The sequence below is a fragment of the Aquarana catesbeiana genome, linkage group LG01 (genome assembly GCF_042186555.1).
Source record: "Aquarana catesbeiana isolate 2022-GZ linkage group LG01, ASM4218655v1, whole genome shotgun sequence".
NCBI lineage: Eukaryota > Metazoa > Chordata > Amphibia > Anura > Ranidae > Aquarana > Aquarana catesbeiana.
In genome coordinates, this window is record NC_133324.1 from 629,974,190 (window position 1) to 630,035,137 (window position 60,948).

The 60,948-nt window shown below is 41.6% G+C and overlaps 1 protein-coding gene across 5 annotated transcripts; it reads left to right on the forward strand.

The window, feature by feature from the left end:
• Positions 1-16,641: 16,641 nt before the first annotated feature.
• On the forward strand, positions 16,642-60,598 carry LOC141109236 (chymotrypsin-like elastase family member 2A). 5 transcript variants are annotated; one of them, XM_073601014.1, is made up of 14 exons: positions 16,642-16,761; positions 19,589-19,691; positions 22,808-22,944; positions 23,747-23,883; positions 28,032-28,099; positions 29,003-29,154; positions 30,953-30,991; positions 37,568-37,624; positions 39,034-39,090; positions 41,298-41,354; positions 49,451-49,619; positions 52,218-52,477; positions 52,581-52,726; positions 59,623-60,598. In XM_073601014.1, exons 2-14 carry the CDS (start codon positions 19,675-19,677, stop codon positions 59,782-59,784), a joined length of 1,458 nt encoding a protein of 485 aa, XP_073457115.1. In that variant the 5' UTR covers positions 16,642-16,761; positions 19,589-19,674; the 3' UTR covers positions 59,785-60,598. The 5 variants fall into 5 exon arrangements, with proteins under 5 accessions (XP_073457115.1, XP_073457117.1, XP_073457118.1 ...); XM_073601016.1 differs by lacking the exon at positions 41,298-41,354; XM_073601015.1 differs by lacking the exon at positions 19,589-19,691 and having other exon boundaries at positions 16,649-16,761.
• Positions 60,599-60,948: the final 350 nt, after the last annotated feature.

Consider the following 60,948-nt stretch of genomic DNA (forward strand, 5'->3'; position numbering starts at 1 on the left):
GTATATAGTAGGATCAGTTAAAGCTATAGGTTAAAGATTCAGAAGGATAAGTAAGGTGAAAGCTTATCTATCTCCCCCAAAAATCAAATATATTGCAGCTAACCAATCCCTAGATGTGGTGACTGCATAGTTTATTCAACTTTATCTTTTATTTTCACCTTGTAATCCTACCAATAACATACTTCCTGCACTTGGGTAACAACGTTCACTCCCTGTACTGTATCTATGACAGAGCAGTGTTGTAACCTTAAAGCGGAGCTCCACCCAAAAGGGGAAGCTGTACTTGGTTTTGACAGGTACCAGCTCCCACTTCTGGGCAAGATCGCCGCAGTGATCTCCGAGTATGTCCAGCTACTCCTTTTTCCCCTGCTGCCTTCTGGGACATACACAGATCCCAGAAGATGGCGGGACCATTCACAAAGTGCAGCGCAACTCGCACAAGCGCAGTAGGAACCCGGTTTCCCTTAGTGAAGATGCTGACATCACTGGATCCCTGGATAGGTAAGTGTCCTTATATTAAAAGTCAGCAGCTACAGTACTTGTAGCTGCTGACTTTTAATTTTGTATGCCCAGATTGAAGCTCCTCCTTTTTCAATTGAATTCTAAGATGTGGTGGCTGCATTTGTTTTCTTTTTTTAAAATCTTTTTTCCTTTATTTTTACCCGGTGATCTGGCCAGTAAATCTGTTGTTTTTCAACTTCCCTTAACAGACCAAGCTGTCCAGCAAAAGTTGCAGTTAAAGGGTTGAGACAAACCTAATAACACTAACAGTGGTGCATACAATGATCAGCTTTTATCTATTAATGTAAAACCTTTATCCCAAAAGGAAAAAATATCTGCCATTACAACTGACACTACTCTCCCCCAAGATTGACAATGCTGCTGGACTGGTGTCTTTATTGCTTCTCCATTTTGACAATTTGTATCAAAATTGGGCAGAGTTGTAAAAAGAAAAGCAGGCAAATTGTAAGCTCCTATATGTCACATCAAGTAGTCTCACTCAGCAGAGATAAAAATTAGGCAAAACTAACAATTCCAGTTTGAAAGGTGAGGTCACATAAATGATACAACTCCATATGTATTTCATATGAGAGGACAGAAAATTATTTCGCTATTCAGGAAGAAAAAATACACTAAACACAAAAGACACATAACTGTATTTTTCCATGATTCAATACTAAAGAATGTGTCGCTATAAAAGCAGTGACACTAGTCACTAAAGTCTAAAACTAGACTTTCCACCTAACTGTGGTTGCTGTATATTACATACTGTATTCAAATACCACCTTGGGCATCACAGAATAAGAGCAAAGATAAGACAGAATTAAGGATAAGGCAGCCACTTTATTCCCCGGCATTAAATCTAATACAATATTTCTGTTCTGAGCAGATACTAAAGTGTTGAATTACCATCTGTTTTCAGTTATATCAAGATGTTGGGATTTTTATGCATTGTTAATGTATTGTTAAAGTGTTACTAAACCCAGGAACCTGCATTCACTATATCTGGTCTCCCACAGTACACAGAACATAGACATGCAATTATTTTAGTAAATATAAACTGCTAAATACCTTTTCTCATCAGCAGTATATAGCAGTCGTGGTATGTCTATCAGTTCCTGGTGAAGCTTGTAGGAGGAGTTTTCATACTGCCCTGAGCTGTCCCATGGGGCTGCAGGGCTCCTTACCCTCTGTCTAGACATGTCTGGACCGTGCTGATTGGCCCTGTGCTGATCATATGCACTCTCCCAGGAAAAAAAAAAACTTTCTACCAATGCACATCAAACTGAGCATGTGCAGCTTGACTCCAAAGGCTCTGTCTTATCCAGACTTGTCCAGGGGGACAGTGCAGGGAGGGAAGGATCTGTGCATACAAGAGCAAACATCCTTTTTACACAATACAGAGGATTACCCCTTAGGTTCCACAGTGAGTATAACAAGCATGCTTTACTGTATGTACAGACTTATTTTACTGTTGTGGGTTTAGTAACACTTTAGGGCATTGTTTGAAGTGTATCTAAATTCAAAAATGTAATAAATCACAGCTTATCAGTTATCAGTAAGGTTATTATTTTCAGTTTTGCATACATTAGGTAACTAGAAAACTGCATTTCTGGCAAGATCAACAGGTATTTTCTGCCTCCGAATGCATGTCCCTTACCTGTTTCCTGGACCCCGTTATCTAACCTTCAGGCCCGGGACCTGAATGGAAGATGTCGTCAGGTAGAGAAGAGGGAAACAGTGAACATCCATTTGCTAATCTCCCTAGCTAGTAATTACCCAGGAGTGACAATGATTTTGCAACTGAGTCCATTTAGAAAGGCCTGTAGTGCATTTGGCATAGTCAATGTGTAAACCATAGAAAGTGTATGTCCACAAGATGACATGTTTACATGGATTGGGTTCTTGCAGTAACTCATCCAAAGAGTTCGCCCAGACGGTGGTTGAAAACCATAGCAGCACATTTGTAAAAATGTGAAAAGCTTAATATTTTAAAAGCATAGACCTAACAGTACAGCTTCAAACATGAGTGGTTTTCTGGTGAAGGATTTTGTGAGAGATTTAATAGTAGAAAACCAATGATGTAAGCAATCCTTAAAGTGTTACTAAACCCAGGACCCTGCATTCACTATATCTGGCCTTTCACAGTACACAGAACATGGAAATGCAATTATTTTAGTAAATATAAACTGCTAAATACCTTTTCTCATCACTAGTTAGACCAGTCTTGTGACTCTCTGGGCTGATTGGCTCTGTGCTGATCACATGCAGTCTCCCAATAAAAAAAGAAAAAACTCTCTAGCAATACACACCAAACTAAGCATGTTCAGCTTGTCCCCAGAGGCGGCTCTCTAATTAAACAAATTAAGCGTCCGCCTAAGGCCTCGAACTCACAGGGGCCTCGCGGCCGACTAATTTGCCTGTGCTCTATCACTAATGCGGACTGACCAACTGGCTCCAGGTGCCATCTGTAAAAGGCATGCGGGCAGCCATAGGGCACCCCGGGCGGGCCGCAAGTCCATGCGGGGCCCTAAAGCAGCTGGAGGAGCTCCAGTGGATGGATCCCAACCCAGCACCTGCTACAGCCTGGCCGACCTCCCAGAGAGAAAGTGAGTGCCTGGCCATGCAGCCCTCCTGTGTGCCTGGATAGAAGGAGCGGCGGGGACAGCTGCATATGGAGGAATTGATATTTCCATATTCCTTCTGCAGCCGCTGAATGCCTGTTTCTTCTGCGGACGTTCATTGGCTGCAGAAAGAATATGGAAAAATCAATTCATCTATATGCAGCTGTCCCCGCCGCTCCTCCTATCCAACTTTTTTTACTGCCCCTGTGCTCCCTGGTTCCTCCCAGTTCTCAGTGCCCACCCCCCCTGCTCCCTGCCTCCCCCCAGTGCTCTCTGGTCCCCCGTGCTCCCTAGCTCCCCCATGCTTCCCCCACTGTGCTGTCCAGTCTCCCCCCACTGCTCCCCAGCCCCCCCTCCAGTGCTCTGTGCTCCCTGGCTCCCCCACAGTGCTCTCCCCACCACAGTGCTCTCTGGTCCCCACATGTGCGAGCTGCGCTGCACGCTGTGAATGGCCGGGCAATCTTCTGGGACCTGTGACATGTCCCAGAAGATTGCAGGGAGGGAGGGGGGGAGAGGTGAACTTCCTTCCGGCGCCACGGAGCCCCGGGAGGAAGTGGGAGCTGGATACCTCTAAAAAGAGGGTATCCACTCCCCCCCCCCCCCGCAAAAAAAAATGACATGCCAAATATGGCATGTCAGGGGGTCACCATCACTTAAAGCGGAAGTTCCATTTTCGGGTGGAACTCCGCTTTAAATGCTGTATTTCTGGAAAACGGAGGAAGTTGGGGTAAATTATCCAAATAGGAAGAAATAATGAAGAATGGCTGTTTAATAAATAATTAGCCTAAACCTACTCCCACCCCCATTCTAAGTCTATTCTACCTACCCTGTAAAAGAAAAGATGTCTGTACTTACCTATTCTAAAGTCGACCCAGCCCAACCACATGATTGGGTCCCAGCACTGGCTTCTGTGTAGAGGAGGGACTGACAGCAATGGCTGCAGGGCCTGGGCGATGATGTGACCCATAGACTTACGATGGGACATCCGTTGTTGGCTGTCCCTCCTCTACACTGAAGCTGGTGCTGGGACCTGGTCATGTGACCGGACCAAAGCGGCTTCAGAATAGGTAAGTATAGACATCTTTTCTTTTAGCCCTGGTTCACACTGAATGCAGCTTTGAAATCGCGTTACTTCAGCGCGATTTCAAAGCCGCCGATCAGTGAGATTGCCAACATCCATGCGACTTCCTGCACAGATGTCTATGCAAGTCGCACATGAAATTGACAAAAATAATGCGGGAGTGTTTTTCAAAATCGGCGCGAGTCGTAGTCGAACCGATTAAAAGGGTTTTATAAATAGGATGCGACTTGTGAAGCAATGATTTTAAACTGTCAAATCACATGACAAGTCGCACTGGTGTGAACTGTGGCTTATAGGGTAAATAGAACAGCCTTAAACCTCATACACATGATCGGATTTTCCGACGGGAATTGTATGATGACAGGCTGTTGACGGAAAATCCGACCGTTTGTACGCTCCATCAGACAATTGTTGGCCAACTTTCCATGGACAAATGTTGGATGGCAGGATTATAAATTTTCCGCGGACAAATGTCTGTAGTCGGATTTTCCAATCGTATGTACACAAGTCCGTCAGACAAAAATCCAAAGTACAAACATGCATGCTCAGAAGCAAGGATGAGCCAGAAGTGGACGGTCTTGTAAACTAGCGTTTGTAATGGAAAATTAACATTCGTGACGTGGCAAATTATGAAATGTTGAAATGCAGCGCACATTCTCTTTAATGGGATAATAATGAAGCTGCTTTGCTGGTGATACTGATGGAGTTATTGCAAACTCATTTTCAAAGGCTTTTTTTTTCTAGTGATATCATGAATAATATTATTATGCTTGTTATTTTTTTTTATTTGGGCAAGTTACCACAACACCATTATCCCATAGTTTTTAAGATCAAAGATACAACTATGTTGGTGTCCCTTGTCAATTTTACATTGTATTTTTTAAAATGTAACTGCCTACTCCCAAACTGTCATTTGAAGTAAAACACATAGCCAAGTATTATTCTCCACAATTTTTTTTATTGTGCATTAAAAAAAGAAAACAAATACAATTAGACATGCTATCTGCCAATAGAACTTAACCAAAAAGTACATTCTGTACATCCAAAAATATAGAAAATATACCAAATCAAAGCATTATTATTCAATCAAAAAATAAAATAAAAGCCTCAAGCGTGTGTCCTGCTTCTTAATATAGGGGGTCAACAATGCCAAGAGTTGGTGAAAGCAGGGGTCCTTCATCCAGAGATAATTCCGAAAAACATCTGGATTATTCTCTTGGGGCTCTCGCAGCAAAGGCATACGACATAATTGGTCACGATTAACAAAGCAACCAATTTTTGGTCCAAGAAATCCTCCTCCTCCTGTTCCTGGACTGGACTTGGGTCAAAGCAATAACTCCAAGGCCAATAATAAATAACACGTTATCTCCTCCGATTCCGCAACATGGCTGGTTGATGAAACGAACGGAAATGAACGGTCTTTCAGAAACTAACTGAAAAGTGCGAAATTAAAAGTGCAAAATGAAAAGCGCGAAATGAAAAGTGCAAAATAAAAAGCGAGAATCAACACTTACCAAACTTCTACTAACACTAAATTAGCAGAAGGAGCCCAAAGAGCTGAAAAACAACGTAGTACGTGACTACGTTCGTATTTGTTGGCCAACAATTCCTTGCCATTTGTATGCAAGACAAGTTTGGGCAAAAGTCCACGGTTTTGTTGGCCAACAATCCGATCGTGTGTATGAGGCTTAAGAATGGGGGTGGGAGTAGGTTTAGGCTCCCCAATAGTATATACTTACCTTCCTTTCGCACTCCCATCACTCCGTTCTTCTGTGGGACATGAAAGGAAAGTCTTGCTACACGTTGCTGGAGTCATATCTTACACAGGGCTATGGACTCCCTGTGTGACAGTGCTGACACATGCTTCTCGATACCTGGAAGCACCTGAAATGAATTTGCTTGCCAGTGCCAAAACAAAAAATTACTATACACAGTTTGTTCCATGTTGCAACCAATTGTGCAAGGACTGCACCTTGCAAAGTGGGTAAAAGACCAGATTAGGGGATCAGTATATCCATTACCAGATATGTGATTGGTTGTAAGGTGTTATTCCTCTTTCTATTCACCTGTATCAATAACATGAATGGGGTTTGTATGACATATACTGAGAAGTGGATGTGCATATCATTAAGGGGCAATTACAAAGGGGTCTAACCACTCATTTGAAGTTTTGACAAGCAGGAAATTTGTTGGGAAAATGTCAGGAAAAGGAAATGTTACAAACTTGTGAATTCAGACATGTGTAACCTCTTGTGTATTACTGAATAGGTGAGCAATTAAGTGTCAGGTCGATTGTCATCGTACAACATTTCTTTTGAATAAAAGAAGACCAAAAATTTGCATTTTTACAAAAGGAAGATGTTGTGTCTGTCTTCCCTAGCAGTTCTTTTATAAGTTGATAAACCTATTCCCATGACTAATTTCCTCTTTTAGCAACTGGTAATAGCAATGAAACTACCTAAGGGGGTTTACTGCTCCCATGTTGATTGTCTTAATTGAGTGTCTACACAAAATTAGTCTAGCCATTTAGTGATACTGGGTTGATTTACTAAAATTGGAGTGTAAAATCTGGTGCAGCTGTGCATGATATCCAATCAGCTTCTAACGTAAGCTTTTTCAATTAAGCTTTGACAATAAAACCTGGAAGCTGATTGGTTTCTATGCAGAGCTTCGCCAGATTTTGCACTCTCCAGTTTTAGTAAATCAACCCGCTACTTAGTAACATTTTTGCAGGTCTGTGTTCTTTTCATGTATGGAAAGTCGGTAAGCTAGAACAAATATAAATACATTTAGTGTGTTTAAGCCTGGTTTCACACTATTGCGAACACAGACATTGCATGTGATTCGCACCCGCACTGCGGTGCCGATCTCCTGCAATGTCTGTGTAATGTGAGTTTAGCCATACAGTTGTATGGCTGAACTCGCATTGGATTTGCATAAAAAAGGGTGCAGAGACTTTTTTTTTCCCGCACTGGAATCGGATCGCATGGGTGTTCAACACCCATGCGATCTGATTCCTGTCCAAAGCCACTGCAATCTGTGAACCGATCTGGGGGTGTCATTAACATTTTATTGACAGCCACACCGGTTCACAGAGGGCAGTGTGAATTTCCTGCGGGAGAGATGCGATGCGGGAACAACCGGCGCTGGAATTGCGCTGGTTCCCGCATCTCTATAGTGTGAACTCAGGCCAAGAGTTAGTATTTTCTGTTATCACTCTTCTTTAGTTCATTAGACATACATACTGTTGATGTGTCAATGGACCCAGCTGCTGACTCACTATCTGCAATGGATTGCATTGTCAGCAGTGGCTGGCACATGGTTATCAGGCAATCGGGAGAGAATATGACGCCTTCTACATGCCTGTTTTAAGAGAAATTTCACATTGAAATCCCCCTTCACTATGCCACAACCTCATCCATTGCAGCACAGTTGTGGCATATGATGGCACTATTTACCTCTATGGGGTGTGGGGGTGTCCTGTCTCTGCCAAAACAGAAAGTGAGAGAAAATCCAAAGTCATGGAATCCCGGGGTGTCACCAGTCTCAGCAGAACTGTTCCCATTGGAAGATTCCCTTCTATTACTGTTCTGGTGTCAGCCCAAAATTTGGGATTTTCTTTTACTTTCATCTTCAGGGATAATGGTAAACAGGACAAATAGAGAGGGGGAAGGCCTCATTCAAATTGGAAATGACATACATGCGGTTATATGCATTTTTTAGGACATTTGTAATTGCATGTGATAATTTTAAATGGTATTATTCCAACTCTGCACTTACCTGCGTTTAGGTGCATTTTGTTTAAAGTGGAATTCCAGTCATATTTTTGTTTATTAAAAGTCAGCAGCTACAAAAAGTGTAGCTGCTGACTTTTAATAGACAGCCACTCACCTGTCCCACGGTCCACTCACCCGCACTTTTCTCCCCATGTCCTCCCTCGGCGGCGCCGGCATCACTACTATGGACACCTGGCTGTGACAGCTTGCGGCTTCAAAGCCGGGTGCCCACTGCACATGCGCGAGTGGCGCTGTGCTCCATGACTGGTCCCGAAGCCTTCTAGGACCCGTCGTGTCACAAAAGACTTTGGGAGGAAGAGCTTCCACTTCCGATCGCCTAGGTGGGCGGAACGGAAGTGGGAGCAGGTACCTGTCAAAATCAGGTACCTGCTCCCCTCCTCCTCCCCAAAAGCTCTGTTTCACAAACAGGAGCTAGGGTGGAGGCCTTAAAGCGAAAGTTCAATTTTTGGGTAGAACTCTGTTTTAATTGCGTTTAGAGAAAATAGAATTCTGTGCATTCAGGGACAAATTACTTACTCTGAACACGATGAAACACATGTAAACACAGGAGAAAGTGATCTGGGAAGTTTAAAGTTTGTTGGTGCTAACCAGATGAATTCTACTGTGTTTAAATAAAATAAATGCAGGAGGCCTGTCTGAATGTAGCCTCATGAAAATACTTCTAGGATGTACAATTAATATGTAATTTGTTGATTAGCTTTACTTATGGTTACAATGATTTAAACACAAAAAATTAAATTGGCTACTGCCAGCCATACACAGAGCAAATTTCTTCCCTGCAACCACGGGTTGCAGGAAATAAATTCACTTGATTCCCCCGTCAACACAGCAGCGTTGATGCGAGAATCCCTCCTGCCGGGCCATTTTCTTCTCCCGGTGGGATGGGCGGGGGAAGCTGTCCCCGTCGGGAGAATACAGTGATTATTGCTAGTGGCTATAGCAGCCACTAATGATAATCGCAAGAGAATCCGACAGGCTGGTTGTACCCAACTTGACCGTTCGATCAACTTGGTACATTCAGCCTGCCCATTAACGGTTCAAATATGGGCCGGTTCCTGCTGAATCGGCTGAGATTTGAACCATGTATGGCCGGCCTAAGGTTTCCTTTTATGAAAAGTGCGATTTGCAAACTCGGACAGGAATCGGATCGCATGGGTGTGAACATCCGTGCAATCCGATTCTGCTGCGGACGAAAAAAAGGGTCCTGTATGAGTTTGGTCCGAGTGCAATGCAAATTCAGCTATACTATCTGTATGGCTGAAATCGCATCGCACAGAGATCGGATGTGATTTTGCACTGCAGTGCGGTGCGAATCACATCCGATCTCGGACACCGCAGCAGTGGGAACCGGCCCTAAATCATATTGCATTTGCACCAAAATGGTACAGGACCCTTTATTTGGTCCGCACTGGAATCGGATCGCATGGGTGTGAACACCCATGCGATCCGATTCCTGCACCATTACATAGTTCGCACTGCGATCTGTGAAATGATCTGGGGGTGTCATTAACTTTACATTGACACCCGCAGTGGTGCGCAGATGTCAATGCAGGTGCGATGTGAAAACCCGCACAGGAATCACGCTGGTTCACGCACAAGTGTGAACCCAGCCAGAGATGTGAACATTTAAAAAAAAATATATATATATATAGATAGATATATATATATATATAGATAGATATATAGCTATCTATCTATCTATCTATCTATCTATCTATCTATCTATCTATCTATCTATCTATCTATCTATCTATCTATCTATCTATCTATCTATCTATCCAGATTTATATATATATATATATATATATATATATATATATATGTAGGAAGGCCAGTATGGTGGCCTGAATTTATGGGAGGAGCCCGGGGGGTATTTAAGCAGCCCGCTCACCTGTGGTGCTTGTCGGTTTCCTGTGCGCGATATACGTCACTAGGCCGACTATTCCAATTTCAGCGTTCGCAAATACTTGGCTCACAAGTTCCCGCATTCGTGATCTCCGTGCCCGAGAGTTTTGAAGTCCGCGTTTACCGATTCGTTCGCACCACGCGTCTGGCTGGGCTGTCGCAGGTAGGGTCCCCTCGGATTTTTGTTTTTACGTACTTTTATATCATGTCACTAAACCGTGATATCAGAATTACGAATCACTCGCAAATTTCACGAACGTAACCGCATGTGTATCACTCGCACTGTCGTCATGTTACCATTTCGCGTTATCTGAGGAAACCACAGCGACGCAAGCGTCGCTTCATTTCAGACAGGTCTAAATTGTTAAACATGTGTCAGTAGACAGCCATAGCGTTTCGTAAATGCATAAATCTTTTCGAACCACGTCAGTTCGATACCAATCATTTCTCATTTCTGAAACATTTCTAAATACATTTCTAACATTTCAAACCATTTCAAATCATTTCCCATTTCAGTCACGTACCGCGCTCCGATTCGAATCCAGTCGCACCTAAAAGATGCACCGATTCGCTCCGGTGTGCCCCAGTAGTTACGGCCTCATTTCAGTACATGCTCCAGAGTCACGTCATTATCAGTCGCTACGACTCATCGATTCGTACCTCTGTCATGGTTATCATTTCATTGCCACGTATCACGCTCCGATACGAATTCAGTCGCATGGAAATGCACCGATTCGTCTCGGCGTGCCCCAGGTATTAGCCACATTTCAGTACATGCTCCAGAGTCCGATTCGTAGTCAGTCGCTACAGCAGCACGACCGATTCGCGCCTCTGTCATGGCAAACAATATGTTACACCTGCACTCACCGCGCTCCGCTTCGAATCCAGTCGCATCCTCCATGCACCGATTCGTTACGGCGTGCCCCAGGGCTCGGCCTCATTTCTGAAACATGCTCCGGAGTCTGGATCATAGCTAGTCGCAGATATCGGGCGACCGATCCGCATCTCTGTCATGGAATTGCTACCATTTCACTCCCACAGCGCATCACCGTTTCGAAACCAGTCGCATCCGAGATGCACCGATTCGTCACGGAATGCCTCAGTTGTTTCGGCCGTATCCATACCTATACCAGAGCTTGGTGCGTTGCCAGTCGCAAAATGCGGCACAACCAATTCGAGCCTCGGTCAAGGTAAACATTTCTCTCATTTCGTTTCATACTGTGCTCCGATTCAAATCCAGATGCATCAAACATGCACCGATTCGTCCCGGTGTGCACCAATGTTTTTTAGTTGCCTCATTTCAGTACATGCTCCAGAGCCCGGTTCACGGTCGGATCAGTCACGACACGACCGAGCCGGACCTCTGTCATGGAGTTCACTCATTTCATAATCAAGGCAAAGATTTCAAATCATTTCATTGTCACAAGATTGTAAGCACCATACAAGTCATTGCTTCAAGTTAGTCAGCAAACCCTACACGAATTATCACCTTTCATTTTCCTCCAGGTCAGTCAAAGTTCAGTAGGTCCACCCTGCACCAGGTTGGACGATATCCCCCCAGGTAAAAAAAAAAAAAAAAAAAAAGTGGGAGAAAATAAGTCGGGTAAGTATGACTCAGGGAATCAGAGAAAAAACTTGAAATTCATGTCACCCCCAATAGGTTACAGTCAACCAAAAATAAGAGCTCAAAGACAGGATATTCTCACCAGATCAACCATGTCTCAGGCCGGCAGCGAAGACTTCACGGCCCCTCTGTCACCTTCCCCGGTCTCAGAGAGCGGCAGCGTGCAGTCCCTCAGGGGATGGACTATCCCCAAACTGACGGCAGAGCTAAGACGCAGAGGTTTGCCCTTCCCCGCCACAGCGAGGAAAGGCGAGCTGTTCAAACTCCTCTTTCCCCCACCAGCAGCAGGACCCAGTACCCAACAGGCATCCCTCCAGTCAATATCTTCAGCCATCTCACAACTTCACACGATGGTGTCGTCCCTGTCTACCTCGGTCACAGACGTACAAACCAGGGTGGCACTCCTGGAGGCACGACCGGCCGCGGCTATCCCCGACCCAACCGCAACCCAAACCTTAACACCCCTTCCTGCAGGTACCTCAGGCTGGAGCCCCATTGTCTACCCCTCCCATTTGGTTCCAACCAGCATCAGGAGGGACATTTTGGACGGCAGGGACGTCAACCTGGCCTCTCTCCTTATTTCTGTGCACGATCTGGCAGAAAATAAGGCCTACTCCTGGGGTGACATATCGGTGGTCCTTAAAGCCAAAGACCCCAGACTGAACCGCAAGTTATCCGTCCCAGAATTCACCCTGGCCTTTGGCATGCTGAGAGACGTCCTATGCTCAGCCGCCCCCAGCAGAAGGGAAGAGCTGGACTTGTACCTCCATACGGTAGTAGACTTGGGCTACAAGTATGGAGGATTTTCCTTTTACGACTACCACCGTTCCTTTTCCGCAAAGGCTGCTGCCAGACTCACACAGTTCCAAACAACAACAAATTGGAGTCTCATGGACACAGAGCTGTTCTGCCGCCATTTTGCTGGCTTACGCTCACCCCTGTGCGCGATTTGCCAGTCCTTCACCCACACTGCCACCTGGTGCGCCAATGCGACAACCAGACATCCCTTCGAATTTCCCTCTACCTCCGGTGCACTTCAGGGTCAGTCGGCCCCTGAACAAACGCCTCAGGTGGACAAATTCGGACGCCCAGTCCGAACCGTGGGAGGGGCAGCCATCTGCAATAATTACAATTACGGGTCCTGCAACTTCAGTCAGTGCCGCCTACTCCACATCTGCACCTTATGCCAAAGAGCGCACCCAAGAAACTTGTGCGAAGTCAAACAACAGAAGAGGGCATGACTAAGCCGGATCAACGTCTTATGGCTAGGACTCTACCTCACCTCACATCCCACCCACTCCCTGGCCACCTACCTTATCCAGGGCTTCACAGTAGGCTTTCACACCGGCCTCATTTCACTACCCCACAGTACTTACGAATGTGGGAATCTTCGTTCAGCAGCCATTGACGAACAAGCCATAGATCGGCTCTTACAAGCAGAAGTAGACCGAGAGTACGTTATAGGCCCTTTCACTCAGCCCCCTTTCAGCACTTGGAGAGTCAGCCCTATTGGGCTTGTCAAGGGCAAATTCACAAATAAATTAAGTTTGGTGTACGACCTGTCTGCGCCTCATTCTTCCCACATCCCCAGTCTCAATTCCCTGATCCCCTCCGAAGAATTCTCCCTAAAATATTCCTCCGTGGACATGGCGATACAAGCAATCATCAAAGCAGGTACAGGTGCTTGGCTTTCCAAAGCCGACATCTCGGATGCCTTCAAGCTCCTGCCTATCCACCCATCCCTTTGGTGCTGGCATGGCATCAAGTGGAAGGAGGCATATTATTTTGCCACAAAACTGACGTTCGGTTCGAAGAGTAGTCCTTGGCTCTTCGACACATTCGCTCAGGCCCTTGCTTGGATACTGTTACACAAGGCTCAGTGCCAAGAAGTCATCCATTACCTGGAAGACTTCCTACTAATAGAACCTCCCAGCAAGTCCCCAGAAGACCTCGACAAACTCAGAGTGATATTCGGAAATCTCAATGTTCCCATCGCCGAGCACAAAGTCGATGGCCCAGCACACAACATCACCTTTCTCGGGGTCAACTTAGACACCTGCGCTATGCAAGCCAGTCTCCCCCTCGACAAACTAACCCGCATTAGGGCGGTCCTTCACAAATTCACCCACACCAAGGGGTGCACCAAAAAGCAGTTGCAATCTCTCCTGGGAATGCTTAATTTCGCCATGCGAATTATTCCACAAGGCCGCACCTTCGTGTCACGCCTGCTGAGATTCCTGTCAGAAACACAAGACCCCGACCAGATCCTAAATCTAGACTCCGCAGCAATAGCGGACCTATCTATGTGGGAGGAATTCCTGTCCGCCTGGAATGGCATATCCCTATTTATACCCATGGTTTCGGCCCAGTCACCCCAGGTGGTGACAGACGCTGCAGCCTCCACAGGTTTTGCGGCAATTTTTGGCCACCAATGGTTTTCAGGACCCTGGCCTCAACAGATACTGTTGATACCCGGCTTTATTCGAACATCTTCCCTCTTCGAACTCTATCCCATAGTGGCAGCTGCACAACTCTGGGGTCACCATTGGACAGGGCAAACCGTAGTCTTCACCACCGATAATCAGGCCACGGCAGACATCATTAACAAAGGCAGGTCCAAGTCCCTAGCAGTCATGTCCTTCCTGCGCAGATTGGTACAACTGTCTTTACAACATCAGTTTAACATACACTGTGCATTTATTCCAGGCAGATACAATTTAGCTGCTGACGCACTGTCACGTTTTAACTACACCTCCTTTTTCAAACAGGTTCCCGGAGCCGAACCAGTGTTGGCCCCTATCCCTGTCTGGTCACAACTGACCCTGGACTAGTTCAACATTTACAAGGAGCAACGCAGCTCATCAATCACTCACTCTCACATAACACACTCAAAGCCTACCAGACAGCTTGGAAGGCGTTCAATAAATTTCTCACATCCTGCCGTAAAGGACCAACAGATGTCAAACAGGTACTGGCCTTCACTTCATACTGCCACACTCAGCTGGCCTTATCTTACAATACCATTCGGCTATACCTAGCCGGCATACAACATTTCTTGACGCTTCAAGACCCCACAAAACCTTCTCTGTTCTCATCACACGCCATACGAGCCATCCTAAGGGGCATTCAGAAACAACAACCAGTGACCAGCACCAAGCGCTTACCCATTACGGGGCCCATCTTCAGGGATATGTCGACTATTCTGGCTACTTCGCCATTCGGTCTGCTCCCCAGCACGGTCCTACAAGCAGCCATATATTTGGCTTACTACGGGTTCTTGCGACCTGGGGAATTCACCTATAACAACCCCACAGACCAAGTGCTATGCAGACGGCACTTGCTTCGCTACCAAGACCATTTCATCCTTCACCTCGAGGTCTCTAAAACCCAGCAAACAGGCTCTGGAGTGGACATTCACCTGTACAAAACCAATAACAGCTGGTGTCCAGTCACCGTACTCAACCGTCTCCTGTCACTCCTGCCTGAACAACCGGACACCAGTCCTCTTCTACCATTCCCAGTTAAACCCTTAAGCGCCTGTCAGTTTGTGAAACACATAAGGATACTTCTCCGCAATCTTCACCTTAACCCTAGTCAGTACTCCCGACACTCCTTTCGCATCGGAGCAGCCTCCGCAGCATCCCGCCATGGGGTTCCAGACCACGTCATCAAAAGACTAGGCAGGTGGAAATCAGCCTGCTTCGCCCGGTATATCCCCAATCCTCAAGTAGAGATGGCACAGGCATTCTCCAAATTGGCTCAATGAATAACTGAAAACCAATAAAATATTATACCCCTACCTGAATGTTTTTGCCCCCTTATTTTGGCATACCGGCCATTAGACCAAGGTACACTTTCAGGTCCATTTCATATGGTAAGTCCACACTTCCAGGTCTATTTCCGATGGTAAGTCTTATCTTAATTATAAATGTTATGTATGTCCATATCGGACATAGGGCTCCAACCATAAGTAGGAAGGCCAGTATGGTGGCCTGAATTTATGGGAGGAGCCCGGGGGTATTTAAGCAGCCCGCTCACCTGTGGTGCTTGTCGGTTTCCTGTGCGCGATACCCACCCTCCCATCCCCATTTCACAGCATTTCTCAACTATTCATTTCTCTTTACAGAATAATCATTTCTTAAACCAGGGTATGCCCCCTTATTTTGGCATACCGGCCATTAGACCAAGGCACACTTTCAGGTCCATTTCATATGGTAAGTCCACACTTCCAGGTCTATTTCCGATGGTAAGTCTTATCTTAATTATAAATGTTATCTATGTCCATATCGGACATAGGGCTCCAACCATAAATATAATATATATAATATATTATATATATAAATGAGAATTCTGTCACAGATCGCCAGTGAGGTGCCGAGATCGCACCTTCATACACTGGCTGTTTCTGTGACAGTCAGTTACAGATTTTCGCTGTGCTGCGATAATCAGTGGAGTACATGTTCTCCGCTGATTACCTCAGTTTCATACACTGGTAATGACCTGAGATCAGTGGCGAGACTCGGGATCGCAGCTGATCTCAGTTTCATAAAAGGACACCTCAGTCTTTACTGGATTTTTAGGTCAACAGATTAAATAAACAGTATAAAGCAAGATACTGGAATAATACAATTTAAATGTTATTGTAACAACATAATAACTCCAGAAAACTAGGATTATACAAAGACAAATGTCCAGAGTGCGATACATTATCTTTGAGATATACTGTATATTAAGACTGTATATTAGATATAAACTAGGATTTGCTTAGTTAAGACACATATATCAACAGTAGACAAGTAATATTACCAATCTCGCAACGCCTCATTACGTTTAATAAAGATAATCATAGTTAATATTTAAAAATTAAACCATAAGCTTGCTGTGTCCCTTTATGAGTAAATGTGTACAGAGATTAATGCTTTTGATGTAATTCCTAATGTCATTTTGTTCATTCTTATACTAAATGAAGCAACTAAGGAAGTACTTTCATATTTTGACTCCAAAGAATTACTGTGTATTAGATCCAAGTGTAAATTCCTTTATAGTCTGTTACCTGCAATTGGAATCTCACTTGTTGATTTGGGCTTGTTGAACTAGTTTTTCTGACATCACTTGCTTGCTTAGACCCTGTCAAACTCTGAGCACCCAGGATTGTTCTCAGATCTTTGTTGAAATCATTCAGAGACCAAACCACCTACTAGGCAAGTCTGACAAGGGACATTCTCAAAGGTAAGCCTAGCCCAACCAGTGACATTGCTTCTAGCCATTTTACTTAAAGGATTGAAGGTTTGAAATATCCTCATGATTTATAGACGTTTGTGCATATCTATTTTCTATCTGTATATATATATATATATATATATATACATACATATATACAGTATATATAAACTTCCCTTTCTCAAAAATGATTTGTTCATCAGCCAATGCAGTCATGTACTTAGGTTTATGTAGGCTTAGTCTTCCACATACAAAATGCATATGACATGTTTAATCAGATTTTTGTCTAAATGGAAAATAGGAAATTGATAGTTTCATTCTTTTAATGGCCTAGGTTAAATGTTTTACACATGTTTACAATGTTTTATTTATGTTTTGCAATAATTTTTGTATGTGAAAGCCTCTAACAAATGGTTTATTAATCTTTTAGGTAGTTGAAAAGACTCTAGTACTGGGCTTGTGAATAGAAGTCATGTTAAAGAACAGAAAATTTTACATAGCATTTTGTTATATATTTTTATAGTCCTGGATCATAGTGAAAAAGAATTATTTAAAATAAATTTTGCCCAAGAAAATCTTCAAGTGTTATGGTGTTCAGATACATGGTTTAGCTCCTACGAACATACAGGTGGTGGCTGATAATATTCAGTTGACTTGGTATTGTACCAGTGCTTGCCTTTGATTGAAATGATCTACATTCCTGTAGATAACTAAAGTTATCTACAAATGAAAGGTCTGCAAAAAAAAAAAAAAAAGTTTGCATTGGGAAGACTTTTATGTCTATGCCTTTAGAGGAGGAACGGGGAGCTTTTTGGTCTTCAAATAATAGCAACTGGCCAGCAAAAGCCATTTAGCTTACCAAGAGTTGGCTCAGCCAGGAAGTGCTGGCCATAGTCTTGGAGGTACCCACGTATAAGAAGGTTTGTTGATCTGAGTGTAAATAGCTGGATTAATTACTATATTTCAAGTACTTCATATACTATACTATACAGTACTATATATGTACTTCAGCAAGTACACCTCCTGCAATATTGGAAGGTGTTTGTCATTACAGATAGCACCTGGCTAGATCTTTGTATAGAATTGAAAACCCCACCTATCACAATAAAGTCAAGAGGCAGGGAAATATGCTTCAAGCAGAAATATAAATATAAATATGATCAATATCCTATATTCTATATACAGTACATTAAACAATTATGTGTGAAGGAAATTAGATAAAAAATAATTATTTTTATTTTCTTTCTCTAACATTCACTTTACAAAATGAAAATTCACTTTGCTAGGTGAAGAGTCTCTACTTCTTTAGTAAATCAACCCCATTGCATAGTTTCCTGTAAAAATAAACTCATTGATCTTAAGCAGCTGGTTAAAATCTCATTTTGGACCCCAAATTCTCAAGCGTGGCTTCAATTTTTAGAATTAAACACAATCTTCACATCCAGGGGTTCCTATAGTAGTCCTTCGGTTAATGGAGGCAGCTTATATATAACTCAAATGCCCCATAGGGACTCTATCAGTACAGTATTGATTAAATACATTTCAAGTACCAAAGCATCATTTAGTCGAAATTTAGAATCATCAATTTGCTAATCTAAGCCATTACATTTATATGTCCATTAAGGAGCAATATGTAAAATATATTTAAGTATCACTTAAAAGGCTAAATGGTTGGCGGTATCATGACCTACTCCATGTATGCTGCGCAAGATCGAACCCCCCCCCCCCCTCCTTCTCCCCCTCCCCTTCCTTCTGAGTTTCCCCCTTGCATACATTTTTTATTATTTTTTTGTTTCATAAACCTATTTATTTAGAAGTCTTCTGACCAGTCATGTGACATGTACGGTCCTCTTCCTTCTTCAGCATTGCAATAAGCTTGCCTCGATGATGCAGAGAGTATTGATGATGTAACAATGTCATTGATGTTCTCTGCATCCTTACGCTATGAGTGCAGGGTGCCATGGGGTGTCCATGATGCCCTGTACTCCTGGAAGTAGGCTGAATGACCCATAAACCCAGAGAAAAGTAGCGTATGTGGAGGACTGCGCCAAAGAAAAAGTCAGTATTGCAGAAACATCTTTTATGTATACAGATGGTGGGCTATTTGTTTTTACAAAAAAAAAAATACACTTGGGCTTTAAAAGTAGTCATCACTTGGTTGCATCTGGCCTCAAGTGTATAGATATAACTCTTGTTCCTATGAAACAATGTTCATTCTCATGGAACAGCTGTAAATAATTTACTTTCTGGCCTTACAACACCCCTTAAAACACTGGGTACATAGAATGCATTTTATTGCTTTGTCTTTCTGTTTCATTGTAATTATTAACTCGGTGTGATGCTCCCATCCCATTCAGAATGACAGGCCATTAATAATCAAATTAAGCAACTATATTCACTTTTTAGGTTGGGTTCACACTAGAGACTGTAGCAGCTCACAGCAGGAGTCCAGTGCGTCTCCATTTAACGTTTCAGGTCCTGATTTCAGCCCGAATTTTTGGCTGAATTCGGACCTGAATTGGACCAAAAGACACATAGGACTCCTGTGCACTTTGCACCGGAGCCGCTGCGGAGATGTGTGAACCGTAGAGAGCCGGTCACAATCTCCTGCTATGCGAATTGGTTGCGGGGAAACCAGCATCCTTTTCACAATAGTATGAACCCAGCTTGAGACTTTTTTTTTCTTGGTGTTTGTAAGTAATAGAAAAAAAATGGAGTTTAATAATTAACTTGATATTGTACTTTTTTCCAATGTTAGGAGCTGTTATTTTGTTTAAATATTTTTTTTTTAGTTTAGTGCTCGACTAAAGTAATAATATATTTTCATCCTTTTTAGATAATGTTCAAATGTATGCTAAATTACATACAAGAATTTGAAAATATAAAAAAAGAAAAATATATTAAGTGTATAAAAGAAGAATAATGCTGTCCACTAGCAGGTGAGCATAAAGCTGTAAATATTTAAAGTGTATCTAAACCCCAAATGTATAAAAAAAAAATGTAGATAGAGTAGTGAAGGTTTAGAACAAACCATAAGAGCAAAAAAGAAAAGTTCAAGGCAGGGCGGCTGGTGGTATATTTCTTGGGGGGGGCGATCTGCCCACCTGCCGCCACCCCCCTGGTGGTCAGTGTAGTCTCCCGCACCCCCCCGGTCAGTCGGTTGGTCCCCCCACTTACTCCATCTAGGCCCTCTGGGCGGCAGGCAGCGTCTCCTCCTTCCTCAGCTTTACGGCACGGTGGCTTCTCCTGCATCTCCTCCCTCCTCCTCCTGAGCGGCCAATAGGATCACCTCTCCTTTTGGCCAATCTGGAAACAGGTCTCATGACCCACTTCCTGATTGGCCGGGAGGAGAATCAGTGTGACAATAGTGAATATTCATTCACTATTGTCACACAACTGGGTGGGCTCAAGGGGGGGGGGGATTCTCTGCGCCCTGAGCCCACCCTTTTTTGAAGTCTATTAGAGCCTCTGGCTCTAATCACGTGCTTAAAAAAAAATCTCCCATTGGAATCCATGCGTCCAGCACTCCGCATGTAGATTAGGGGGCCAGACCCATGGATAGGGGGGCGGCCACTGGTTCAAGGGTATTTAAACCAAAGAATGAAAATGTAATATACTGTAGCTTACCAGTCCTTTTTTCTCTTCATTTGCACCTGGTAAACCTGCCAGTACACACATCCTGTCCTAGTGAGACAATACAGGCATACCCCACTTTTAAGTACACAATGGGGTTTATTTACTAAAGCTAGAAAGTGCAAAATCAGGCTCACTTCTGCATAGAAACCAATGAGCTTCTAACCCCAGCTTGTTCAATTAAGATTTGGTAATAAACCTGGAAGCTCATTGGTTTCTATGCAGAGGTGAGCCTGATTTTGCATTTTCTAGCGTTAGTAAATAAACCCCATTGTGTACTTAAAAGTGGGGTATGCCTATACTCTCTCACTCTGCTGTATTTATGGAGAAGCAGCATTGTCACTTTAGGATAGGGCTACAAACGCCTTATTAACATAGAGGGAAAGGAGTTCAGTGGCCCTAAGGGATAAATGGGAACAACGTATCTGACAGTAATGCACCACAGGAAGTTATCAGCTGGAACAAACTCTTGCAGGATCAACAGGTATATATATATCAGTTACAAAATGACTCTTTCAAAGTATATTTAACATATTAAAAGGAACGTAAAGAGAAGTTAATCGTTAAGGTTTACCCTATTTTTGTTAGGGTTTACATACTCTTTAAAGTGGAAGTCCAGTCAAATCCTAACTATACTTAGCTATAGCAGGTTTAAGTATAGATAGTATTTTACTGGACTTTTACTTTAAGTATATATTTTCTATTTCAGGAAATATTCAGCAAAAACAAAGAACTAAGGTCATATCAAGAATACACTGAGGCTGATTTTCTAAAGGACTAGACACTATTTAATTAGTAACATGAATGTTCACTTTTCGAAATGTATTATATCTTAGAAAAAACAATGTTATTTTTAATAAGGTAAAGCAACACTCACTTTAAATATATACAAACGGTAATTAAAAACAGTTAGGTTCTTGCCCATGATTGGGTAACTAAAGTAAAAACAACGTCACCTTATTTAGTAAGCTCAGTGAACATTCATGGTTGTTTTGTATTTCTTCCATTTGCGAATAATCTCTCCAACAGTTGTCTCCTTCTCACCAAGCTTCTTGCTGATGGTCTTGTAGCCCATTACAGCCTTGTGCAGGTCTTCAATCTTGTCCCTGATGTTCCTTGACAGTTCTTTGGTCTTACCCATGACGGTGAGGTTTGAATGGAAGAAAGAGATTCTGTGGACAGGTGTCTTTTATACACATAATGACTTGTCATTAGGAGCACCTTCTTAAATTGACAGGACTAATCTGCGTACCACATGAGCACATACTGTAAACAGTCTGTGGGAGCCAGAATTATTGTTGGTTGGTAGGGGATCAATTACTTATTTTACTCCCTGAACTGCAACTCAATGTATAACATTTTTTATTATGTGTTTTTTTCTGGAGTTTTGGTTGATATTCTGTCTCTATCATTTAAAATACACTTATCACAATTATAGACCCTTCATTTCTTTGTAAGTGGGCAAACTTACAAAATCTGCAGGGGATCAAATAATTTTTTTCCCCACTTCCAACAGATTCCAACTTTTTTGCTGTAATCAGCAAACTCATGATTCGATACAAAAGTCCTTCTCTACAATAAACTGACAGGGAACAATACCCAGGTTGAGTCTGCTTTCTGAAAAAAAAAAAAAAAAAGAAGAGATTCTGAGGGGAATCACAATATTGCATTGCAGTAATGATGCACTATACAAAAATGAGTTTGTTGAGGTACAATTAATTTAAATAGCATCCCAATGCACCTGCAGCCTTCTACATGACGCAGGAATGCACTATGGTGCATTGGGGTTTATTTACTAAAGGCAAATCCACTTTGCACTACAAGTGCACTTGGAAGTGCAGTCGCTGTAGATCTGAGGGGGACATGCAAGGAAAATAAAAAATAGCATTTTTGCTTGTACATGATTGGACGATAGAAATCAGCAGAGCTTCCACTCATTTCAGATGTTCTCCTCAGATCTACAGTGACTGCACTTAGAAGTGCACTTGGAGTGCAAAGTGGATTTGCCTTTAGTAAATCAACCCCATTGCGTGTTGCATTTCGAAGAAAGGTTAAGTATGGTTTTGGTCATGTTGGGATTAAAATGAATGGGTTGCTTTAATGCAACACACAATAATGCACAATGTAGCACACTTTAACGCACTGTGCAAGTGAAAACCCAACTTAGCACTTTTCCCAACTTTTGTTTTGCACCTGAAATACATTTAGTTGATTTAAATGGAAGGTTTGGTTGGGATTTCACTACTTCTTTTCTGCATCTTTTTTTTAGTAACACCTTTGCTCAAAGAAGAATAATAAAACAACAGTTGTATTTATATCAGTATAAACTACTAATCTCCATAAAATATTATTTTGCTAGTTGTGTTTTACCTTTCTATAACATATTAACTAATTTAGTGTTTTTAACATTGTTTTCATATAGAGCCCCTGAATCTAGTCTTCCAATGAAAGCATCGCAATCTAAGCATCGCAGCATCATAATAGCAGTTTCCATAATCATAGTTCTTTTGATAATTATTGCAGCTGTGGTTTCAGCTATTGTAATTACTGTTATTCAGGGTAAGTTCATGGCGTTGACTTTTCTTTTAAAAATGTTTATAAGCAGGGAAATAAATTAAGGACATGTATGTGCTAGCAGTCACTGCCGTCTTGCTGAGCACTATTGCTGCTTGAGCGGGTGTCAGCATTGAAAGTGACCACTCACTTTAGCTGTCAAACAAACTGGTCACATGACCACTGCTTACCTCTGATGCTAGGGAAACCTTGCAGAGAACTGCCCTCTGCACTGGGCTTCTGATTGCCATCTTTGGGGAGCCTGTGTCTGACTGTACACAGAGCTCTTCCGCTATTTGGGCAGCCATCTTTACCCAGAGAGGCTATACGTAGCCTCTGCTGGGTTGTTTTTGTGCACTCTGCAGTGTGGGAAGTTGAGCTAGGGACAGACACTTGGTGAGACAAATGCTGGTGAGGGGAAAGCTATGTTCAGCATAGGAAAAGGTACCTGTGGAGGGAGGTCCGCTTAGGGTTGGTCTTGTAACTCCTGAAAACTAACTGGTATGGGGAAGGATCTTTCTGCCAGCCTGTATCTAAAACATTGCATCCTTGCACCCTGTGTTGCAAGTGAAGTGTAAGCCAGGGAGGGCCTGTTTAAGGAAGTTCAAATACATTATACTTAAAATGGTGAAATATTATACTTAAAATGCATAAAACTCCAAAGGGACAGCAAAAATGGTTTATCGGTGATGTCAAGCACAACATACCAAGGTAATAAAATGAGGAAACTGACAAACTTATGTTAATGATGGTTTTAAAGGCATATGGCATAAAATATTAATAGGCAAACTTTGCTTTTTTTTTATAGGTACAAGCAGCAAATCAGGATCCAGCCTTGTGTATTATAACGGTTCTTTTAGGGTTTTAAATTTAAACTATACAGAAGATTATAAGAGAAGTAGTAGCCTTGAATTTCAATCAATGGCTGTTCAAATTGAAGGATTTGTAAGTAGTTTTTAATAGCTTTAGTGAAATGTGAAACTTTCCTTTCATATATGGGAAAAATAGGAGAACATTTTTTCTGGGACATAGGGAGTGTTGAAGCACCACTGAAACAATTGTCCATGGACACTGTTAAACACTTACTAAACCACAGGTTATCTGTCAATGTATCCTGTGCAAATTTCTAGAGGTCACAAGACATACATATCAGAATACATATTACAATGTTAGCTAAATATTCAAACACCTACTGTATATGTAGGGAGGGAGTGTATGGGTTGTGAAGTTAGTTTCCTGTTCAGCAACTTTGCAAGGACAATGTGCCTAAGTACCGGCACATCCCATTGGTTTCCAGTACAGTTCCTTATCAGTTCTCTTTGCAGCCATTAAGCGTGGCTAGCAGCACTACACACTTTCTACAGATATCTCTTTACTATGGTGGTGCAATTACCATTCGCTCACAACTACAACTGGGGCCAATGCAACACAGGTGCCCAGGTGTTTTAACCAGTATTCTGGGGAACCTACCCAGTCACCCCTTCCAACTCACCTGTGTAATTGATCACCACCACCACTCATATCTCCAAACCAGCTGCTCACAGGATTCCCTGATTCTGAGTGTTGGTGATTCATTGTGGGGCATTCCTGCTATGCCAAAAAGCCTGCAGCCTTCAAGCAATTGCATCAACGCTGTCTGCATATACTTACATTCAGTACTACAGATGTAACACCCTGGTGTTTAGGCAGGGTTGCTCCTAAATTTACTTGCCAGGTATAGCTACCTTGGCCCATTGTTAGGGATCAATTGATTTGTTAAGTCTGTAATTGCTGCACTTCTCTCTTCTCTCTCGGGCACTTGGTGGCATTAGATAAGACAAGGGCAATGCAAGGTCAGATTGTGAGCTTCCTGAAGACGCTAACACAGCAAAACATATGTTGGAGTAGAGGATCTGCCATTCCAGGTCTTGATCCTACATCCCATTCAGGCTTTGCCCTTAGGAGAGACGCGGACTACACGCCATCCATCATGGACTAGCCAACTTGCACATGCTGATTACACCTGGTGCCTGGATTGGCACTGTAACATGTGAGTGTAATTGCCATTTGTTGTTGTCATTTTTTACCTTATTAAAATTACTACACTATGAGACCTTCCTCTATGTCTCTTGTGGAGTCATTTTTCCCATCCTAATTTCATATCTAGGGACCAGTAGAGTGGAACTGAGTTGTCAGTGGAATCAACTGGTATTCCAGAAGCGCTGTTTGACCTTCCTGTAAAAAGGGGTCATAATTTACTGGTGAGTGCCCATCTATTGAGCACTCGTGGTGAAGCACTAGAAGTTTATTTTTTTGAGCATCACATTTTGGTGTTGGGATTCATCACATATGGACTTTCTAGCTTGCTATACTAAGTATATTTATATTTCCAATTCATTTTATAAGTTTTACTGAACATCACTAGCTCCTCAACCTTTAATATATTGTTTGCAGATTAGGAGTCTATGGGGTATCTCAGCCAATGGGCAGGGGTTTTCTTAAATCCCTTGCCCTGCTGGGAGAGCCTATATATTTAGGTGAAGTCAGGTGATCAGTGTTCTGTGCCACCTGGACGGCTGTCTGGGTGGACGTGTGTTGTACTGCCCGGGCTGCTAGTTTGCTACCGGTAGTTTGGGTCTATCCCAGGCACATCTGGCTGCTAGGCTATCTGAGGGCCTATCCAGAAGCAAGAGAGCAGTGCAGGGTTGGGACTGCGGCTTGCAGTCCAACCAGAAGTGACGGTTCTGCCAGCCGGAGAACCTGTCGTGGTCGGAGGTAGAGGGGAAGCTGTCGCCACTAAGGGACCTCCACCTTATTACCAGGGACCACAGTGAGTAGCTGAAGCAAGTACCGGAGCAGAATTCTCACCAACCGGGGATGGTGAAGAATCAGGAAACTTCAGCAAGTGTCAAGCCAGGGACCCAGCCAGTGGAGGTGACACTTGTGGAGCAGCCTTGCGTGTCAAGCCAGGGACTGAGTAGGCCAGTGGGGTGAAACTTGATAAGTATATGGAGTGCCAAGCTAGGGACCCAGCAGAGAAGCGGGGGGTGACGCTTGAGGAAGATACTACAGTGAAGATTGTTGGAAGAGCTCAAGGGATTCAGTGGCAGTGAATCATCTAGTCTAGAAAGAGAGACTGGGAGCTCAGTGGGTTGAAGAACTGCAAGAATGATTGTATTATTATTATTATTATTATTATTATACAGTATTTATATAGCGCCAACAGTAGCGCTTTACAACTTGAGGGTAAACAGTACAAATACAATACAATTTGATACAGTAGGAATCAGAGGGCCCTGCTCCTTAGAGCTTACAATCTAAGAGGGAAGGTCAACAGATACAAAAGGTAATAACTATGGGTGATGTGCTGATTGAGAAGATAAATATACAGTTGTTAGGTGGGGGCCAGATAGGCTTCTCTGAAGAGATGAGTTTTCAGGGATCGTCTGAAAGTGGAAGTGTAGTGGAATTGTAGTGGAAGTGATGTAACTGTTACACCTTGTGTTAGAAACCGTTAAAGACTGTTGCCATAGGAGACATCATTCCTACACATGCAGATGTGGCGTCTTGCTGGATGCCTTTCCCTGCAAGGCTGTCCTCCTGAGGAAATCTCAGAGTCTCCCAATTAACATTGCAACTGCTTGAGGGTGTGCTGGCCCTAACCCTCTCTCCCAAAGTTCTGTTAAAAAGAAATAAAATCTCTTTGCATTCAAGAAGTGTCTGGTGCCCATGAATCTAACTTGTATTACACCCACTATGCCTCACAACCCACTCTGTACAGAAGGCTGTCAGCAGTTTTTGGTTCTAAAGGTTCTCATTAGACTAGAGGAGGCCTGGGACCTTGCTACACACAAAGGAAAATGGATTTCTTTAACTCTTTCACTTTGTAGAGTTTCTTCATAAAGAGCAAGAGCATGGTACAAGTTTCAGAGCATAATTTTGTTCAACTAGTACAGTATAAACACAGTTATGGAGGAACAGCTTGCATTTTGTAACTTGTCCCATCCCAGGATAGTGACAGAGAGGGGGGTTGCCATATAACAATATATCCCAAAGTCGTGGTTCCTCCCAGACCATAGGCCTACCTTGTGCACTCCTCAGTGTAGGCCTGCCCTCTCTTTCATCTTGCCTTCTCCTTCACTCTTTATTTTGCTAACCCCACCCACTGCCTATGAGTGAAACTAAATTAAAAACTCTCCCAGCTGTAACCCTTTCTTACATACTGAGAGTCAGATAACGAGCACCCCTTCCCCTTAGCTTTGGAAGCTCATAGGCTAAAATCATCCATGGACTTTAAAGATTAGTTACTTAATGAGACACATCCCAACCACGTCAGGAAAAAAGAAGAGCAACCCAGGGCACACACTAGAAAACCCTATGTTGGTGGTGTGGGTGATGCCTGATACTAACTACCCTGCAATATCAAGCTGACATGGCTTCCTGTCCAGCTGTTCATATGCAAACAGAATGGAAGGCATGGCAAATTGCCACTGCCTGAAGGTACCACAATCATGGGATGTTTGCTCCCATCATTTCCCACTAGTATAGGAGCCACATAATTCATGCCTCTCTGCATCTTAAAAGAACCAAAACAACCAGTACAGTCAATTGCTTGGACACGTTACCAGGCTCTGCAGCTCTGCATAAATTAGTGCCAAGGATCAGTAAGAACTAATTAGGCAGTAAATTAATGCTGACAGGTTTTTACTATTTAATGGCAATCACTATATCTGCAGTCATGTATAACTGGCAAAGTGATCTAGAGGTCCCCCGGCATTGTATAATCTATTTGCATTCCTTTTGCTTTAAACTATGTGATCAGCACAGTGAAATCCTAATATATTGTAGATATCACACTAATCAAAGTCTGGGACTGTAATAAACCATGTGTCTGTTTTGTGACTTTATATCCCGAATTCCTGATTATGCAGTTACCTTTTCATTTTCCCATGATAGCTTATACATTTAAAAATATAAGGAGGTAATTAAGACTGTAAACATGCTTAAAATAAAGTATTGAAAAGAATTAACTAAAGTTATATTATATCAATTTTGCTTTGTATAATACCATTGTGGTGTGCTACTTGTGTTTAATGCTTTTGTATTTATTGCAGATTCATTCAATATTTAATTATTCAGAGCTAAGAAGTGAGTACAAGAAGGTGCAAGTTGTTAGTCTAAGGTATGTGGCTGATTATTTCAAAGGTCAATTAAATCTTATCAAACCCACGAATAATGTCCAAACACCTCTCTCCTCTAGTGTACATCTGGCCATAAACACATAGCCTGTGGACTGAACCAAAAAATTCCTTCATCTGTGCTATAGACAGGCAATGTTCAGCCAACAATTTTCCACCTGACTCCTTTGATTTTTTTCAATCAAACTAATTTGCATGGGAGGTTGTCGATAGGGCTACCCACAAGGCGGTAGACTGGGCTTATCCTCACAGGAATGACAGTGCCTGAAGCTTGATTATTGTGGTTGTTCCTCCAAAGGGAATAAAACATGTATTTGGACATATGTTGTGCAAATTAAATCATAAGTCAATAAAATTCAATAAAATTGGATAAATCAATAAGTGTTCATTAAAAAAAAATATAGTCCACATAGTCACCATTTTTTTTTTATATTGAATGAAGACCTATTGATTAATCTAATTTTATTGAACATTATGGACTTGTGATTTGATTTGCACAACTTATAATGTTTATATATTTTTAGCATAAGCACAGTAGGGCAGTTCCAGCACTTTATTATGTTTTTTTCACTGGAATATTGCTACATTTTTGCAGTTTATTTATTGAACTTTGCACTTTAGAGTGTTCTAAGCACTTGGCATTTTTCATATATATCACACAAATTTATTAGCGCTGCTTTTTTTTCTTTGTTAATGTTCATGTTAGATTGGAGTGTACATGTAAGGCTGCATGCACATGAGCGCATTTTTCCATATGCAACTTCAGGACATCCCAGGCACAAAAATAAGCAGCCCCTTTACGCTACACAGGCAAATTTGCCCATGTGCATAAAGCCTAAGTGTACTTGATGTGTATTTACTAATCACGTTCTTGTTTTTTTCCTCAGCCCCGGAAGCGTTATACCAGGATTTGTGGTGACTTTAAATTTTGATAGTTTAACGAGCAAAAATGTATCAGTTCAGAAGATATTCTCAGAAAACATGAGAAATACCAGCACAGTGCAATTCAATATTGACAAGAATTCACTGCAACTAACAGGCAAGTAGGACAACTCCTGCTCCATTAGGGGGAAATACGTTTCTTCCCTTTTTTCTTTTTGACAAATGTTGGTGCGTGCAACAGATTCATGTATCTTTAAGAAACATCTACATGCATTTGTTGAAAAGGTCCTTCAGTTTTCTAGAAAGTAGGAAAACCCCCTCCAAGCTGCCATGCCAGCACTGCAGGAGGTAGGCGGCCAGCAAAGCAAGCTTACCACATTGAAAGCCTCTCTCCCCAATCACATAAACAGCACAGGATAACTCCCCTACTATGGTGGGGGGGGGGGGGGGGGGGTTATTGGGTCTTCTCTGCTTGGCAAACATAACTTGTGTGTGTGTGTGAGAAAGCCACCTGCCAAACACATGGTGGCCATAGTATGCACACAGTGGTCCCACTCCGAGCAGTCTTGTCTGGCCGGCTCAGGAAAGCAGCCTCTTCATGCCAACATAGACTTGGTCTTGATTACTTCTAGCTTCCTTATGTCTGAAATGGTGATCTTTTTTTTTTTTTTTTGCAGCTATACAGACACTGTGGGTACTGAAAAGGTCAGCCTGTTTCACGCTATCTCATCAGGAAGTCATGATTAAGTGCTGAGAGCATGAAACGCGCTGACCTTTTCAGTCCCCACAGTGTCTGTATAGCTCTTAGCTCTTCTTAGAAGTTGTTTTCACATTTATTTAGTGCCAGTTCACATCACATGCAATCCAGTGCATTTTTTTCTGCATCAAAATCTCATGTAAAGTAGGTTATATGGTTTTCAATGGCATAGTTCCCACCAGTGCTTGCAGCTCCAGTGCATTCCAGTTCCAGAATAAAAAGTAGAACATGCTGCATTTTTCCTGCATTGGAGTGTACTGGAATGCTGTAAAATGCATCAAAAATGCGCTGGAATGCACATGTCCTTATTTACGGTTATTTAAGGTTAAGAAAAAAGAAGGGGAAAAAATGCACTGGATGGCACCAACAACGCAAAAAAAATGCACTGGAACGCATGCAGAAAAGCGTTTTTATGGTGTGAACTGGCCCTTAATAAAAGTGAACATTTTTGGAGTGTAGATTTCCAGATCATCTATTCTACATGGCTATAGCAGAGCCTGCACCTGAATGTGAGGGGCGTGGAGGTAAATGGTGGCAAATTTACCTTGGAGCAGCATTATACTGTTTACCAGCAGAAAAGAGTTGCAAATACAAGAGTTTTTTTTTTCTTTTTGTCTTTGTCCCTGTTTGAGAGATTTCCTACAATTCTGGTAGAGATTCTTAACCTATGCTGTGTCCAAAAACAAAATAAAAGTTAGTCTTTAAAGCTCAAGCTCAGTTTAAAAAAAAAAAGGTGCATTACTTTCAGTATGCTGTTTTCCCTTTGCTGTTGTCTCCTGGTTTCGGTGAAATATTCCTCCTCCGATCCCTCTCCCCTGCTGCTGTAATTTTCTGGTGCATCAGGAGTTATTAGAGCTGAGGGAGCTGTAACAGGCACTAATCCAAAAAAACTATGCCCACCCTTTTGACCCACCTCAAAGATCGTGTTTCATACATGGAAGCTAGTATGGCTTCTATGAATGGAGGAGCTGAGTGGAAAGGGCAGATGTAATTGTAAAAAGTCAAGTGATTTATTTAATTTATTACAAAATCCACAAAGTTCAAGATATATATATATATATATATATATATATATATATATATATATATATATATATATATATATATATATTTTTTTTTTTTAACTAAAAAGGCTTTAATGGGTGATGGTTACACATTTCCTAATAAAGTAATAATCATTAATTGTTTTTTCTTTTAGAAATTACATATGATGCGGCACAGAACCTCGTTAACAGTAGTAAGTAAAATCTTTCTTTACGTTTTGGATAACACTTTTACAGTAAATGTTCAGCTCTAGCTGTATTAAACAAATCTGTTGACATGCAGAACCACCCTTGGGTTATCTTTGGGTTCTGGCTCCCTTGGATCCTAGCAGGGCTGGTGCAAGGATTTTTGACACCGTAGGTGAAAACCTAATTTTGCCGTCCCCCTCCCATTGGCTCTGCCCCGGACTGAGATTCTTGCGGCGCCTCGCCACTTATTTCTTCAGCCGTGGCCCACAGGCCTGCACCTGCGCCTCTGGACCTAGCTTTAAGACAAATAGTGGCGGCACGGGCTCGCTTCCTTATGCTAGCCATGGTCCACAGGTATATGGACAGGCTAGGGTAGTATATAGACAGGCTAGGGTAGTATATAGACAGGCTAGGGTAGTATATAGACAGGCTAGGGTAGTATATAGACAGCCTAGGGTAGTATATAGAGACAGGCTAGGGTAGTATATGGACAGGCTAGGGTAGTATATAGACAGACTAGGGTAGTATATAGACAGGCTAGGGTAGTATATGGACAGGCTAGGGTAGTATGGGGACAGGCTAGGGTAGTAAATAGACAGTGTAGGGGGCAGGCTAGTAGTCCAGCAGAAGCTGTTAGGGCATGCTGGGAGTTCTAGTTCCACAGGTGACAGTCCACTTTTCAGCTCATAGCTGACCTCCTGCCTCCACTCACCATATCTTGGGCTTTGGCACTGAAGGTCCCCCAGAGCTAGGTTTTCCTCAGCACATGTCAGTGATGACCGTGTACAGAGCAGAAACAGGCCCTCCGGGAGCGAGGCATGGCCATCAAAGTTCCCAGTCACCTGCTGACCATGAAGTGGAGAGGGGGGGAGTGCAGGTCACCGGGGGGGCAGGGATGAACACTAGGGAGAGCAGCAGTTTAGTGCAGGCTAGTGGGACAGATGGGAATTCCCACTACAGAGACCCCCAGAACTCCTCAGTACAGGCTGGAAAATGTTGCAACCCTAGGTGCGATGGGGAGAGCAATCACACGAAAGATGCCCTGTGTCTGTGTCTCTCCCTCTCTGCAGCAGCTAAAAGCCGTCAGAAGGAGGGATACAGGGCATCGTTCCTGTGATTGCTCCCCCCTCCCAGTCTTGCTCACAGCTGGTTCTCCCTACTGTTCTGGCCCCCTGTGTGCCCAAGGCGTCAGTGACTCACTCACCACCAATCCGAATTGTGCACACACAGCGCTGCCTAGACGGACTGTGCTCTGCACACTGCAATGCACAGCAGCAAATATGCACAGGGAGGCAGCACACAGTGAGTGACAATCCGGAACGCAGACAGTCAGCACAGCACAGACAGGATACATACTGAGGCAGAACTATTCCAGCGGAGCCGAGGTGGCTGCAGAGAGCTGATCCATCCAGGCTGGCCTGCACCCTCCGAGCGAGGCTAGGCAGCAATGCGCCCCTAAGCTGCAGTGCGCCTTAAGTGGCTGCCTAGTTCGCCTAGTGGGAGCGCCGGCCCTGGATCATAGGCACGGGTTGCACATGGGACTTTTACTTCCATCAAAGTCACAATAAAGCCCTGCCATTCCCAGTCTCATGTCCTTCACATTTGGGCAAAGAACAGATTCATGGTATGGTAACATCCAAGTATAGCTCCACTTCATATCTCTATCTCCATAAGACTGGCTAAATTGTAAGTGGATGTTAACCATGAGGCCTAACCCATAACTAATCAAATTTGATAAGTGAATTGTGCTTTGAATGTCATTGTACTGCGCTTTGCATTTTGTACCGACCACATGCCTAAGCAAGGGGTCTTGCATTGCCCTGAAATGTAATTCACTGCTGTAATATGGTCTCTTTTTGCATTTTTGGGTGCTATTTTGAGCCTTTAAGATGTGCTGGCGATATAATGTATGCTTTGACTTGTGTTGACAGCTGGTAGTTGCTAGAGTACCCACTTACTCCAAGCCATTTCCAAGAACGTGTGCAATGTGAATATTCTACTTGGCTAACTCATAATTTAACATAACTCATAACATAAGAAAACAGCAACAAATGTGCTCATAAAGTGGGAAACCTTTTAGGATTGTTTTGAAGTGAACAAAAGCTAGACTAAAAGGTATGAGCAATTCTGCCTGGGTTCATTGAAACCTGCGTGAAGTCTGCGAAAACCGAACTTTGCATTGAACCCCCCGAAGTCTAGGCAAGCTATTGTCAAAAAGGGGTATGGGGACCTAGGCACTGGCATAGGGGAAAAATAACAAAGCAATACATTTTTTAATGCAAAATCAAGGACCACATAAGAAAAACACCAATTTCAATTACCCCCTTTGAAATGCCTTTAAGCTGTATGTGGTTTTAGCGTCATATATTTTGGATGTGTTGTTGATTTTTTTTTTACTTTTACATTATTGCTTGGCAGCAGCACCCCAGTCTGCTTTATTTCAACCTGAATAAATAATGTCTGAGTTGAATGGTGGCAGTCATAACAGATTTAAAAGCTATAGGTAAGTTTACACTTAAAAAAATAAAGCTACAGGCGGGACAATACATGAGCACTAGAATAGGCCGCATATAGAAAGAGACAAGACAGGGTTTATCTTGCTACAAAAATTAGACTGTAAACAACAAATATTATACAGTGGCTGGACATGGACAGTGCAGCTGTAAAGACAGCAAGAAATTGGAGGTGTGAACCACACTTCATCTAAGCTCTTTAAATGTCAGGTTTTTTTCCTGAGAACTGACTTTAAGAAATGTAGTCTAACAGCATTTTTCCACTGAGTAAATACAAAAATAAAACTCAATGCTCAATGACTTAGATTAAACTTCCAGATAACTAAGCAGCTAGCACAACAAGATTCACTCTAATGCCCGATAGGACACGATAGGATTTTCCAATGGAAAATGTGTAATAGGACCTTGTTGTCGGAAATTCCGACCGTGTGTAGGCTCCATCACACATTTTCCATCGGATTTTCCGACACACAAAGTTTGAGAGCAGGCGATAAAATTATCCAACAACAAAATCCGTTGTCGGAAATTCCGATCGTGTGTACACAAATCGGACGCACAAAGTGCCATGCATGCTCAGAATAAATTAAGAGATGTAGGCTATTGGCTACTTCCCCGTTTATAGTCCCGACTAAATCTAAATTCTTTTCTTTTTTTTTTACCATCAGCGAATCACCTAAAATCAGTGAAAAGTCATATGACAAATCCAAAACATGCAGAATACATAAACCCCCCCCCCCGATCAAAACAAAATGTGTGTGTTAAAATAAATTAAGTATATACGGTACAATCGAACTTCAAGAAGTCCATCAAGTCCAACCTAAAGGTTGAGGTAGAGAGTTCCAAAGAATGAGAGAGGCTCAAGAGAAAACCAGGAGATGAGCATGGAAGGAGAAGATAAGGGAGCTTGAGAGCAGGAGCTTGGGGCAGAGTTCTAAATGGCATTGTATATTGTTGTTAGTATTTTTAATTCAATTTGCTGGGCATTCGAAAGCTAGTGGAGGGATTGGCAGAGAGGGGTGGCATACACTGAGCGGTTGGTAAGGTAGATGAATCTGGAAGCAGCATTCATGATAGACTGAAGAGGGGAGTAGCCTATGGAGAAGGGAGTTGCAATAGTCAAGGCGAGAGATAACAAGGGAGTGAATGTGTAGCTTGGTGGTTTCATTAGTTAAAAAGGGGCATATTTTAGAGATGGTACGGAGATGAAGTCTATAAGCTTTTGACAGGGATTGTATTTATAAACATGTATTCTATTCACAATAGAGAATAAAAAACGTATCAAATGTTTAAACTGAGAAAATGTACCATTTTAAGAAAAAAAATAAGGTAATTTTGAAATTGATGGCAGTAACATGTCTCGAAAAAGTTGGGACAGGGCCAAGTTTACCACGGTGTAGAATCCCCTCTCCTTTTAACAACACTCTGTAAATGTCTGTGAACTGAGGAAATCAGTTGATTCATTAAGCTTGCCATACATTATACAATTTTCTTATTCAATTTCCTTTAGATGTACCTTCAACTATGTAGTGCAAAGGCCTGCCTGATTGCATACAAATTGAAAGTGTTTAGGTTTGACCTCATATTAGATGGTTTTAGTAAATCTAAAGAAAAATTGTACAAGAAAATTGTATAATGTATGGCCAGATTTACTTAGGAGGAGTGAAGGAAAAACTGTGGTGGAGGAAAAACAGTGGTGGAAGAAAGTCATCTGGGTGTAAAGTAGCTGGACCTGCTGACAGGAGAAGGAGAGGAGGTCCATGTCTGTCACTCAAAGTTTCTTTTCAGTTAGGCCAGGGGTCTTCAAACTACGGCCCTTCAGTTGTTCAGGAACTACAATTCCTATCATACCTAGTCATGTCTGTGAATGTCAGAGTTTTACAATGCCTCATGGGATGTGTAGTTCTGCAACAGCTGGAGGGCCGTAGTTTGAAGACTCCTGAGTTAGGCTTACATTTATAGTTTGGAGGTCTATAAAGGGGTGAGTGCATAATACACTAGCACACACTGGTGGTTTGTGGTAGAAGGAGGAGGTTATAAGAAGGAGCTTTGATTCACTTGAAGAGTGTCAATCTCGGAATTGAACTTTAACACAATGAAAGTTTCTGGACTAATGTATCTATATATTTTAACACACACACATTTTGTTTTGATGTTTATTTGTAATGTATTCTGCATGCTTTGGGTTTTGTCATATGAGTTTTCACTTATTTTAGGTGATTCACTGATGGCACATTGTTTCGTATTTATTAGCATTTTTCAATTGATTTATGTTCTTGCCTAAGAACCAATTCTAAAAATAACACTAATTTACAGACAGGAGGAGGTGAAAAAGTCACATGGGTTTGTTAAAGTATATCTAAACCCAAGACAAAAATGTAATATATTGCAGCTTACCTGTTCTTGGATGTGGTAGCTGGATTTATTTATTTTTTTTCTCAGTACATATTTTTGCACGTACAAAAATATACCTGTTTATCTAGATAGACATCTATTATTCCTGTAACCTTCTGTGTACTGAACTGAAATCTTAAACAATGTTATCAGCTTTCCCGTCTATCTTCTGTGAACTACAAAACCCATATTTTTTATGTAATTAAAAAATGAGGGGAGGGGGAGCAGTTTTTCGTCCAAATCAGGAGAACAACCTAGGCTGACAATGCTGCTTCTCTATAAATACAGTACAGTGAATGAGTGTTGCCACCCTAGGACAAGAAGTGTGTTACTGTCAGGATCACCAGGTAAAAGTAAAAGATAATAATACCTGTTGATCTTGCCAGAAATGATGTGTTCTCTGAATTGATTTGAAATCACCAACAAACATTATCTTCCTTCTAAAGCATCTTCTGTAAAGTGCAAATACTCCCACTAGCCATGTAATGGAGATAAAGAGCAGAAAAAGAGCAGCCTATGGTGACAATCTTGGCTCCTCCATAGATACAGTGGAGTGAGTGAACGTAGCCACTCTAGAATAGAATGTGTGTTATTTGCAGGGTCACCAGGTGACAATTAAGATAAGAAAGCCTGTTTTGGAGTTTAGATGCACTTTAATGAGACAAAACAAAGGACAAATCTAATCTGATTTGTTTCTACAGCCTACTGTACATTGTACATCATCATCATATAAGCATTTCTTTTTATCAGGGCTTGATTCCTGTTTATCCAAACTAAACCATGATCTAGTGTGGCAGGGCTGCAAAGGGTGGTATGCAGCCTTATCTAAAGTTGCTATTAGTAAGGGTCTTCTCAAACTATTGCACCACAGTAAAGTGTATTGGTGCAATGTAGTACCACTCATTCTAAATGGCACCTCCTCAACGCATTAACATGCTGTGCCCTGTACTGCCGAACCTTTGTTGCATTTTGGTACATTAGGCAGCCCTTTAAAGTGAACATCAACATCTTGTCCTACCCTTCCAAAGTTCTAGGTGTACTGATGCACAATTGGTTAGCTATCTCTTTCAGCCTTTCTGCCCCCAGTAGTGTGCCTTCTGTGGCTATGATATTTTACCTTTTTTGTGTGAAATAAGGCTAATCAGTGGATTAAAATAGCAGGAGAGTGACACAAGACAATTGGCCAAAGAGGGGGAAGTGGAAATTTGGACTAGCTTGTCGATGTATTATTAACACTATGACATGTTTATACCACTAGTTGTACGTAGCCTAAATCTAAGATGGTTTTATACAAACTTTTTATTTAGTATCACCAAATATACACATTTCATCTGGAACCACTGCTAAAGACAGTTCTGGGCTTTCAAAGTAGACAAAACTTCACCATATTCACTAAGCTATATGAACTAGCGAAAACTCCTTTAGTAAATCAACCCTAGCCAGTCACTACTTCTTTAATTAAAATTTGACCTTTTCATTCACTTTTGATAATTGCGCACCCCCGTTATTTTGTTGGGAACCAAAAAATTGTTTGTGCTGGGTCCTTCATTACAGTAACTGCCAGACTGACAAATTATAGAAAGTACTGTAGATGCAGGAAAATACTGTTGTCTTTTCTCTTCCTAATGCAGACATGGCACAGGATTGATTTAGTTTCTCATTTACTTTCTTTTCCAGTTCCAAGTGCTACATATCTTAGTACTTCAACACAGAGCAGTGATCAAACCTTATTCGGTACGTTGCATATAAACAAAGGGAAACAAAATGGTTTTAAACTGTTGAGATATATATATATATATATATATATGTATATATATATAGTATAAGAAAGAGTTCACAGAGCACACTGTGTTACCTAAAAAGACAACAAAGCAGAGCTGCTTGCTTTGGGGTCTGAGTGAAACTTTAGACTAAAGCCTGGTACACACTAATGCCGCATACACACGGTCAGAATTTCCGACAACAAATGTTCGATGTGAGCTTGTTGTCGGAAATTCCGACCGTATGTAGGCTCCATCGGACTTTTGTTGTCGGAATTTCCGACAACAAAAATTTGAGAGCTGGATCTCAAATTTTCTGACAACAAAATCCATTGTCGTAAATTCCGATCGTGTGTAGACAATTCCGATGCACAAAATTCCACGCATGCTCGCAATCAAGCAGAAGAGCTGCACTGGCTATTGAACTTCATTTTTCTCGGCTCGTCATACGTGTTGTACGTCACCACGTTCTTGGCAATCGGAATTTCCAACAACATTTGTGCGACCGTGTGTATGCAGGACAAGTTTGAGCCAACATCAGTCGGAAATAAATTCAGGATTTTGTTGTCGGAATTCTCGATCGTGTGTACGCGGCATATGAGTTTTTAAAACCTGTCGGAGCCCCTGTACTAACTATGCAAAGTTAGTATAGCGATCTCTCTTTCTGAGCTGTTATGTTCTCCACCAAAACACTCTGATCAGTGAGCGCTGCTCAGGAGTCGGTCAGCTGCTGCTTTTCCAGCATGCAGTAATGTTGGTATGATAGGGTGCAATTTATTCTAAATGGCACTGCAACCTACTCTTCGGACTAATGAGTATAGCCCTATTCTGCCAAAAAAGCAGCATGCACCTTTTTGGTGTGTTAGGCAGCCCATTTAAATGAATGAGCTGCCTTAATGCAACTTGTGGCATAACATGCATTCATGTGTAGCTGAACAGCGTGAGTAGGCCCTAAGGCATTATTATGTATAATAAAAGGTTCCAGACAGCCACCCTGGCTGGACCAGACACGGGTTGGTGCGACGAGTTGCTCTTCATGCTGAATGCACCTTCTCACTGCATTTGCGCTGTAGTGCAGCACAATGCACGGCAACATGTTTCACTGCAAAAAATGCTACATGCACCTTTTTTGGTGCTTTGGGTTCCTGATTCAAATTAAAATGCTGCATGCTAACACAGAGCATAATGCATTTTAAAATGTTTGTATTTGCACACTCCCTAAAATCTTATATTTCAGCTGTCATTTTGAGTGCTGGGCCCTTCAATTTACTGTCAGACTGACAATCTATAAAAAGTAGATGCAGGAAATACTGTTGTGTTTTCTTTTTTTAATGCAGTCATGGCACAGGATTGATTATTTTTTTCATTTACTTTCTTTTACAGTCCCAAGCTATACACATTTTAGTACTTCAACACAGAGCACTGGTCAGTCTGTATTAGGTAGGTTGAATACATGAAATAAAGGGAAACTAAATGGTTTTATAAATCAATTTAAACTATTGTTTTATACACAGTATATATATAAAGAACTGTATAAGTAAAAGTTTTAAGCGGGTGTGAAAAAATGCTGAAATTAAGATTGCTTTCAGAAATAGAAGTGTTAATAGTTTATTTTTATCAATTAAGAAAATGGAAAATAAATGAACAGAAGAGAAACCCAAATCAAATCAATATTTGGTGTGACCACCCTTGGCCTTCAAAGCAGCATCAATTCTTCTAGGTATACTTGCACACAGTTTTTGAAGGCAGGTAGATTGTTACAAACATTAGGCTGCCTCAAATCCTTCTGTCTCTTCATGTAATTCCAGACACTCAATGATGTTTACATCCGGGCTCTGTGGAGTGTGTCTTTGGGAATGTTTGACCATTCTTCCAGAAGCGCATTTGTGAGGTCAGGCACTGATGGTGGATGAGAAGGCCTGGCTCACAGTCTCCAATCTAATATATCCCAAAGGTCTTCTATCAGGTGCAGGTCAGTCAAGTTCCTCCATCCCAAACCCGCTCATCCATGTCTTTATGGAACTTGCTTTGTGCACTGGTGCTCAGTCATGTTGGAACAGGAAGGGGCCATCCCCAAACTGTTCCCACAAAGTTGGGAGCATGAAATTGTCCAGAATGTCTTGGTAACACCTTAAGAGTTCCCTTCACTGCAACTAAGGGGCCAAGCCCAAGCCCTGAAAAACAACCCCACACCATAATCCCCCCTCCACCAAATGATTTGGACCAGTACACAAAGCAGGGTTCATAAAGACATGGATGAGTGAGTTTGGGGTGGAGGAACTTGACTGGCCTGCACAGAGTCCGGGACCTCAACCCGATAAAACACCTTTGGAATAAATTAGATTGGAGACTGTGAGCCAGGCCTTCTCATCCAACATCAATGCCTGACCCCACAAATGCGCTTCTGAACGAATTTTATTCACTTTTGTATTTGACACGCCGCTTAAAATCTGATTTTTCAGCTGTCATTTTGTTTAAAAAAAAATAAGTGGTGAGCCCTTTATTTTTATTATCACTATTAAAATACTGTTGCAGACAGAATTGATTTTTTTTTTTTTCATTTAATTTTGTTTTACAGTTCCTAAGCTATACAATTTTTAGTACTTCAACAAAGAGCACTGGTCAAACTGTAATGGCTATGATAACTACATAAAACGGGGAAAACTAAATGGTTTTCAGACATTTTTAAACCATTTAAAAAAAAATATATATATATATATATATATATATATATATATATATATATATATATATATATATATATATATTTTTTAAATGGTTTAAAAATGTCTGAAAACCATTTAGTTTTCCCCGTTTTATATATATTCTACCTTACAAAGGGTTCACAGAGCACCCTGGGTTACCTAAAGAAACAACTGCATCTGATTTTGGCACGGTTGGGCCATCAATTTTCTGCTGGCTCCTTCAAATTTTCAATCAGGAAATGTTGGGAGGTGGCCAACAGGGCCGCCCACTTCATCAGGAACTGCCTGAAATTCGCTCCGTATATGGCCAGCTTAACCTGTCTGATAAGTGATGAGTCACTGGTGATTAGTAATTTTTTCTTCACAGCAAACAATGAGCAAAAAGGAGCATAAAGCTCCACCTGTTGGCTCAAAAACAGAAATATTCTATATTTCACATTTACCTGACAAAAAATATTTTTAAATAATTATATTTTTCTATATTACCCTGACCTTAATATATGTAAATATATATTAAGGTCAAAAAACTAATATAAAGAAATGACATACAAAACCATTATACTGTATATTTGCTTTAATATTAACAATGGTGGCTAAGGGCCTGTGTATGTATGAGTGTGTTGTGTGGCAACTCATCCTTCATTGAGTCAAAGACCTGGAATATATTTATTATTGCCTTTTCTTTTTAAAGGAAGCCTGTACTAAGAGAAATTTGGATCTGCTATTTCTGGACTTCTAAAAATGCTAGTTGCATGGCACCACAAGCTTCTGTACTTTCTAAATCATAGATCTGAAATATGCATCTGGCAAGTAAATTCAGACTGTTGACGGCACTTCCAGCCTACATGCTTGTTCCAGATCAGCAACTAAGAAGTATTTACCAGTAATGGCTGCCTCCATATTGAATTGATTTAGTTTTCTTATATCTACTTTCATTTACAGTTCCAGGCTATACAAATGTTAGGACTACAGCACAGAGCACTTCCCAAACTGTAATAGGTAGGTTGAGTACATGAAACCATGAACAGTCTCTTTATAAGTCAACATCACCTAGTGCTTTCATGTATGTCACAAAACACGAAGGCACTGTTACTGCAATTGTCCAGTCTGGGAGCGTTTAAAGGAAACTTCTACGGACATAAATATGCAGGCTGACATAAGTTTTGTTTTTTTTTTTTGCAAAAAAATTTTATTCAGCAAAAAACAATATAAACATACACAGTAAACACCAGAGTAGGTGAAACATCATATATGAAAAATAACACATAGTTCACATTGACCCGGTCCATAGAACTGCCTCCCCTATATATATATTACAGTGATTGCGCTGTTTTTTTTTTTTTTTGTAAATTAAAATTAAAATGAACTATATACAAACAACCATGGGGAAAAAATGTATATAGAGTGGAATATTGCATCTCTGCATCAGGTATATCCCCGCACCAATTCCTTACCCCCACCCGCAGGTCATGCCCCTCAACATGTAACACATATATAACTCTATCTCCATATCCCTCAATCCTTTACTGATTCTCCCATTCTCCCAGTGTCTCCCTTGAGTCAATCCACCTATACCAGACCCTCCTGAATTTCTTGGGAGCTCCCCTGGCCTTGTACATCATACGGTAAAGAAGAACGTCAGCATTCACAAGTTTCAGCCACATCCCCAACGTCAGCCATTCCGTATGAATCCACCTCCTAGCTATGAGTTTCCGAACCCCAAAATACAGGACTATAAGGAACAGCTTGGTGTGCTCATTCACCTCCTCTTGGTCAAAAAGTCCCAGTAGACATCGCAAAAGGGAACATATATTAGGAAGGTCAAATTTATGAGCTATAAATTCGGTCACCATAGACCGCAGTGGTCTCATCTTGGGACATTCCCACACCATATGAACAAAGGTGCCATCCGCCGCCAAACATTTATGGCAGGTAGCTGAGTCCCTTCTGTGCATATGGAACAGTCTGACCAGGGTATAATACATCTGATGGAGGTATCAAAGCTGTATCATCTTATCCTTTGAGGAGATAACAGAGCCCAGATAAGTATGCAAAGCCTCCTGCCATAATTCCTCTGTTCACTCCGGTACAAACCCTTCCCACTGAGACCTGGCCCTATCGATCAGTCTGGAGTCCCCTGGGCTCAACTCCTGATAATATCTGGAAATTCTTTTTCCCGGGTCAGGATCCAAAAGGACCTTTTCCAAAGAAGTATTCTGCACCTAGACCTCCCTAATACCAAACTGTGCCACTGCCGCTTCATGCAGCTGAGCATATATGAAATGCCAAGTTCTGGGTATCCCAAACTGCTCCCTCAGCTGCGCAAAAGTGCACAACTTACCTTCCTGATATATGTGGTGGAGATACTTAATCCCAAATTTAGCCCACGCAAAACCTTCCCCCATTTTAAAGAACTCCTTTAGGACTCCATTATACCACAGAGGACTATTAAGCGACTTCCAAAGGGGCCCACCCCTCGTCTGCTGGGCACAGAGATGAAATATCTGACCAGGTAGAGTCATCACAGAACCCACCCTTCTACCCAGTACCCCCTTCCTATAGACCATGTTTAGAAGAGCTTCCAGTGAAATAGCCACCGCAGATTCCAGCAATGTAGTCGCATTAGGGACCTGAGGAAAAAATCTCCAATGTAGGAAAGACAGCTGCGCTGCAAAGAAATAAGCTCACAGGTGCACCGGACAGTCAGCAGGAAGCACCACATTCTCATCAATAGGAACGACTTGGCCCAGTTAATTCTGAAGCCAGAGTAGTCCCCAAACTCACGAATCAGCCCAAAGGCTGCTGAAAGGGAGGAACCTGGATCCTGCAGATATAATAGCATGTCATCTGCATACAATGACACATGTTCCTCCTAAGGCTGACATCTGTGACTTTAGTCAGTCAATGGCCTTAAGCAATGCAAAAAGAGAAGTCACAATTCCATATCTGCATATTTGGTCCATGTCAGTGATTGGAAGCCTATGGGTGACCATGTTGGTCAAGCAACTAGCATTTTTAGATTATATACATATCCAGTAATTGACACATTTAGGATTAATTAGCAGGTATTTATGTTAGTACTGAAGGGCATTTTGGGCAACTTTGCAGTGATTTGTGATTTACTATAATGGCAGGTATACAGTAATTACCGTGAAACTGCTGGCTATTATAATTTAAGTAATTGTGGCAAGGATAATAATAATTACATTGGTAATAATGACAACAATGGTTAAAGCTGATCTCCATTTGTTTTATTACATTTTTGGGGTTGTGTTCGATATGTGCAAAGAGAGATCGCACAAATACTTATAAATATAACATTTATTAAAAGTAATGAGAGATACAGATAAAGAAAATATGACAAGAATACTTAACTAAAGATGCTGTTTCCGCCACGGGTCCCTCCTGCACTTGCAGCATGGCCAGATGATCAGACAATTGCATGGTTGCAAGCTCTGGTGTGAGACTAACCCTACAAGTTCTAGCTAGGGTATATAGGTCTTGTATGAAGGAAATGGTCAAGCCCACCTTCAGAGCAAAATGACCTTCTAATTAAAATTACAAACTCCTGAAGGACAGGAGGCTGGCTTATCCATGGAGTCAGCTTACGATCACATTCCAATGACATGAGTTAGCTTAAAGTTACTAGAATAACCAAGATATTAGAAGCTTTATTAGATATTTGTGAGGCAACTAGACAGCTAATAATAAGGAATTATGACATATGGAATTTCCTTATCACCATGTTTAGTGAATTTTAAATAGTTTGTTTGGACCAAGCTGATCCAATTAAACTATTTACTTTGCTAACAGATGGAGCTGCTGTCAGCGCTGAAAAAACTGTAAGTAGCCTCAGCTACATACAATATACAGCGCTGTGTTCCGGTAGCAGGACGGGAACCTCCAACCCCACTCCAGGAAAATTGATTCACACTGTGGGTAGCTTAGCCAATCACAACAAGCTTTGTATTATATGAATGAATACATATCTTCCTCTGACTGCATTCGTAATGTCTTTCGCTCACCTCTCCACCTCAGCCAATCAGAGAAAGCTTTATATTCATTCATAAACTACAAAGCTTCTGTAAATGGCTGAGTAGCGCTCAGCTGACTCAGTTTTGTTCTGGGAACGGGATGGGAAGTTCCTGTCTCACTGCCAGAACACAGCACTGTATACTGTATGTAGCTGAGACTGCATAAATAGTTCATTTGGACCAGCTTTAAATTTCACAAATTTCAAAACATGGGGATCAGATTTAAGTGATAATATTATTTAATATTGATATGGAAAGCAGGACTATTAGAAAATAATTAGAATGAGCACATTTTATTTAGAAGAGGAACTGTAGACTAATTTTACAGACTTCCAATTCACACCAGAGTGGCTAAAACCTGAGAGTAAAGCCTGAAGTGTTAGGTTGGCCATACATGGATTGAAAGTTGGCCAGTTCAGTAGGAACTGGCCAAATTTCAATCCATGTATTGTTGTTTCTGTTCATGAAAAGTCAATATATGAATGGCTTGTTGGTATATTTTTGCTTGATCGGCACAGGCAGTCTATAGGCGCCAGAGCTGATCAGTGTAGGCTTATGGCGGGAGTCCCACTGTCAGAATACAATGACACAGAGGGAGGATTCCCTCATCCAGCTCAAAGTGTGGGCGGGGACATTGGTTCAGTTTTTCATTCATGTATGGCCAGCTTCAGTGATTTCCACTCATTGCGATAGGTAATTATCATAAATAAGAAAGCAAATTCTGCAAAAATCTCCTGTTTGCTAATCTCGAATACACTACTTACTTTGCAGCTCTTGTCACTCTGCTTTCTCTTATGCCGCGTACACACGATCGGATTTTCCAACAACAAATGTTGGATGTGAGCTTGTTGGCGGAAAGTCCGACCATGTGTATGCTCCATCGAACATTTGTTGTTGGACTTTCTGCCAACAAATGTTGGCTAGCAGGTTCTCAAATTTTCCGCCAAAAAATGTTTGTTGTCTGACTTTCCGATCGTGTGTACACAAGTCCATCGCACAAAAGTCAATGCATGTTCGGAATCAAGTACGAGCCGGAAGCACTCAGTCTTGTAAAACTAGCGTTCGTAATGGAGATATCACATAACTATTGAACTTCCTTTTTATCGGCTCGTCGTACGTCTTCTACATCACCACATTCGTAATTGTTGGCCAACATTTGTGTGACCGTGTGTATGCAAGACAAGTTGGAGCCAACACCCTTCGAACAAAAATCCACGATTTTGTTGTCGGAAAGTCCGATTGTGTGTATGGGGCATTAGAAGGACTCTTGGCTCCTTGTGCTACTTTCTACTCTCACACTCCAGCTCTGCTGTACAGGGACAGTAAGAGAATGATACCAAGTCAAATTCAGGTACTTACGATGCTGGTATTTAAAAAATGCTTTTAATGTTGTATTAGGTTCACAGCTGAGTGTTTTGAAGCACATTTTCCAAAGGATTTCGACACCCATCAACAAGATTCCCAGTATATTTAATGGTGCCCAGTGACATGTGAGCATCTTGTTACTTGATACTCAGAGTTCAAAAAAGTACAAGCGTTTCTTTGAGTTGTACATTTTTAGTTACCATAGGTTTCAATGGGAGGGCCTGAAAAATGCCTAAAAACATGCGTAACTCGCATTTTTGCACACTCCAGCTAGAGTTGGAGAAAGCACACTCGCAAAGTTTGAAAGGCCTGGATTGGCTGCTATTGATTTCATCTGAAGAAGGGAAGAGTGCACTACACATTTTCAATTTGAACTGCTTGGAGTGGCCACCAGGGGGTGCACAAATCAGATTTCCAGCTCCCTCTCCCCCGTATAGGTGCATCTGTAATGAAAGGATGTGCACCGTTTAAAACAAAAACAACAGAACACTGATATGTACTATACAGAGGATGTGGAATTGCAGGGAAAATCTTGCTGTAAGTGAACTAATACGTTAATATGTCATCTGGTTTATGCTACTGACAACTAACCTCATATGTATGAAGCAGACTATGTTTTTTATTACATCACTGTCTGTGTACAAGTAACTCTGCATATAAAACTCTTCTGCAATGGTGAAAGCAGTTCCCTAAGCTCCATGTTAAACTGCAATCTTGATTCTCAAAGTAGCATGTTTTTTGAATATCTTTACCATTTCTAGACTTATAACTCTTTAATGAGAGCTATGAGTCTTGGGACTATTTTAGGACTTTGATTAGGTTGAATAGTGAGGGTTTAAAGAGGCAACCCTCATTTCTTTGCATAACCATCCCTATCAAGAGCTTTCTTGTTTAAAGAGGAGTTCCACCCAAAAGTGAAACTTCCGCTAATCTGCTTCCTCCCCCCTCCATTGCCACATTTGGCAATGGAGGGGGGAGGAAGCAGATTACATGACATGGTCATCTTTCAGGGAGGAGGGGAGAACAGGGAAACCTGTTTTTGACAGGTACCCTTCCTGTCTTGCCGCGGCGCCGTCCCTCGGAAATTCACCCCCCCTCCTCCTTCCCCCCGCCGCCAGGCCAATTAAAAAAGTGCAGTGTGCATGCGCAGTAGGGAACCGGATGTGAAGCCGAAAGGCTTCACTGCCGGTTTCCCTAATGAAGAATGGTGGTGGCAGCACCTGACAGCCAATCCGAAAATCGGCTGGGGTGCTGATATTGCGGGCTCTCTGGACAGCTAAGTGACTATACAATAAAAGTCAGCAGCTACAGTATTTGTAGCTACTGAATTTGATTTTTTTTCCCCCAGGCAGAACACCGCTTTAATGGGTGTTTAGACTTTTGCCAAGCACCCCAAAAATATCTCATTAGTGGTAACCAAGCAGGGTGGTGCGATGCAGCGTAGTGACCCAAGTGTTTGGTGCTACATTCAGCCTGAGGCTATTTATAATTTGTAAATATGTAAACTCAAAGCTAAAGTCAGCCATAGGGAAAAAGAGAATATTTATGCAGCAGGTAACAAGGTAAAGTGGCCTCCCATCTAAGTACTCACCAGGTCGAACCCTGCCTAGCTTCTGAAATCATTTAAGTGTAATACTTAGGCAGCTAGCAAGTAAGGTAAGTATGCAAGCCCCAAAATCAAATGTGAAACCAAAGTGCAGCGCCTAGGTGATCAAGAATAACAATCTTATAATCAAAAACAAAAAGTGTAAATACTTATGACAAAAATTACCAACAAAAAAAAACTTTAAAATGTTCATAGAAAGTCCCACACACATGTGACTCTTCTTAGTGGTAAATAATAACTCCAACAGTTGTCCATGTGTAGTATTCATCCTTGAATAGTATCACCTAAAGACGTGTATGTGCAGAAAACGCATTGGAAGGAGCTACAAGCTGATATTATGCTGCTGCTTCAATTTTTGAGAGCGGTGGCCATCTTAGTAAGTGAATGTCTCCACATGGTGGCTTTACACTCTGCTATATCTGTAAACTTTAATGGATGGATAGAAGCTGATTTTAAAAATAAAATACTACACTATATACCTTTTTCTGTGGCTCCGGTGTGGTGAGCGTTCCTCATAGGCTTGATACATCGGTGGTGCTGGCGGCCCCCTGTGCGATTGGAGGATTACAATGCGGATGGATTCCCATACTGTGGTGCCCTGTCAGTGCTAACAAACACTGTCTGCTTCCTGTCTGATGCAGTTTAAAAGCTGGGGAGTGTGCAAAGGTGGTGGTTTGGAGCAACACATGGTGATATATTTGCACTGTTGGATGAATACTACATATGAACAACTGTTGGAGTTATTATTTACCACTAAGAAGAGTCATCTGTTTGTGGGACTTTCTATGCACATTTTAAAGTCACCTTTTTGTTGGTAATTTTTGTTATAAGTATATTATTTACACTGGTTTTTGATTATAAGATTGTTATAGTCATTCTGGATCACTTAGGTGCTGCACTTTGGTTTCACATAATTTGTAAATAGAGCATTTTTTTTTAAATTGTGGATCGAGTAGGGAATGGTTAAAAACCTATGTGAGTTTTTTCTTGACATCTGTGTCCCATTGGGGAGGGATTTCCCTTTTCTTCTTGTCCTAAAGATACAACAAAAAGAGAGAGGTAATTTCTTTAAAGAGAGATGAAAAAGCCTCTTAGACATTGTCCATATTGGAAGATTTACCCTCACCTCCTGTTCGAAGACAACTGTATCTTCTGAATTTCCAATCACTTTTTGTATCAGGGACCATGGTCAATAGGACAACTAAAGGGGGTGAATTTCCCAAGTAGGCATAAAGGCTGCAAAATAGCCTGATAGGTGTTTTAACCCACCTCTACTCTTTTTAAAGATTTCACACTTTTGGCTACATTTGGACTTGGGAACCCCACTGCTTGACAGCTTCTAGGTTCTTTGCTCTCTGATATCCTAGACAAGGTTGATAAACTAGAAAAGAGATCCATTGTTAAATACAGTTACATCTTACATTGTTGGGGGTCAGTATAGAAGGTGCCGATCATATTATAATCAGGTGATAATTATGCAAAAACAATTAGTGATAGTCTGTATTTGTCAGGAGTAGAACAATAATGGATCCACTGGAAGGATTAATAGGTGAAGTGCTGGTGACTAAGGATGAGCTAAAGTTTTGGCTGAACGCAGTTCAGCCTGAATCTGTGGGAAACTGCCACATGATAACTGGCCGTCTGACTAATCAGCTGTGGCTGTGGAATTCCCAATCCTCATCTAACAAGGGGGTGGAATGCTGGTGACATAATTAACTTAATAAGGCCACATGGCCATACTTGGTCAATGACATTATCCAAATATGGCTATGTGGCCTTATTAGGTCAACAATGTCACTAGTAGCCCTGACCTTTTGTTACCTGCAGCTGCAGGGGAATTCCATGGCCACAGCTGATTGGGTGGGTGGCCTGCTATCACGTGACAGCTTCCCCCAAGTTCAATCTGAGCTGAATTCAGCCAAAACCTTAGCTCACAGCTACTAGTGACAGACTGCATCATGGATGTCATTTTTTATTTTACCCATAGCTACCCCTAAGGCTTATCTTTGTGTCAAGAATTTGTTGGCAGTGTAAGCTAGTAATCACTGTAAAAACATTGCTTACAATTTATTTTTCCACTTTATGAACAGATTGCGGAGTTGGTGGCCCTTTAATAGCAAGTAAAATAGTCGGAGGAACAGATGCAGCTTTGGGTACATGGCCCTGGCAAGCTAGTCTACACTTAAATGGGAATCATGTATGTGGAGCGTCTCTCATTAGCAACACCTGGCTAACAACTGCTGCTCACTGTTTTAAATCGTAAGTTATGAAATCCTGTACTACTACTGTGCTACTAATTGCATCTGAACTGGCCAAATAACATGATACAATGATATTTAAAACAATAAAATTTCTGTACAGATTATAACATTTTGCTTTTGTTTTTCAAAGCTGGACACAGGTATCACACACTGATTGTACTCTCCTTTAGGGCCTTGGCCAAGGGGCTTTTGGCTTGTGTTAATGGCATCAGTCTGACATCAGATTGAGAGCCCTTTCTGAGTAAATAGCAAACACAAAATCCCTTTGCGCTTGAAAGTGGGCCCAGAAATGTCAGATGTCTATATTCCTATCCTGGCTTGCATTTATGTGCTACGCCTTGCTGTCCTCATAAGACTGGGGAAGTCTAATGCCCTGTACACACGGTCAGATTTTCCGACGGAAAATGTGTGATAGGACCTTGTTGTCGGAAATTCTGACCGTGTGTGGGCTCCATCACACATTTTCCATCGGAATTTCCGACACACAAAGTTTGAGAGCAGGCTATAAAATTTTCCGACAACAAAATCCTTTGTCGGAAATTCCGATCGTGTGTACACAAATCCGACGCACAAAGTGCCACGCATGCTCAGAATATATTAAGAGAATAGCTTTAATCTCTTAATATATTCTGAGCATGCGTGGCACTTTGTGCGTCGGATTTGGGGGCTACTGCCCCGTTTATAGTCCCGACGTACGTGTTGTCACCGCATTCAGAACGATTGGATTTTCCGACAACTTTGTGTGACCGTGTGTATGCAAGACAAGTTTGAGCCAATATCCGTCGGAAAAAATCCATGGATTTTGTTGTTGGAATGTCCGATCAATGTCCGACCGTGTGTACAGGGCATAAGAGCACTGAAATCACAAAACAAAACAGAGGGCGCACCAGCCTAGTGCATCAGTCTCAACAGTAATCTTCAATATGTAAAAAGAGATGTAATATACTCACAAACTGACAGATGTGTCACAGTCTTTCATAAAAACAGCAGCTCTAGGCCCACGATACAACATATCACATTACAGATCAACAGATTACAGATGACCGCCTTTTGGTTCCAACGCTTTTTGCAATCCCCTGCCCCACGTGACTCCTGCCTCTAGGAGAGCCTTACAACTAGCTGCATGGCCAAGTCCACCATCCTTCTGGCCATGCAGCTAGTTGTAAGGCAGGAGTCACGTGCGGGCAGGACTTTGCAAAAACATGAAGTCTTATGAAGATACATCTATCAGTTTGTGATTATAATACTCTTTTTTACAAATTAAAGATTACTGTTGAGGATAATGCACTAGGCCGGTGCACCCTCTGTTTTCTTTTGTGATATCAGATTGAGAGCTTCTGAGATAATTTAGAATTCATTGAAAGGTGCAGAATTCATTTAAACATGCAGTTGAAATTCTTCTGTCCTGCATTTGATCTGCTTCAAGCTGGTTTTACATTCACATAGACCTGGCTTTAATCCTGTTCTGATTAGATGTACCGTACTGAAATGAGAAAATATTTCAATAAACAGAAATCAAATATAAAAAACAAATAAAATCAGCGCAAACCTTATTGAGTAACATATGAAATTAAAAAAGTAACGCAAGCTGAACACCTGGGAAATTCAAAGACCCTAAGTAACAATGTAAAGATAAATGGTGCAGCGCATAAAATTACAGAATGTCCATAAATGATGATAATGACAGATAAGGTAACTCCTTTGTGATAAGGCTCCCAAGCCAGACAGGACATACCAGATTCCGTTGTGCAAATGAGCCCTCCACCAACACTTATATTGCTTCGCTCGCTTCAATAAATTGACCCCTGTAATCACAGGTAAGTCAAAAAAGCAGTTTTCCCACTCACAGTGGGAGATGAAGCTGACGAAGTGCTGTGCACGTAATGCGTACGGGAGGAGGAGTTACGCTTCGCTGACGTCACCCGCTGCCATCTGGATAGAGTGTATACCGCCGAGAGCAGCTCTGCGTTTTACAAGGCTTTTATCAAGATGAAATTCTATGTAAGTGCATTTCTAGTAAAGCGTTTTGCTTAATTAAGTCAGAGAGCACTTAGTTTCTGTGTTTTAATGTTTTATGACCCCGGGGTGACGGATACCCTATGAAAGATCGTGTGACAGGGCAATATCCACTGGCTTCATCTCCCCCTGTGAGTGGGAAAACTGCTTTTTTGACCTACCTGTGATTACAGGGGTCAATTTATTGACGTGGGCAAAGCAATATAAGTGTCGGTGGAGAGCTCATTTACACAACGGAATCTGGTGTGTCCTGTCTGGCTTGGGAGTCTTATCACAAAGGAGTTACATTATCTGTCATTATCATCATTTATGGACATTCTGTAATTTTATGCGTTGCACCATTTATCTTTACAATAAACAGAAATCGTTTTCCACTAGTTTGACTGCAACAAACTGTTATCTTTTTGGCTTCCATGGATTATGTATCTTTGCACTTACTCATTGAATAAACTATTTGTGATAACATAAAGGCTGATAAGACTTTATTTTTTATCAGTTGTAATATTTATAACATCAGCATAATAACAGCATATCTAAGAATAAGTTTAAAACATATAATGTAAAATGTATATTTCTACAGGAACAAAGATGTGAATGCATGGACTGTCATTTTAGGAACAAATCAATTAACCTCTGGATCTGGATTAAGCATCAAAACTATAGTTATCCATGAGAATTACACCAGTGGAAATATATTTAATGATATTGCTTTGATAGAATTGTCATTTCCAGTGTACTTTACTCAGTACATCCAACCTGTGTGTCTGGCAGATACTCTGACTGCCGTTCCTGACAATTCTTCCTGTTATGTCACCGGATGGGGAACACTGACAGATGGAGGTTGGTATCACTAACATTTCTTATTATTATCTATCCCTTATTTCCTACCAATATTAGGGTATTTGCTAGGATAACATTAATGTGTTTTTTTTTCTTTTTAAAGGAGCAAGCTTGCCCTCTATTCTGCAACAGGCTCGGCTGACAATAATAAGTACAAGTTTATGCAGCAGTTCTCAGATGTATGGTGCCATAATAAAACCATCAATGATATGTGCTGGATATATTGAAGGGAAAGTTGATTCTTGTCAGGTAAGTGTCATGCATTTTGTTCATCTCAAGATATTTGTAATAGGAATAAAGATTTGATAATCATCACCATTGCCACTGTCAATTTTCTTACCCTACTCGGGTTCATGCGTCAACAGTAAAGGAGTTCATTCCTGACTTTTCTTTTCTCAACAGCAAGCTCAAGTTCTGTCTGCATTTTAAGGTCATATAGGAGCCCTATTATTGTCCTCTTATTGTTAAAACATCTATTTAAAAAAGCTTTACTAAGAAACACGTTTTTGGGGCCTCAAATACTAGAAAATTGACAGAAAACAATATAGCGCCACTTTGGGCCACAAAATGAAAATGATTAAATGTATTTATACCCTGGCAATTAACTTCTTTTTTTTTTTTTTTGCACCCTTTTGGTTGGTTGGTTAAACATTGATACCAAATCCATGAAACCATGAAAGCATTTTGCTATATATACAGTATTTGCTATGTGAAAAAATACCTGTTGATCTTGCCAGAAATTGAAAAGCTATCCTGTGTCTAATGCTAACTTTCTTTGTTGTTTCATGCAGATTAGTTAGCTATTCCAGTCTATATCTTGGGACTTCAGTATTTTTTTAGGATTTTATGTGATAGACTAACACAAAGTGGCACATAATTGCGAAGTTAAAGAATTTTTTTACATAAATATCTGAAAAGTGCAGCGTGCATTTGTATTCAGCCCCCTTTACTTTGATACCCCTGCCTAAATCTGGTGGAATCAAATGCCTTCAGAAGTCACCTAATTAGTAAATAGCGTCCATCTGTGTGTAATTTAATCTCAGTATAAATACAGCTGTTCTGTGAAGCCCTCAGAGGTTTAATAGAAAACCTTAGTGAATAAACAGCATCATAAAGGCCAAGGAACACACCAGACAGGTCAGGGGTAAAGTTGTGGAGAAGTTTAAAGCAGGGTTAGATTATAAAAAAAATATCCCAAGCTTTGAACATCTCACAGAGCACTGTTCATTCCATCATTCGAAAATGAGAAGTGTATGGCACAACTGCAAACCTACCAAGACATGGCCGCCCACCTAAACTGACAGGCTGTGCAAGGAGAACATTAATCAGAGAAGCAGCCAAGAGACCCATGGTAACTCTGGAGGAGCTGCAGAGATCCACGGCTCAGGTGGGAGAATCTGTCCACAGGACAACTATTAGTAGTGCACTCCACAAATCTGGCCTTTATGGAAGAGTGGCAAGAAGAAAGCCATTATTGGAAGAAAGCCATAGGAGGTTCCTTTTGCAGTTTGCGAGAAGCCATGTGGGGGACACAGCAAAACATGTGGAAGAAGGTGCTTTGGTCAGATGAGACCAAAATTTAACTTTTTGGCCTAAAAGCAAAATGCTATGCATGGTGGAAAACAAACACTACACATCACCCTGAACACACCTTCCCCACTGTGAAACATGGTGGTGGTAGCATCATGTTGTGGAGATGCTTTTCTTCAGCAGGCACAGGGAAGAGAGTTGATGGGAAGATGGATGGAGCCAAATACAGGGCAGTCTTATAAGAAAACCTATCAGAGTCTGCAAAAGACTGCAGCGGAGGTTCACTTTCCAGCAGGACAACGACCCTAAACATACAGCCAGAGCTACAATAGAATAGTTTAGATAAAAGCATATTCACGTGTTTTTATGGCCCAGTCAAAGTCCAGACCTAAATCCAATTGAGAATCTGTGGCAAGACTTGAAAATTGCTGTTCACATTCACTCTCCATCCAATCTGACAGAGCTTGAGCTGTTTTGAGCTGAAGAATGGGCAAAAATGTCACTCTCTAGATGTGATAGTGAGTGATAAAGTCTTTTTGTAGTACATACTCAAAAAGATTTGCAGCTGTAATTGCAGGGAAAGGTGGTTCTACAAAGTATTGACTCAGGGGGGCTGAATACAAATGCACGCCACACTTTTCACATATTTATTTGTATAAAATTTTGAAAACCATTTATCGTTTTCCTTCAACTTCACAATTATGTGCCACTTTGTGTTGGTCTATCACATAAACTTCCAATAAAATACATTTACATTTTTGGTTGTAACATGACCAGGGACGTAGCTAAGGGGGAGTTTTGGGTTTTGAAACCCCCCCAGAGCATCAGTGCAGAAGTAGTAATGTTATGTGTGCTTCAACTACATCGCCGCACTTGGCAGGCACTGACTCACACACTGTTGTTGTGTGCTGCCTGAGCGTGCTGTTACACCATACGACCAACAGGGTACACCGGCACGGGATGTTGGGTTCGGCTTGGGCTGAGGGAGGCTCTGTCAGCAGGGAAGGGCTGGGCCAGAAACTCCATTGATGCTCTGACCCTGCCCTGCCCCGCCCTATGTAGCCTGTATGTGCTCAGAGGCTCGGAGCAGAGAATGAGCGCTGAGAGTGCCTCCCCTGTACATCTGAGATCCCCGCCCTGGACCTCTGAAAGCCCCGCCCCCTACCATGGAAAGCCCCCCGGACCTTTGAGGGCGGGAGGTGAGCCCACTGGCCAGGTACATCTTTTTGCCAATAGTTACACACTGCCTGTAGACAATAGACTCACTGTTATGCTATGTAATTTCCTGTAGTCACAGCCGCAATCCCTGGTCATTTCCTGTAGTCACAGCTGCAGTCTCTGGTCATTTCCTGTGGTCGCAGACGCAGTCTCTGGTCATTCCCTGTAGTCGCAGCTGCAGTCTCTGGTCATTTCCTGTAGTCGCAGTCGCAGCCTTTGGTCATTTCCTGTAGATGCAGCCGCAGTCTCTGGTCATTTCCTGTAGTCGCAGCCGCAGTTTCTGGTCATTTCGTGTAGTCGCAGCCGCAGTCTCTGGTCATTTCCTGTAGTCACAGCCGCAGTCTCTGGTCATTCCCTGTAGTCGCAGCCGCAGTCTCTGGTCATTTCCTGTAGTCGCAGCCGCAGTCTCTGGTCATTTCCTGTAGTCGCAGCCGCAGTCTCTGGTCATTCCCTGTAGTCACAGCCGCAGTCTCTGGTCATTTCCTGTAGTCGTAGCCGCAGTCTCTGGTCATTTCCTGGAGTCACAGCCGCAGTCTCTGGTCATTTCCTATAGTCGCAGTCTCTGGTAATTTCCTGGAGTCGCAGCCGCAGTCTCTGGTAATTTCCTGTAATCCATCTGCAGTCTCTGATTATCTGTGCATTTGGCTTGTGGCTGCTGCTACTGTGACATCAATGGGCAAGTTTAATGGCAGCACCGTGAAGCTAAGCATTGATGTCACGGCAATGTGTAGTCAACGATGCAGCTGCTATGTTCATCCAGAGGTAGGTGGTCAAGGGGTGGTTCTGTTTAATCATCCCCTTTGAGTCTTCATTCACATTGGCTGCGGCTTTGAAATCGTGCAACTTCATCTGAAATCGCATGATTTCAAAGGCGCATGTGAGCGTGACTTCAGGTGTGACTTTGAAGACATCTGTGCGGCTTCATGCACAGATGTCTATGCAAGTCACACCTGAAATCACCATAAGTAGTGTAGGAACTACTTTTTCAAGTCAGTCCGGCATTTAAACATGGCCATTGCCAGCAATAGGGTGTGACTTTTCATGCGATTTGACAGGTCAAATCACACAAGTTGCTCCAATGTGAACGGGGGCTTAGGTCATTCTTATACCTAATCTGATCATGCCCACTACTCTCTGGGGCATGCTTAACAGAATTTGTTTTTCAACTGTATCCCAGGAGGGCTGGTATTTTGTCACACTGCTGTAATCTCTAGTAACCAATCGGTGAGCGGTAATGATAAGCAGTAATCTATCACTACCAATCAGTGAGCAGTAATGATGTGCAGTAACCTCTAGCAGCCAATCAGTGAGCATAAATGATGTGCAGTAACCTCTAGCAAATAATCAATGAGCCGTAACATGTGCTGTAACCTCTAGCAGCCAGTCAGTGAGCGGTAATGATCTGTAACCTCTGGCAACCAATCACAATCGCTGCCTGATCTGCCACAGTAAACTGATTTTGAAAATGTTTGCACAGGGTCCATTTAATTTTAAAGAGGGTCCTGGCTCTCGCTGCTCCGCCTCAGTGCCTCCAGGCTCCTTTATATGAGATCATGTCTCTTTGACTTGTCCAGCCGCAGCCACCAGGACAGGAGGAAGCATTGAGCAGAGTGGGAGCGACCTGCATCTACCCGCTCACCGGTCCTCTCTATTTCCGTTGGCCCCGCCTCCTTGCAGTATCGCTTGCCACCTTTGACTGCTGCTTGGGTGAAGAGCTAGACCCTCAAGGGTGCTGTTAGCCACCAGCCTGCCACGTGGACATGGATGTGGATGATGTTCTAAAGTGCTGCTGCTGTCCGTTGACCCACCCAGTCCACCCCGGGTCACTAGGTGTGTCCCTCTTTTCCTTGTGTCCTCCTCAGTCAGACTAGCTTAGAACTGCAGTGTTGCAGAATTTCTTCTCATCATTCTACTGGTATCTGAGATTGTGGCAACTGCTGGCAAAGTTGGTGATTGAGGCACTGTACTGAGTCTTCCATAATTGCTGTTAGCCTGTTAGGCACATGTAGCGATTTGGGATCGTGGGCATAATATTGCTGTGATTCTGCCCGCCACCGCGCCCTAATTCCAATTCACACTGCAATGCTGGCAAAACACAGCCCATTTGTTTGTGGTCCATTCATTTTTACTGGCACCACAATGTGGTGTCTTTTTGCTGTGATTGTTGAGCAATTTATCGCACGACAAGCATCCATAACCACACTATGTTTTGGTACCACTAAAAATGAATGGAACACAAACACATGTGCTGCGTTTTGCCAGCATTGCAGTGTGATTTGGAATTGCGGACAGAATCACAGTGATTCTGCCCACAATCCCAAATCGCTACATGTGAACAGTCAGGGCCTAACAGACTAACACAACAGCAATTATGGAAGACTGGGCCTCAGCATATTTTATAGGTACAAGGAAACTATCATGTTTGGCCACACCCACTTTTTGCACGCGCCGCAGGACACTGCTTCCCTGTCATGCCCCTCATTCTCAAGCTCAAAAGTTTATAGGTACGTTCTGTATGTATGGACTCTGCACAGTACCACTTTTCTTGTCTAGCATCCCGGGTTAACAAAAAATCAGTGAGTGTGCTTCCTTCCACAAGATGGTGTCCTTGGAACCTGCCCAGTAAGATTGGCTATTACAGTGCACCACCCTGTGATAGGCAGTCCAATGGCAGAGAGCACTGAACCGTCAGGTTTTTTTTTGTTTTTAGTTTAGCCAGTACCAGGCCTTAGAATGGACAAAAGCCAACATCACTGGGCAATGTTCATAAAAACTGGAAGAAGGCAAAACTGAAATCAGGGTCGATTTTCAAGAGGATCTTAGAAAATAGAATTAAGGATGTGATTGCTTGCTATGAGCAACACATAGCTTTTCCTAATGTCAGTCTTTATGAATTTGGCGCAATTTGTTTTGTTTAAAAATACTTTTACTTAGTACCTGCTGCTGAACACCCCCAACCCCCCACCAGAGCAAAAAAATATCTATGGCCCTGAACATGACAAAATGTGGAAAATACTTTTTCAAGGCAAAGATAAGGTATATCAATGTGCAAAAATACCAAGTGTGCAATACGATAATTCAAAAAGTGCTTAGTGCTGTGCAAAAAAGCAAAATAAAAAGATATAAATACCTGTATAAAAAAAATATAAATCAATACATATGACTCTCTTAATAAAGTCTATACAAAGGTTAGGCAAATAATTAATAAATGTCCCACGTATCCAACATGAATTTTAAATGTGCTTTTCCTAAATTCTTCCAGGTGAGAACACATAACAATGCACTTTACTGATAGTATATTATATTTTTACAGGATTTAAGGGTATTAAATAGGATATCTTAATAGCGCTATCCCTTTAAACTAACATCTTTTCTTGATATATGTACTTCTTATATATATTTATATATATATATATATATATATATATATATATATATATATGTATATATATATATATCATTTGGATAGCTGCTGTTCCCTTGTTTTAGCTAAGTTCTATAGACTGTGGTGTAGTTCAAGAAATCCTCTTTATATTACCTCTCCCTGTGCCACAGTCCCAATGCTAAATGCAATAAAGGGAATGGATAGTGTTTTTTTTTTTTGTTTTTTTTTTTTACCTAATTGACTCTTAAACTAGAGGTTTGCCTACTCCCTTACTTCTCCAGAGCATATGGGCATTTAAAGAAAAGTTGGTCCCAATGACCAATAGGGGGCTAAGAAGACAGAAGGGGTTGGACCCCAATTCTCCAGTTACAGCACAAGTAGATATTTTTGTATGAGTATTATATATCTCTAGACTGGGCTTTCTCAACCTTTTTGAACCCTTGAAATCATTTTCCAGTTTCATGAAACCCCTTCTATTAATACATTATAACTACAGCTTACGATCCATTTGAGTAATGGTCAGTGGGAAAAATGCTCCTTACATTCGTGGTCAGTTGGAAGAATTTCCCCACTTACATTCATTGGAGTCTGTGGTTACTTATCTGAAAGGTGAAAATTGCTCAAGGAACCCTTGGAAACCTCTAGAAAAGGGTTTCACAGAACTCTGGTTGAAAAAGGCTGCTCTAGACCTACTGATCACTTTGGTAACTTCTGCTTATGCATTTCATCATATGCTCAGTTTGAATTTCACAGTTTTTGCACTGGTTTATTCTACATAACAAATTTACATTATTTATCCCCACTTAAAACGCTTCAGTTGAATGTAAATGAAGCTCCTATTAAGAGTCGCTGGCTGGATTGTTTGACATAGATACTTGTCACGTGTTTGTAGATAATTGATTTTATTTGTGTTGCCTTAGACTTGTGTAATGCACCTTTAGCATTTTACACTTTGAAAAACTGAAGCATAACAAGCACTAATGCATTTTACTCTTTTATTCCCTAAACGCAGGGAGACTCTGGAGGCCCCCTTGTGGCACTACAGTCTAACAACAGGTGGTCTCTCATTGGAATTGTAAGCTTTGGATACGGCTGCGCCATAGCAAACAAACCAGGTGTTTACACCAGGGTCACATATTTCCGCAACTGGATTACACAGAAATCTGGGATATAAATGTTGCCAATTCTAGCCGGATGAAATTATGTAGCTGATTCACAGAGAACTTATTTCCTTATGTGCATGCCAAACAGAACATATGTGTCATCAAGGTCACAGGAGTGACCATGGAGTTAAACTTGAGTACTCAGGACACAACGTTTGGATACTGAACTGTTTAAACAAGAAATAGTCAATGAAGTCAATGCACATTTCAGTTTGGCATGTGTTTTACCGTACCTGGCACCAGTGAGTCTGTAATTTTATTCACTGATGGCCTTAATTTAAATTATTTAATTCCTCTTGCATTACATATGTAAATAACTTGAAACTTTGCTATAATTTTAATTGTGTGATGTCGACCAGACCAGATCATTTCTTACAAATAATACATTTCATGTTGTACATGCAAAATATTTATTTATTAATATACCTTGTGGTATAAGAAAAGGAATCAATTAAAAACAGTATCAGGCTAATAGCTGACCAAAGATAGCAGAAAATATAAATATAAACACATGGAATTTAGTTAGTAAATGTTTATAGCTGTGTAAGGGGTCTCAGTGGACATTCAGTATTCAGTGTGGGGGAGGGCAGAAGACCCTGTCATGTTTTTCTGCACTATGATTCCATTGCACTAAAATACTGATATCATCAATTGGTTATTAGGGTTACACTGGGCTTGCAGTAGCAGCTGGATATGTGCAATCAGGTAGCTTGTAAAATTTCTGTTACCAAAATAAATGATTTTATTAGGTAGCTTAAACTGTGGATATTCATTCTGAGTTTGTAAAATGTGTATGTTTACAAAAATACATTATTTGATTGCAAATTGTTATGCTGCTGTATTTGCGTTGTAACACTTTTTTTTTTTTTTTTTTGTGAAACTGCTGAAAAGTCTATTCCCTAGTCCACTTTGCCTCATTCTGTACTCTGTACTGTACATTCCCTATTCCACATCACCTTATTCTGTACTCTGTACTGTACATTTCCTATTCCACATCGCCTCATTCTGTACACATAACTGTATATTACCTATTCCATATCACCTCATTCTATACTGTACATTCCCTATTCTACATCACCTCATTCTGTACTCTATACTGTACATTAACTATTCCACATTACCTCATTCTGTACTCTATACTGTACATTAACTATTCCACACCACCCCATTCTGTA

What these genes read in the sequence shown, in the direction of transcription:
- LOC141109236 (XM_073601014.1), top strand. An exon ending in GGGAACACTGACAGATGGAG is followed by an intron (nt 52,478 to 52,580) that starts GTTGGTATCACT and finishes TTCTTTTTAAAG; the next exon opens with GAGCAAGCTTGCCCTCTATT. An exon ending in GGAAAGTTGATTCTTGTCAG is followed by an intron (nt 52,727 to 59,622) that starts GTAAGTGTCATG and finishes CCCTAAACGCAG; the next exon opens with GGAGACTCTGGAGGCCCCCT.